Raw genomic sequence first — 72089 nt, forward strand, 5'->3', positions numbered from 1 at the left:
TTTCCAAATTTGCCAGAACAGTTTTCAAATGTGGGACCGTTGGTAATCATGGACACGCACCGAAATGCTCTGTGCTTCAGAATTTTGAGATTCCTCCAGTGAATATAGATCCCTCTCTAAAATAACAACATTGGAAAAATGGCTTCAATATTACCAATGAGATTTACCACCATACTGGATATCAACCTATCTGATTTGTCACATGACGGTAATCTTGGAGATCGTATCCTCCAGTCCATTTCCTTTAACCTGTTCTCTCTATGGGACATCCTGAAATCTTGATGTGTCCGGACGTTGAAGTTGACAAACGTTGTATGATGCCATCTCAGCATCCCATCTCATTATTAACACTGACCGCACTGGTATGTCATCCAGGTCTAACCTGTAGGTGACATCACTATGTCCAAAGAGCAAAGACGCAGTGTACGGCAATAAGCAAACAAGTGTCTCCCGGAACAGAAGGAAGTTCCCTAAAGCAAACATATACATCATATTTACATAGTACAACCCCACACGGCATCTGATCATCGATAGGTAGAAAAATCTGAAAAATGTATGATGACATCAATACCACAAATCGATAATGACTCGTGAATCTGGGATCTAAATTGAATTTACACGTTTAACCATAGTTCCAAAAATTAAAGCTTACTTATCTTTTCCCTATCCTTCAGATCTCGAGACACTGACAATCACACAAAAAAGTCCTCTGAAGCGCATGCCCAGTGCTTACAGGAAAGATATATATCTTGGTACCGTGTTAGCCAGTAGACAGAAAAATGTTTAGAATTGAGAGTCCTCAGTGGTTGATACCTTTTAATGGCTAACTGAAAAGATGGTAACAAATTGCAAGTTTCCGAGTCTATTCAGGTCCCTTCATCAGGCATAGACTATGCCTGATGAAGGGACCTGAGTAGTCTCGAAAGCTTGCAATTTGTTATCATCTTTCCAGTTAGCCATAAACCCCTTCACCCCCGGAGCTTTTTTCGTTTTCTCGTTTTTCGCTCCCCTCCTTCCCAGAGCCATAACTTTTTTATTTTTTCGTCAATATGGCCATGTGAGGGCTTATTTTTTGCGGGACGAGTTGTACTTTTGAACGATACCATTGGTTTTACCATGCCATGTAATAGAAAACGGAAAAAAAATTCCAAGTGCGATGAAATTGCAAAAAAAAGTGCAATCTCACACTTGTTTTTTGTTTGTCTTTTTTGCTAGGTTCACTAAATGCTAAAAATAACCAGCCATTATGATTCTCCATGTCATTATTAGTTCATAGACACCAAACATGTCTAGGTTCTCTTTTATGTAAGTGGTAAAAAAAAATTCCAAAGTTTGCTAAAAAAAAAAAAAATTGCGCCATTTTTTGATACCCGTAGCGTCTCCAATTTTCGTGATCTGGGGTTGGGTGAGGGCTTTTTTTTTGCATGCCGAGCTGGCATTTTTATTGATACCATTTTGGTGCAGATATATTCTTTTGATCGCCCGTTATTGCATTTTAATGCAATGTTGCGGCGACAAAAAAACGTAATTTTGCCGTTTTTATTTTTTTTCTCACTACGCCATTTAGCGATCAGGTTAATCCTTTGTTTTTATTGATAGATCGGGCGATTCTGAACGCGGCGATACCAAATATGTGTAGGTTTGATTTTTTTTATTGTTTTATTTTGATTGGGGCGAAAGGGGGTGATTTAAACTTTTATATATATTTTATATTTTTTTAATATTTTTAAACACCTTTTTTTTTAATTTTGGCATGCTTCAATAGCCTTTATAGGAGGCTAGAAGCATGCACCACACGATCGCCTCTGCTATATAGAGGTGAAGCACAGATGACCTCTATGTAGCAGAAATGCAGGGTTGCTTTGAACGCCGACCACAGGGTGGCGCTCAAAGCAATTGGCCATCAACAACCATAGAGGTCTCAAGGAGACCTCTGGTTGTTATGGCAATGCACCGATGACCCTCGATCATGTGACGGGGTCAGCGGTGCGAGCACTTCCGGCCGTGCGGCTGGGAGCGCTAGTTAAATGCCGCTGTCAGCGTTTGACAGCGGCATTTAACTAGTTAAAGGGCACGGGTGGATCGCAATTCCACTCGCGCTCATTGTGCACACATGTCAGCTGTACAAAACAGCTGACCTGTCGCGGCTTTGAGGTGGGCTCACCGCCGGAGCCCACCTCAAAGCGGGGGTTCTGCCAGCTGACATACTATTCCGTCAGCTGGCAGAAAGGGGTTAAAAGGTATCAACCACTGAGGACTCTCAATTCTAAATATTTTGCCCAGTGCTTAGTGTTTTTACTGTTTAGGAAGCATGCTTGGTGCTTGGGATCTTTTTTTCTTTTTTTTCCTGAGTGATCGATTGAGATCTCTGGACCTGGACGCCCACTAATCTGCAGTACAGAAAATTACAGAAGACCGACTGGCACTTCCAAGCTAATGTGAACAGGTGCATACTAGGAACAGTAATCTCCATATACAATTTGTAAATTAGCTCTCTGACCAAACACTCTGCCCTTCAGCATTTGGTGGATTCTAAAAAGACAACATGGTATTAAATACATTGTTCATCCAGTTATTATTTCAATGCATATTATACTCAATGCAGCAAACTAGAAATCATATGTAATCTTTAGCTACATCCATAAAGTTTACCAGGGACGACACATATCAAAATAGAATGTTTTAGGAAGAGAAAGTCATAAATAATTATGTATTTATAAACACTATTTTGATTTCTTTTACATCTCATTCTTGTACGTTTAAGGCCTCCATACACGTTAGATAAAAGTCAACTGAACCCACAGATTTTGGTGGAATTAGTTTACCATTTACGGGAGGCATTTTGACTATCCTGAAAGTCACATCCTCTGTAATACCCCAGGAAGAAAAACAACTCACTTATTAAATGCAGACAGGAGACCAAGACTGTGTGCTGTGTATGGTTTACATCACAGCAGGTAGTCTTCATCAACTAGCTCAGGGACAACTGAAAATTCAGAAGAAATAAAGTCATATAATGGCCATAAACAGTGTAAAGGTACCTTCACACGAAGCGACGCTGCAGCGATAGCGACAACGATGCCGATCGCTGCAGCGTCGCTGTTTGATCGCTGGAGAGCTGTCACACAGACCGCTCTCCAGCGACCAACGATGCCGAGGTCCCCCTGACTGAGCTCCGGCCCTAACAGCACAGCGGTGACATCACCGCTGTGCTTTCACTTTCACTTTAGGGCCAGCGCTCAGTAAGTGTCAGGAAGCAGACGCTGGGGGACGCGCAGGTGAGTATGTACTGTTTGTTTTTTTACTTTTACGCTGGTAACCAGGGTAAACATCGGGTTACTAAGTGCGGCCCTGCGCTTAGTAACCCGATGTTTACCCTGGTTACCAGTGTAAAATATCGCTGGTATCGTTGCTTTTGCTGTCAAACACAACGATACACAGCGATCGGACGACCAAATAAAGTTCTGAACTTTATTCAGCGACCAGCGACATCACAGCAGGATCCTGATCGCTGCTGCGTGTGAAACTAAACGATATCGCTAGCCAGGACGCTGCAACGTCACGGATCGCTAGCGATATCGTTACAAAGTCGTTTCGTGTGAAGGTACCTTTACTCCTCAAGTACACTCAGGACAGCTTTTACTAAAAAGTTGCCTGACATGAAAGACATGACATGAAAGGCTGAGGCAACAAGGTGGCTTCCAACATGAAACCAAAGATCACTGTATACTGCTGCTAAATTGCTGTGAAAAACAGAGTAATGAGGTCGCATCCACTGGGTACTGTGACCAAATTACAAAAAAAAGAGCAAAAGGTGCCTGGCATGCCAGGGTGAGGATGTCAGGTGCAGAAGTGAAGACTGCCCTTGTAAGGCTGCCAATGAGGACAAGACTGGACATGTGATCAGGCAACGCAAGTCTTTTTCCTTAATTATAATATACATATTTAATGGCACTGTGAATTTTTTTTTCCAAATAATCATTTGTAGTAAATTATATGTATCTCATAGTGTTTAAAAAATAATTAATACGATAATTAAACGATACAATGTTGTACACATCAGCAAAGCAAAATGTCATCTTAACTTATGGCTAGTACGGAAAACGCATTTAATTAATATATTTTTAGGAACTCAGAGTTCATGGAGATGGGGCCTATTCATGAACCTAAAAGACTAACCAGAGATAAGCTACAAAGAGCATCTTTAATGTTGGAGGACTGGACAGATCTGTCCATTACATTGATACATATATATTTCAATAGGCGCCATGTAATGCTTCAATTCTCCTGTGGAGTTGCTGTTAGGTTCTATCGTAGACTGAAGCTGATCAGAGTGGGTTTCCTGTGATGATCTTATGATCAATGGACACTTGTCTAAAGCCCTTGAAGGCCAAGTTCACATGTCCAGTAATCATCCGTCGAAACAGATCCAGCAGCAATCCATTGTCAAAAATGTTGTGCAGATACAACTTATTTGTCCTCCTGATCAAAAACTGATTTCAACTGGATCCATTTTTATGTGTTTTTTTTTTACACTGAAGACTAAACAAAATGGATCCTTTAATTAGCCATCTGTTCTCACATTAGAAAAGGATCCATTTCTTGCTTACAGGAAGTAGCAAAATAAATATTTCACATATAAAACTGAACTTGTGCACTTTCTACTAATCATCTATTCGAAACTGATCCAGGAAGAAGGCACCTGAAGAAGGAGTCAGACCGGGTCCGAAACGCGTTGTTGGAATAAATACTTGCCTTTATCCATGTCAACTCTGATCTCCCTGACACTGGCAGCGCTTATCAAGACCATGGATTTTATTGTACATTAGTAAACAAAAAAAGGATCCTTTTCATATGTGAGAAAAACGGATACCTATTTAATGAATCCGTTTTCCATAGGTTTCAGTTTAAAAAATGAATCCAGTTGAAATAAGTTTTTTCCAGGCGGACAAAAAAGTTGTGTCCATGAGTAAGGAATTTTGCCGAAACATGTCGGTCTTTTTCTACCTGTGATTCCCTCCTTGCCTACCATCTTTGTTTTTGAAAATCTATTTAGATTTTATACAATGAAATAAATGTAAAATTTTATTTAAAAAGAAATGTTGATAGCACTGGTCAACAGCATTTTTGGTGCCAAAGATATTTCATCGAATTTAGGGTATTTTTGGGGTGCTGATTCTGAATATGTCATCAGTTTTGCCAGATTGGCTCAAGTTTTTGAGATTTTTGGTATCTTATTTATAGCACTTGTTGGTAAATGCGACGCATCATCTCATTAATTTCTTTGGATTAGTACTTGAACTGAGCAGTTCTCAATATAGTTTTGTGTTAATTAGTGTTCTAAAAGTTTGTTCATAGCTTGATTTTTGCACTAACTTTATGTTGTTGTCTGTTTTCCAGTGAAAAGCATGAACTCATCAAGAAGAAGTTGTCTTAACGATCCAGACTCATTCTGTTACATTTGTGGTGAATACACGCTGCCAAAACATAGAAGAAACATAACAGACTTCGTAAAAAAAGTGTATTTTGCCTATTTTGGGGTTATGCTTGGGGACCAAGACAAGTTTTGGGCACCACACATAGTGTGCAAAGCATGTATCGAATTATTACGAAAATGGAGCAAAGGACAAAGAAAAAGCTTCAAATTTGGTGTTCCAATGATGTGGAGAGAGCCAAAAAATCATCATGATGACTGTTATTTATGGTAAACACAGGTACAGGCACATCTTCACAATGAGGGACAGGCCTTCTTGCAGATTCCATGTTACTCCCATTTTCGTTTCTTATGCTTATTGAATCCTTGCACTTGCACTGCACAGAAATAACAGTCATCATGATGATTTTTTGGCTCTCTCCACACCATTGGAACACCAAATTTGAAGCTTTTTCTTTGTCCTTTGCTCCATTTTCGTAATAATTCGATACATGCTTTGCACACTATGTGTGGTGCCCAAAACTTGTCTTGGTCCCCAAGCATAACCCCAAAATAGGCAAAATACACTTTTTTTACGAAGTCTGTTATGTTTCTTCTACACTCACCGGCCACTTTATTAGGTACACCTGTCCAAATTCTTGTTAACACTTAATTTCTAATCAGCCAATCACATGGCGGCAACTCAGTGCATTTAGGCATGTAGACATGGTCAAGACAATCTCCTGCAGTTCAAACCGAGCATCAGTATGGGGAAGAAAGGTGATTTGAGTGCCTTTGAACGTGGCATGGTTGTTGGTGCCAGAAGGGCTGGTCTGAGTATTTCAGAAACTGCTGATCTACTGGGATTTTCACGCACAACCATCTCTAGGGTTTACAGAGAATGGTCCGAAAAAGAAAAAAAATCCAGTGAGCGGCAGTTCTGTGGGCGGAAATGCCTTGTTGATGCCAGAGGTCAGAGGAGAATGGGCAGACTGGTTCGAGCTGATAGAAAGGCAACAGTGACTCAAATCGCCACCCGTTACAACCAAGGTAGGCCTAAGAGCATCTCTGAACGCACAGTGCGTCGAACTTTGAGGCAGATGGGCTACAGCAGCAGAAGACCACACCGGGTACCACTCCTTTCAGCTAAGAACAGGAAACTGAGGCTACAATTTGTACAAGCTCATCGAAATTGGACAGTAGAAGATTGGAAAAACGTTGCTTGGTCTGATGAGTCTCGATTTCTGCTGCGACATTCGGATGGTAGGGTCAGAATTTGGCGTAAACAACATGAAAGCATGGATCCATCCTGCCTTGTATGGAGCATCTTTGGGATGTGCAGCCGACAAATCTGCGGCAACTGTGTGATGCCATCATGTCAATATGGACCAAAATCTCTGAGGAATGCTTCCAGCACCTTGTTGAATCTATGCCACGAAGAATTGAGGCAGTTCTGAAGGCAAAAGGGGGTCCAACCCGTTACTAGCATGGTGTACCTAATAAAGTGGCCGGTGAGTGTATGTTTTGGCAGTGTGTATTCACCACAAATGTAACAGAATGAGTCTGGATCGTTAAGACAACTTCTTCTTGATGAGTTCATGCCTTTCACTGGAAAACAGACAACAACATAAAGTTAGTGCAAAAATCAAGCTATGAACAAACTTTTAGAACACTAATTAACACAAAACTATATTGAGAACTGCTCAGTTCAAGTACTAATCCAAAGAAATTAATGAGATGATGCGTCGCATTTACCAACAAGTGCTATAAATAAGATACCAAAAATGTCAAAAACTTGAGCCAATCTGGCAAAACTGATGACATATTCAGAATCAGCACCCCAAAAATACCCCAAATTCATTAAAATATTTTGGACACCAGAAAAAAAATTTTTTTTTGTTGACCTGTGTAATTTATTGGATTGTTTTACTACGTTGGAATTTTTCCCTTTCTCTTGTCCGGTGTGTTGTATCAGTGGCATTCCTTCACCGGTGACTCAGCGTCCTCTGGATGGACACAGACTGAGTGCTGTTATCTCTCAGGATTGTCATCACTGCATGTGTTTGTATTAGGTAATACGCACGGCGTGTGCTCCGTCCATTTCAAAATAATACGAATATTTGCCTAAATTACTCAGTGCTAAATTATTTCGTTCCCGGACCCTATTTACATGACCTGAAGACCATGAGCCGGGATCACCCGAGTCCCCTCCTCGGAGGTTGTATATAAGAGCCCTCCTCAGATCAGCAGCATTACACCTCTCCGAGAGACACCCAGACTCAGCAGCATGCTTCTGGCCAGCACTATTCTCCTCCTTGTCTTACTATGTCTGGTCTGGACAATATGGATAAAAGGAAAACCTAAGGATGGGCTACATCTGCCTCCGGGACCTCGTCCGCTCCCAGTGATCGGGAACGTTCTCCAAATAAGACCTCAAGAGTTTTTGCTCTCACTCCAACAGGTAAGCAATTGGGGATACTATTTATGTAGAATAGTATAAGTTCTAAAAAAAAGTTGTGTGTTTTTTTTTCTAAAAGTAAATGTCACTTTAAATGATAAAGATATAAGGGGAATGAATTTATTTTTTGTCAAACTAATTTTTATTTGCTAAAAATGAGCTTTGCAGTTGGATAGTATTGCAAATTTTGGTCCCTTTCACCTTTCATTTTCCAGCTGCAGAAATTAACTAAGGATCGGTCAGCGAGCTCCTTCTGACAGGAGAGTTTCTAACTCTTGTGTTTGTTCTTCTGAGCTCCTCTCAGATGATTTACGACCACATGGTCAAGCTCAACTTTCCAGCTGACATAAATCAGCTGAGAAGAAGGAATATTAGTTATAAACTCTGCCAAAAGTATGAGCTCACTGACAAATTGTCAGTTACATCATTCCACAGTCGGTAAAAGGCAAATGATTTTAAAAGGCAAAAATCACAATATGTTTAACCCCTTCATAACTGGAGGTATTTTCGTTTTTGCGTTTTCGTCTTTTGCTCCCCTTCTTCGCAGAGCCATAACTTTTTTAATTTCTGGTGATTAAGGCCATGTGAAGGCTTGTTTTCTGCGGGACAACTTGTACTTTTGAACGACTTCATTGGTGTTAACATAATGTGTACTGGAAAATGGGAAAAAATTTACAAATGCGGTGAAATTGCAAAAAAAACTGCATTTCCACAATTGTTTTTTGCTTTGCTTTTTTACATTTTTTTATGTTCACCAAATGCTAAAACTGACCTGCCATTATGATTCTCCAAGTCATTGTGAGTTCATAGACGCTAATCATGTCTAGGTTCTAGGTGAAAAAAAATCCAAAGTTTGTTAAAAAATAAATTGCGCCATTTTCCGATACCCGTAGCGTCTCCATTTTTTGTTATCTCGGATTGGGTGAGGGCATATTTTTTGTGTGCCTAGCGGACGTTTTTAATGATACAATTTTCTTGCAGATACAATCTTTTCATCGCCCGTTATTGCATTTTAATGCAATGTTGCGGCGATCAAAAAACTTAATTCTGGTTGTAAAGCGATCGGGTAAATTTTTTTATATTGATAGATCAGGCGATTCTGAACGCGGCGATACCAAATATGTGTATGTTTGATTTTTTTTTTATTGTTTTATTTTGAATGGGGCGAAAGGGGGGTGATTTGAACTTTTAATTTTTTTATTTTATATTTTTAAAAACATTTTTTTTTACTTATGGCATTCTTCAATAGTCTCCTTGGGAAACTAGAAGCTTCCATAACCTGATCGCCTCTGCTACATACAGGCGATGATCAGATTACCTGTATGTAGCAGAATTGCTGACTTGGTATGAGCACCGACCACCAGGCATAGCAATCCAGCAGTGACAACCATAGAAGTCTGCTGTAGACCTCTGGTTGTCAAGCCAACCCATCGGTGACCCGCAATCATGTGACGGAGGTCACTGATTGGCAGATTTCCAGCTCGCTTGCCAGAAGTGCATGTTAAATGCCACTGTCAGAGTTTGACAGCACCATTTAACCGGTTAAGTTAACAGCCGCGGGTAAATCACTATTTTACCTGCGGCTGTTAGAGGCACATGTCAGCTGTTTAAAACAGCTGACATGTGCCGGAAAAGACGTGGGCTCACCGACGGAGCCCACCTTAATCAAGGGTGTCCGACATCAGCGTATTATTACTCCCGATGTCGTAAAGGTGTTAAGGAAACGAAATAGCAAAAATGATTCTTAACAAAAAATGCCTGCATATTTACAATGGTTACTTGTAAGCCACATTCTTTAAGCTCATAAGTAAGAAAAAAAGGCAGCAAATCCTCTAAATATACTGGAGATTTATGAGGAAATGCTTTTGTTACCAGGAACAACCAATCACAGTGCAGCTTTTAAGAGCAGAAAAGGAAATAAAAGCTGTGATCTGATTGGTTGCTATGGCAAACCATTTCATAGTTCTCCTTTAGTGACTATGTACAGCCTTTCTAGGATATGTCCAATGTTGTAACTATTATTCAGTGCATCTCACATTAATAATGAAGCAACCGTGCAGATAGGAGGGATTTAAGATTTGGGTGCAGATAAACTTTTTACCACTTTAAAGACAAGTAATTGGGACAAGTAAAAGTCCCTCACAGTACATTCCCCACACAGTATGATGTCCCTCGCAGTACATTACCCACACAGTATGATGTCCCTCACAGTACATTCCCCACACAGTATGTCCCCCACAGTACATTCCCCACAAAGAATGATGTTCCTCGAATCCTCACAGTACATTCCCTACACAGAATGATGTCCCTCACAGTACATTCCCCACACAGTATGATGTCCCTCACAGTACATATATGTATAGTGCCAAGTACTGCTCATATAAGAGGATGGTCGTGAACAGGGTCCCACCGGAGGATTCTTCTGATCTCCTGTGGGCCAGTCCAAGCCTGGATGTATATAATTGTTTTAGGTACTTTACGATTTTGTTTATTTTTATCTCATCTTCTTCACAGTTCCAGAAAAAATATGGCCCAATATTCACTATATATTTGGGATCTCGCCCAACTGTGGTGCTTTGTGGATATGATGCAGTAAAAGAGGCCTTAATAGACAATAAAGATGTATTCAGTGGAAGAGGGAAGATGCCAGTGCCTGAATATGTGCTGAAGGGATATGGTAAGATGTCCTATTATAAGTTATCCTTATGGCCAACTTATATTTCTTATATTTAGGAAACTCAACTGAGTATTTTCTGTTCCAGGAATTATCGGCAGCAATGGAAATCGTTGGAAGCAGATGAGACGCTTTGCACTTACCACCCTTAGAAACTTTGGGATGGGCAAGAGGAGCATAGAAGAAAGAATCCAGGAGGAGGCCCAGTTTCTAGTAGAGGAATTCAGCAAAACTGAAGGTGCAGAAAAATTTCACGTGCCATATGTGTCTCCTGTATCATGCAGCTTGTCATTTTTATTGTCAGAGAGATGGAAGCAAATAGAAAATCTGATCCAAATATGTAGACCGGAAAAGAGGAGTTGGGGTCCTGGAGGTGTTCAAAGTTAGACATTCCAGGAGTCAAACCATTTTGGCATCCAGGGATTGATCAGGATAATTGTGAGGTAGACAACTGGGTCAAAAGATGGAATGTTGATCCACAAAAATGGACCAGGGCAGTATCTCATGGATACAATAGGTAGCACAGGTGATAGGAGATTGGGGATTCTAAAGGCCCCGTCACACATAGCGATTTACCAACGATCACGACCAGCGATACGACCTGGCCGTGATCGTTGGTAAGTCGCTGTGTGGTCGCTGGGGAGCTGTCACACAGACAGCTCTCTCCAGTGACCAACGATCAGGGGAACGACTTCGGCATCGTTGAAACTGTCTTCAACGATGCCGAAGTCCCCCTGCAGCACCCGGGTAACCAGGGTAAACATCGGGTTACTAAGCGCAGGGCCGCGCTTAGTAACCCGATGTTTACCGTGGTTACCAGCGTAAATGTAAAAAAAACAAACACTACATACTCACCATCTGTTGCCCGTCAGGTCCCTTGCCGTCTGCTTCCTGCTCTGACTGAGATCCGGCCGTACAGTGAGAGCAGAGCGCAGCGGTGACGTCACCGCTGTGCTGTACTTTCACTTTCACTTTGCGGCGCTCAGTCAGTGTGGGAAGCAGACGGCAAGGGACCTGACGGACATCAGATGGTGAGTATGTACTGTTTGTTTTTTTTTACATTTACGCTGGTAACCAGGGTAAACATCGGGTTACTAAGCACGGCCCTGCGCTTAGTAACCCGATGTTTACCCTGGTTACCAGTGAAGACATCGCTGGATCGGTGTCACACACACCGATTCAGCGATGTCAGCGGGACCTCAACGACCAAAAAACGGCCCAGGCCATTCCGACACGACCAGCGATCTCGCAGCAGGGGCCTGATCGCTGGTACGTGTCACACATAGCGAGATCGCTACTGAGGTCACTGTTGCGTCACAAAACTTGTGACTCAGCAGCGATCTTGCTAGCGATCTCGCTATGTGTGACGGGGCCTTAACAGGACACAAGGAACGTATAAGAATCGCTGAAGTAATCTCAGAATGAATGACTAGTTGCAAGCAATTGGCTGGTCAGTCAGACCACCTGCTTGGGCCACAGGAGGATGAGTTAAACCAGCTCCTGCACCACCCATCATCTCTGTCTGGTTGACTAGGAGAAAGTGGTGGCACCTGACAGAGATATTCAGCATTGAATCAATGGTAGGAGAATATGTAACAATAGTTATGTTCATCAAGCCAGGAAGGGCATTGTTGTGAATTAGACTTTTTTGGCTCCCTCTTGTGGTCACTAGTGATATGACTCTGGGATTGTCTTTCCTCAGTTTGGCACCCACCTGGGTCGTTAGTCCAGGGGTGTTGCTATATAAACTTCCTGGATTCTCAGTCCAGCGCCTGGCATCGTTGTAATCAGTTCCTTTCTGTTTGCTCCTGTCTGCTGGTCTTGGATCTTGCAAAATTAAGCTAAGTCCTGCTTCCTTGTTTGTTGGTTATTTGCATTGCTCTTATTTTTTTGTCCAGCTTGTACTAAATGTGATTCCTGATTTTGCTGGAAGCTCTAGGGGGCTGGTGTTCTCCCCCCGGGCCGTTAGACGGTTCGGGGGTTATTGAATATCCAGCGTGGAAATTTTGATAGGGTTTTTGCTGACCATATAAGTCATCTTACTATATTCTGCTATTAGTCAGTGGGCCTCTCTTTGCTAAATATCTAGTTCATTCTTACGTTTGTCTTTTCTCCTTACCTCACCGTTATTATTTGTGGGGGGCTTGTATCCAACTTTTGGGGGCTTTTCTCTGGAGACAAGAAAGGTCTTTCTTTTCCCTTCTAGGGTTAGTTAGTTCTCCGGCTGGCGCGAGACGTCTAGAACCAACGTAGGCACGTTCCCCGGCTGCTGCTATTTGTGGTGCTAGGATTAGATATATGGTCAGCCCAGTTACCACTGCCCTATGAGCTGGTTTTTTGTGTTTGCAGACTTGGTATGTACTTTTGAGACCCTCTGCCATTGGGGTCATAACAGTATGCCAGGCCCAGGTTGAATGTTTAATGCATTGCAGAAGTGGGATTACAAGAAAGGAAAGTCTGAGGTTTTTTTTTGTTTGTTTTTTTTTCCTTTCCTCTCTTTTTTCCTCCCCTTTACCTCTGAGTGGCTTGTGCTTGCTGCAGACATGAATGTCCAGACTTTGATTACAAGTGTGGATCAGCTTGCTGCTCGTGTGCAGGGCATACAAGATTTTGTTACCAGTAGTCCAATGTCTGAACCTAAAATACCTATTCCTGAACTGTTCTCTGGAGACCGATTTAAGTTTAGGAATTTCAGGAATAATTGTAAATTGTTTCTATCTCTGAGACCCCGTTCATCTGGAGACTCAGCTCAGCAAGTAAAAATTGTTATCTCTTTCTTACGGGGCGACCCTCAGGATTGGGCCTTCTCGCTAGCGCCAGGAGATCCGGCATTGGCAAATATTGATGCGTTTTTTCTGGCGCTCGGATTGCTTTACGAGGCACCCAATCTTGAAATTCAGGCAGAAAAAGCCTTGCTGGCTATTTCTCAGGGTCAGGATGAAGCTGAAGTGTATTGCCAAAAATTTCGGAAATGGTCCGTGCTTACTCAGTGGAATGAGTGTGCTCTGGCCGCAAATTTCAGAAATGGCCTTTCTGAAGCCATTAAGAATGTGATGGTGGGTTTCTCCATTCCTACAGGTCTGAATGATTCCATGGCGCTGGCTATTCAAATTGACCGGCGTTTGCGGGAGCGCAAAGCCGCGAATCCTCTGGTGGTGTTGTCTGAACAAACACCTGATTTAATGCAATGTGGTAGAATTCAGACTAGAAATGAACGGAAAAATCATAGACGTCAGAATGGGTTGTGTTTTTACTGTGGTGATTCTACACATGTTATATCAGCATGCTCTAAACGCCTAACTAGGGTTGTTAGTCCTGTCGCCATTGGTAATTTGCAACCTAAATTTATTTTGTCTGTGACTTTAATTTGCTCATTGTCCTCCTACCCTGTTATGGCGTTTGTGGATTCAGGTGCTGCCCTGAGTCTTATGGATCTGTTGTTTGCCAAGCGCTGTGGTTTTGTTCTCGAGCCGTTGGTAAATCCTATCCCTCTTAGAGGTATTGATGCTACGCCATTGGCGGAAAATAAACCGCAGTTTTGGACACAGGTAACCATGTGCATGACTCCTGAACATCGGGAGGTGATTCGTTTTCTTGTTCTGCATAAAATGCATGATTTGGTCGTTTTGGGTCTGCCATGGTTACAGACCCATAATCCAGTCTTGGATTGGAAGGCTATGTCTGTGTCAAATTGGGGCTGTCAGGGAATTCATGGTGATTCTCCGCCGGTGTCTATTGCTTCCTCTACTCCTTCGGAAGTTCCTGAGTATTTGTGTGACTATCAGGATGTATTCAGTGAATCCAGGTCCAGTGCTCTTCCTCCTCATAGGGACTGTGACTGCGCTATAGATTTGATTCCAGGTAGTAAATTTCCTAAGGGAAGATTATTTAATCTGTCTGTACCTGAGCATACCGCAATGCGTTCTTTCCCTCATCTCACGTGACCCCCCCAACGAACCTATCCATTACAGTACACGGCTGCCCACTCTCCCCAGTCCCACAAGCTCGCTGCCTCGGGGTTATCCTTGACGCTGATCTCTCCTTCAAACCACATATCCAAGCCCTTTCCACTTCCTGCCGACTTCAACTCAAAAATATTGCACGAATCCGTTCATTCCTCAACCAAGAATGTGCAAAAACCCTAGTCCATGCCCTCATCATCTCTCGCCTTGACTACTGCAACCTCCTGCTCTGTGGCCTCCCCTCAAACACTCTCGCACCCCTCCAATCTATTCTAAACTCTGCTGCCCGACTAATCCACCTGTCCCCCCGCTATTCTCCGGCCTCTCCCCTCTGTCAATCCCTTCACTGGCTCCCCATTGCCAAGAGACTCCAGTACAAAACCCTAACCATGACGTACAAAGCCATCCACAACCTGTCTCCTCCTTACATCTGTGACCTCATCTTCCGGTACTTTCCTACACGCAACCTCCGATCCTCACAAGATCTCCTTCTCTACTCCCCTCTTATCTCCTCTTCCCACAATCGTATACAAGATTTCTCTCGCGTATCGCCCCTACTCTGGAACTCCCTACCGCAACATATCAGACTCTCACCTACCATCGAAACCTTCAAAAAGAACCTGAAGACCCACCTCTTCCGACAAGCCTACAACCTGCAGTAACCACCGATCGACCAAACCGCTGCATGACCAGCTCTATCCTCACCTACTGTATCCTCACCCATCCCTTGTAGATTGTGAGCCTTCACGGGCAGGGTCCTCTCTCCTACTGTACCAGTTATGACTTGTATTGTTCAAGATTATTGTACTTGTTTTTATTATGTATACCCCTCCTCACTTGTAAAGCGCCATGGAATAAATGGCGCTATAACAATAAATAATAATAATAATAATAATATCAAGGAATCTCTGGAGAAGGGGCATATCCGTCCATCCTCTTCCCCTCTTGGTGCGGGATTCTTTTTTGTGGCCAAGAAGGACGGATCTTTGAGACCTTGTATTGACTATCGGCTTCTGAATAAAATCACTGTTAAATTTCAGTATCCTTTGCCTCTGTTGTCGGACTTGTTTGCCCGGATTAAAGGTGCCAAGTGGTTCACCAAGATAGATCTTCGTGGTGCGTACAACCTTGTGCGCATTAAGCAAGGAGATGAATGGAAAACTGCATTTAATACGCCCGAAGGTCATTTTGAGTACTTGGTGATGCCTTTCGGGCTCTCTAATGCTCCTTCAGTGTTTCAGTCCTTTATGCATGATATTTTCCGGAAGTATCTGGATAAATTTATGATTGTTTATCTGGATGATATTCTGTTTTTTTCTGATGATTGGGACTCGCATGTAGAGCAGGTCAGGATGGTGTTTCAGGTTTTGCATGAGAATGCTTTGTTTGTTAAGGGCTCAAAGTGTCTCTTTGGAGTACAGAAGGTTCCCTTTTTGGGTTTTATTTTTTCCCCTTCTGCGATGGAGATGGACCCAGTCAAGGTCCGAGCTATTCATGATTGGACTCAACCCACGTCAGTTAAGAGTCTTCAGAAGTTCTTGGGGTTTGCTAACTTCTACCGTCGTTTTATCGCACATTTTTCTAGCGTTGTTAAACCTTTGACGGATATGACCAAGAAAGGTTCTGATGTTGCTAACTGGGCTCCTGCAGCCGTGGAAGCCTTTCAAGAGTTGAAGCGCCGGTTTACTTCGGCGCCTGTTTTGTGCCAGCCTGATGTCTCACTTCCCTTTCAGGTTGAAGTGGATGCTTCTGAGATTGGGGCAGGGGCCGTTTTGTCGCAGAGAGGCCCTGGTTGCTCTGTAATGAGACCATGTGCTTTTTTCTCTAGGAAGTTTTCGCCTGCTGAGCGGAATTATGATGTTGGCAATCGGGAGTTGTTAGCCATGAAGTGGGCATTTGAGGAGTGGCGTCATTGGCTCGAGGGTGCTAAGCATCGTGTGGTGGTCTTGACTGATCACAAAAATCTGATGTATCTCGAGTCTGCTAAACGCCTGAATCCTAGACAGGCCCGCTGGTCATTGTTTTTCTCCCGTTTTGACTTTGTGGTCTCGTATTTACCAGGTTCAAAGAATGTGAAGGCTGATGCTCTTTCAAGGAGCTTTGTGCCTGACTCTCCTGGAGTCGCAGAACCAGTTGGTATTCTCAAAGAGGGAGTTATCCTGTCAGCCATTTCTCCGGATTTGCGACATGTTGCAGAGATTTCAGGCTGGTAGACCTGACTCTTGTCCACCTGACAGACTGTTTGTTCCTGATAAGTGGACCAGCAGAGTCATTTCCGAGGTTCATTCCTCGGTGTTGGCAGGGCATCCGGGAATTTTTGGCACCAGAGATCTGGTGGCTAGGTCCTTTTGGTGGCCTTCCTTGTCACGGGATGTGCGGTCATTTGTGCAGTCCTGTGGGACTTGTGCTCGAGCTAAGCCTTGCTGTTCTCGTGCCAGCGGGTTGCTCTTGCCCTTGCCTGTCCCAAAGAGGCCTTGGACACACATTTCCATGGATTTCATTTCAGATCTTCCGGTGTCTCAGGGCATGTCTGTCATCTGGGTGGTATGTGATCGCTTTTCCAAGATGGTCCATTTGGTATCTTTGCCTAAGCTGCCTTCCTCTTCCGATCTGGTTCCTTTGTTCTTTCAGAATGTGGTTCGTTTACACGGCATTCCTGAGAATATTGTGTCTGACAGAGGATCCCAGTTTGTTTCCAGGTTCTGGCGATCCTTTTTTGCTAAGATGGGCATTGATTTGTCGTTTTCGTCTGCCTTTCATCCTCAGACTAATGGACAAACGGAGCGAACTAATCAGACTCTGGAGGCTTATTTGAGGTGTTTTGTTTCTGCAGATCAGGATGATTGGGTGACCTTCTTGCCGTTGGCTGAGTTTGCCCTTAATAATCGGGCTAGTTCCGCTATTTTGGTTTCGCCTTTTTTTTGCAACTCTGGTTTCCATCCTCGTTTTTCCTCGGGACATGTGGAGCCTTCTGACTGTCCTGGGGTAGATTCCGTGGTGGATAGGTTGCAGCGGATCTGGAATCATGTGGTGGACAACTTGAAGTTGTCACAGGAGAAGGCTCAGCATTTTGCCAACCGCCGCCGCGGTGTGGGTCCCCGACTTCGTGTTGGGGATTTGGTATGGCTGTCTTCTCGATTTGTTCCTATGAAGGTCTCCTCTCCTAAATTTAAGCCTCGCTTCATCGGTCCTTACAAGATATTGGAAATCCTTAATCCTGTGTCCTTTCGCTTGGATCTTCCAGTGTCGTTTGCCATTCACAACGTGTTCCATAGGTCTTTGTTGCGGCGGTACGTTGTACCTGTGGTTCCTTCTGTTGAGCCTCCTGCTCCGGTGTTGGTTGAGGGCGAGTTGGAGTACGTGGTGGAGAAGATCTTGGATTCTCGTCTCTCCAGGCGGAGGCTTCAGTATCTGGTCAAGTGGAAGGGCTATGGTCAGGAGGATAATTCCTGGGTGGTTGCCTCTGATGTGCATGCGGCCGATTTAGTTCGTGCCTTTCACGCTGCTCATCCTGATCGCCCTGGTGGTCTTGGTGAGGGTTCGGTGACCCCTCCTTAAAGGGGGGGTACTGTTGTGAATTAGACTTTTTTGGCTCCCTCTTGTGGTCACTAGTGATATGACTCTGGGATTGTCTTTCCTCAGTTTGGCACCCACCTGGGTCGTTAGTCCAGGGGTGTTGCTATATAAACTTCCTGGATTCTCAGTCCAGCGCCTGGCATCATTGTAATCAGTTCCTTTCTGTTTGCTCCTGTCTGCTGGTCTTGGATCTTGCAAAATTAAGCTAAGTCCTGCTTCCTTGTTTTTTGGTTATTTGCATTGCTCTTATTTTTTTGTCCAGCTTGTACTAAATGTGATTCCTGATTTTGCTGGAAGCTCTAGGGGGCTGGTGTTCTCCCCCCGGGCCGTTAGACGGTTCGGGGGTTCTTGAATATCCAGCGTGGAAATTTTGATAGGGTTTTTGCTGACCATATAAGTCATCTTACTATATTCTGCTATTAGTCAGTGGGCCTCTCTTTGCTAAATATCTAGTTCATTCTTACGTTTGTCTTTTCTCCTTACCTCACCGTTATTATTTGTGGGGGGCTTGTATCCAACTTTTGGGGGCTTTTCTCTGGAGGCAAGAAAGGTCTTTCTTTTCCCTTCTAGGGTTAGTTAGTTCTCCGGCTGGCGCGAGACGTCTAGAACCAACGTAGGCACGTTCCCCGGCTGCTGCTATTTGTGGTGCTAGGATTAGATATATGGTCAGCCCAGTTACCACTGCCCTATGAGCTGTTTTTTTGTGTTTGCAGACTTGGTATGTACTTTTGAGACCCTCTGCCATTGGGGTCATAACAGGGCATGTATTGGTACAAGACTCCATGATATCTTAGACGAGGAGAACTACCCCAAAGCCTCTTCACCAGTAATTAAGTCTGCAAACATTTATATTTCATTTTATATATTGCATCTATGGCTGTGGTTTAGCAACCTAAAATGTGACAGGTTCCTTTTAACTGTGCCAGTATGGTTCTAATCTCCAATCTCACAAATTTGCTGAAGGTTCACATGCCCTCCAAAGTATCTTCTATTTGTATTACCCTACAGTGAGAAATGTAGACTCCACACAATGCTATAATATAATATCAGACAAATCTAGCTCAATGTCCAGTTGTTCAAAACAAAATAGTAATTGCTAAATCATTCTTCATAAATAAGTTAAAATTCATTAAAGTACTACAAGTGGCCGTATGTTATAGGGTCAACTGAAAGAAGAGAGTAGAAGTAACCTTTACTAGATAATATAAGTAAAATTTCTCTTTTTTCTCCCTAGGGGAACTGTTTGACCCAACTTTTTTCTTTAGTTGTGCCGTATCCAACATCATCTGCTCTGTTTTATTTGGCAAGAGGTTTAGTTACAAAGATGAAAGATTTTTGTCTCTTCTTAAAAATGTCACCGGGGCTATGCGATTCATGAATTCTGTTTTTGGTTTGGTGAGTACCGCTGTTTTACTTTTTTTTTTTTTTTAGAACTAACAACTCAGGATGATTTTTCAATAACTTAACCAATTTTACGATTTTAGATTTTCTTTTACCTGCATGGACTTATGCACCATATTCCTGGTCCTCACCAGAAAGGTATTCAGCATCTGTTCGAACTCAAAGCATTCATTCAAGAGGAGGTGGAGGAAAGTGTGAACACCCTTAACATTGACTCTACACGACATTTTATTGATTGCTTTCTGTTAAAGATGCAACAGGTAAAAAAGACAATAAATATCTTCTTGTTTTTAGAGATTTCATGAGAATTTAATTAAGACAAGACTAGACAGTAATAATACATTGCATAATACATATATTCTGTACAAGGCTCATTCATGACCAGAGATGTTACTTGATGGTTGTTCTGTCAGGTTATTCTAAAATCCACATATATAAACCTGCCGCCCATCTTGCTTACTAGACATGATTCTCTAATATTTCTTTTTACAGGAAAAGCAAAAACCAACCTCAGAATTTCATAATGAGAATCTTGTAGGATCATCAATGAACTTGTTCTTTGCTGGGACAGAGACTACCAGTACCACCCTACGATATGGCTTCCTCGCTCTACTAAAATATCCAGAAATTCAAGGTACAAAACCTAAGGACATAGTTATGCTTAGATTGCTATTCAGGCGTGAAGAAAATTTTATACAACCTAAGAATTACCTTCACAATTCATTGATTCATCTCAGTTAATTATATAACCCGGTCGCGAACAATTATATCTTCTCACCCTTTCAAAAACCTTTCCCTTTGGTAAATTTGAAGCCCAATTAACTTCAAATATTTATTCCATTTAGCAAAAATCCAAGATGAAATTGATCATGTGATTGGTGACCGCCAGCCATCAGCAGAAGATCGAACCAACATGCCTTACACTGAAGCTGTAATCTGTGAGATCCAGCGGTTCAGTGATATAGTTCCTACTGGGGTTCCCCACTCTACAACAGAGGACACCTTATTTCGAAATTATACTATCCCAAAGGTAAAAGTCTGAGATAAGACAAAGAAAGGATGGAGAGATAGAATATCAGATATTCTCTGAGGATAAATGCACACCACCATGTTTGGGCTGTATGATTGCTATAAAATTTCCACCAAACACACGCCCCAGATGTCCCACAACTGACTACATGTGACTCCAATTGTCTACAGAGTATTTTTTGACCGGCATGCTTGGACATAAAATTGAAGTATAATGTGAACCAAACTTAAGAGCCCAAAACATGGTCTAATATTGAGTGAACAAAGTGAATACCTAAAAACTTTTATTCTAAAGCCACCAAACAGTCCAACATAAGCTCAAGACTTATACCTCCATAGGAAGATTTAAGAATATTGCATACAATATCTTTAACATAGTTTTCAATGTGATGTTTTGTTAACTATCCGTCAAAAAGAATCAGAAGTAATTTTCTGTTATTGTATTATGAATTGTTTTTCATAATTTTTTTTTTCCAATGTCTGCAGACAGCAATTGCATTTTAGGTAGCTAGTAGTGATGACCGAATGTGCTCGGATAAGGTCTTAAGGTTTTTTCCGAACACGCACGAGTGCTAATTGAGTGTATTTGGCATGCTTGAAAAATATGTTCAAGTCGCCGCAGCTGCATATCTCGTGGCAGTTCGACAGCAGCAACACATTCATGGATTAGCTGTTTGTTGGGCAATCCCTGCATTCGTTGCGGCTGTTTAACAGATGCAAGACATGCAGCCGCGGGGTCTCGAAAATATTTTTCAATCACGCCGAATACAGTCGGTTAGCACCAGAGCATGCTTGGAAAAGACCTTATCCGAGCACGTTTGCTCATCACCAGTAGCTGGCACTGTAATCTCGCTGTATTGAGGTCTTGCCATTGCTTGTAAGTTCCTTCAAGACTGATGTGAAAATTTTCTATGTTTTTACAGTTCTGTGAACCATGTTTGTGCTACATAAGAAACATAAATATAGTAATTAATAGAAAGTTTAGGAAAAATGCTTTTCAGATAAAGAATTTAATCTATTTTTTTCTTTCTTGGACTTTCAGGGCACAAATGTGTTTCCATTACTGACTACTGTACTAAAGGATCCTGAACAGTTTCCACAACCAGAGCTCTTCTCTCCGGATCGGTTCCTGGATGATAAAGGGGCAGTGAAGAAACAGGCAGCTTTTATGCCGTTCTCCGCAGGTAAAAAAAGTATTGTGTCAGGTGAAGAGTCCTGATCTTGAGAAACCACTCGTTTGCTTGGAAGGTCTTTAATTTTGGGTGGTGAATTGAGTGGCCTTTATTAATTACCATCTACAAACAATCACATAATTTACATAGAATCATAGAATGTTAGAGTTTGTAGGAACCTCCAGGGTCGTCTGTCCAACCCCCTGCTCAATGCAGGATTAACTAAACCATCTCATCCTCTGTTTGAAGACTTCCATTGAAGGAGAACTCACCACCTCTCATGGCAGCCTGTTCTACTCATTGATCCCCCTCACTGTCCAAAACATTTTTTTAACATCTATTCTGTAACTTCTCTTTTTAAGTTTCATTCCATTACTTCTCTGGTTTCCATGTGCAAATGAAAATAAGATTGATCCCTTTACACTGTGACATCTCTTCAGATATTTGTAGTCAACCATTAAGTCTCCTCTTAGCCTTGTTTTTTCAATCTAAACATTCCTTAAACCGTTCCTCGTAGGACATACTTTGTAGTCCGCTCACCATCCTGGTAACTCTTCTCTGAACTTGCTTCAGTTTTTCAATATCTTTTTTATAATGTGGTGCCCAGAAATGGACACAGTATTCCAGATGAGAAATTTGAGAAGCTGAGAAATGTTTCAAAAAAATTCTTAAAAAATGTTGCTTTTTTTTTTGTAGGAAGACGAATATGTATAGGAGAAGGTTTAGCTCGAATGGAACTTTTCCTGTTCCTGACCACACTCATCCAGAAGTTCACCCTGACCACAGTGGTGCCCACAGAAGACTTGGACTTGAGTCCCGAGTTTAGCACTGCTGGCCATCTGCCGCGTTCTTACAAAATGTCTGCAATTCCTCGTCACTGACATTATGATATGTGTATATTTATATATGTTTATATCAATTATCATTTTTATAGATGACACTAACTAGAAATTCACAACTGTATTTATAGTAAGAGACTTTTGTAATATTATAGATGAGAAAAATGTTATGTAAAACTGCAGTTATGTTCCAATTTGGTGCAACCTTTTGCAAGTAGCAGGAAATCCCTATCTTCTTGTCCTTTTGTGACTTGTGTGTTGCGTTAGTAGCACATTTCTGGTTGCAACATGATCACACTCACTTTCATGAAGGTTTGATGTAGCATTGGCATCTTTTGGCCGCACTTTTTTGTCTAATTTCCAAAGTCATCATGCTGTCTCAGGGTTAGTTATTTAATTTTTGGATTTTTTTCCCATTATTGTAAAGACAAGGACAAATTCGTATTTTTTAGATTTTTTTTTAATCACATTCAGAAATTATATTATTTTTAACATTAAAGTTTTTATTGTTGTACAGTGTGTTTCATCGTTTACTTTGCATCCACATTTAGACCTGGCTATGGTGAACAAGTAGTCCTAAAAAAAAAATAAGGAAACAGTGTATAAGTGAAGTGTATATATAATTACCATCCACAAGTGAAAACCCATTTATTTATAATGTGTAGTAAGAATTTAAAAAAATTGTTTCTGATTTTATTGAAATAAATCTGTTTGTTTTTTGCTTGAAACATTTGTAATTATTAAATAAATTTATCTATTGATATAGTGGTAAAATAATAAATAATAGAGCAGTGTAAACTTGTCATATCCCCAAGTGCTATTAATCTGAAGATGTAGTGTTAGTCTGCAGATTTATAGCATTACAATACTGTCCGGCCGCCTTACTGAATGTGCAGCTGCTGGGAGAAAATTAACTTTATTCCTCCCAGGAGCCACTGGTTTTCAGCCATAAAGGTGTGCACAGATCGGCTATGGTCACCGCTCAGTACACAATGAGTGATGGCTGCGTGCATGCACTGGCACTTTGATTGGCAGTCGGTGCTCTACTAAGCAGGCTGTCAGTCACAATCCCAGGGCACCAACTGAAGTCACTCATGCATGCCTTTATGAGTGAAAGCTGCATCCTTCGGAAGAATAAAGTACATGTTCTCTCGGGTGCTGAAACTTCAGTTCGGCAGCCAGTAACCTTCATAACAATAAATCATAATTTTTGTGTCAACATATTTCTGGTTGATCTACACTCACAATATTTCCTGTCTCTAATGGTAATCTTTTTTTTTTTGAAAAATAAAATCCACATATACATGTGTATCTCATTTATTAAAGGAATGTTATCACGGTGGATATTTATATAATATGTGGCCAATAATTGATTTGGTGACATCATATGTTCTGCATTTGGAAGATTTAGAAACAATCAAACACGTTAACTTGCAAAAAAATTCTAAACATTTGGTAAATTTAAGACCTCACTCCAGGGAGACCTGGGAACGTCCCCAAGTCGACACTGTACTGAGCAGTGTAGCTGTGCTAGCTTACCTGCATGACTGAAACCCAGGAGCTCCAAGGAGTAATAAAGTTCATCTCCCAGGTGTCACACTTTCAGTAAGGTGGTTGGACACCTTCATAACACGATTAACTTGTAGAATCATCCTATATCTGCAGATTAATATCGTCATCTTACCTAAGTTCTCTCTAACGTTAACCTTCATGTCCTCTCTGTTTATATCCACATATCATACATGTAAAATAACACAGTAAGATGCAAATCAATCCCCAAATAGTACATAATTATCAATGCCAATTTTGTTGATACAAGTGACCCTGTCCCTGACTTCATATTACATGACCATGACTATAAGGTCAACAACGCTTGGCTGACATCAATGAGAAGGTTGCTTAAAAGTAGACAGAATCCATTGAAGGTTTAATTCCCCAGGTTTGACAGTTTATTTAAATCTCAAATTACATGACCGCGTATGCCGAGTAGGGTCTTTTCCTACGTATGTAACCTAACCACCAGAAACTGCCCACCGACCCAACCCCTTTCCTTAAATAAAACATAACCAATTATTCATTTGGATATTTTGGCCACAGCGGCCAACCTTTATTAACAAAATTAACATAAACATAAATACAACAGTATAAATTCGAGGGGAGGGTTCTTGGAGCTAAAAAGATCTGGCAAAACCCCACAAAAGAAGATCGACCACCATATTACCCTCAGCCGTGAAAACCAGCTCGAGGGCACCGTACATCCCGTTCCGGGAAGAGAAAAAACCACCAACAGCTCCCAGGGTAAAAACCCCATCCAGAGCCCATACCAAAAATGCCAGATCCAACCCCACCACATTTTAAATTGCCAGCAATTATGCTCCAATTCCTTCCCCCAACCAATCAGCGTCAACTCCAAGAACCCCCACCCCCCCACCGCCACTGTGACAATAAACGAATAAAATGTAAATAATGAACCAAACACCCGCATACAAATTGAAATCCCAAACCCCCAATTTTTTTTTTTTTATATATATAAATATACATAAATATATAACTTCCCTCGCCATATTGATATATAAACTCTTCACGACAATTCCCCCCCCCCCATTAAAAAAACCCCTAAGCACAAGCCAACAAGGGAGGGTGGGTGGGTCTTCTTCCTGAATTAAGGTAGGGAATGGCGGTTTTCCCGCACTTTCCATACTACCTCCCCCCTTCCTAACTCCTCCCCCCCTTGCCATCCTCCTATCCCCAGCCGCAGCATTATTCAAAAAGACCGCCCGGCTCAAAGCAGTCATGGGGGGCCTCCACCCAGCTGTGCTTTGTTCCAGCCCCCATCTTGACCGCGTATGCCGAGTAGGGTCTTTTCCTACGTATGTAACCTAACCACCAGAAACTGCCCACCGACCCAACCCCTTTCCTTAAATAAAACATAACCAATTATTCATTTGGATATTTTGGCCACAGCGGCCAACCTTTATTAACAAAATTAACATAAACATAAATACAACAGTATAAATTCGAGGGGAGGGTTCTTGGAGCTAAAAAGATCTGGCAAAACCCCACAAAAGAAGATCGACCACCATATTACCCTCAGCCGTGAAAACCAGCTCGAGGGCACCGTACATCCCGTTCCGGGAAGAGAAAAAACCACCAACAGCTCCCAGGGTAAAAACCCCATCCAGAGCCCATACCAAAAATGCCAGATCCAACCCCACCACATTTTAAATTGCCAGCAATTATGCTCCAATTCCTTCCCCCAACCAATCAGCGTCAACTCCAAGAACCCCCACCCCCCCACCACACACGAACAGCCCTGACCACCTCAGGCTCGTGAGTGCCCCAACGCCACCAACGCCCGTTCAACTCCTTCTTGCAATGCCAAAGTCCACAAATCAATCCCAATCGCATTTAAATGAATTCCGTCCTCTAACCAGTAGTTACCAAGCCCCGACTCCAATTCAAAATGTCTAACGCTAATCCCCCCGTTTCTGGAAACAAAACCTGCTATTGCCCTATTCAACTTGACCCTAGCCCTATTAATACCCTTCAAAGATCTAGCCCCCCTCCACCGTTTCCTAGGCACAATGTCTGACCACACAATCAACACCCCAGGAAATGATACCTGCAACCTCAACAAATCAAACCGTATGTCCCTAATCAACTCCCTGACAGGCCGCGCGCCCAAGTCGTTCCCCCCCAAATGCACAATTAAAATGTCAGGTTGTCTGTCTAAACGAACCGCCTTGGAAAATTCAAGAAGGGCCCTGCTCCACACCATCCCCCTATACCCCAACCACCGAATGACAACCTGACGCCTACTAAACCCCAGTTGCCTACCGTCCGGCCTGACCTCGGCCCGCAGCGCCCCCCAATGAACGAACGAATGTCCGAAGATCCAGGCTAAGTAAGGGGACACACCTGCAACAAGATGCATGAAGAAAAAACACTGAGGTCAAATACAAAATCATAACCACACCACTAAATTAATGACGGACGTAACTTAAGTAACGATTGGAAGTCCACCTGCCAATCCTACAAATGTCCTCCGCGCCCAAACCCAAACTATCAGCTTCTGATGCCGCCCCGATACGAAAAGAATGCGACCCAAACAAATCTGGAGAAAGGCCCAACTCCCGCAAGCCCCTTCTTAACACTGCAATGAACTGAAAGCGTGACAAAAAGGACCCCTCTGCGTGACACAACAAAGGGCCGGATCTGCCTGACCATAACTGCCAGTACGCTTCCAGACAACCTCGAGGGCACATCATAGACCCGTTAACCCTCCCCAGCACAACACGTTTTCCTCTCCCAATTTGGTCAGTCTTCGAACGCCGAATCCAAAAAACGATACCCCCCGTCCATACTTCCACGTCCTCCGCCAACAAACCCCCTGCTCTAACTTTGGACGTTGACACCAGCTCCCCAATGCGCATAGCCCCAAAAAATGCTAATGAAAAAGCGAGACGAAACAACGCCAACTCAAAACTCGAACCACAAATAATCTCCAAGACTCCACCCAACCGTTCTAAAAGGCTAAACGAAATGGGGCGGCGACGGTCAATCGTCTGATTACCTCTCCTAAAACCCCTAAGTGCCTGCCTGACCAAAAAATGTTTCGTCGCGTCCACCAACCCCTGCAACTTAAAAGCAAAAGCCAATCCAGCAACAAATTTATTTACCTTCGAAATCGACCAACCTTCTTCGGCCGCCTTCCCGATCAAAAATAACACTGCCAACATCCTATCTTCGTCAGACACCAACTGGCCCCACACCGACACCCAACTTTGCCATACTCGCCAAGATGCTTCGTATGATGCCCATGTTTGTCTCGTAACAGACTCCTGAATCAACCGGCCCGCTCGTCCATAATCACGCTCCAAAGATGCAAAGGGCATTCCTCTCCCGAGATCTCCGCGTCCGGCGCCAATTCCCGAAAACGGTCCCACTGGAAACGAGACAATGCATCTGCTATTGAGTTCTGCACACCCGGCACATGCACCGCCGAAATACAAGCATTCAGCTCCAAGCACCGAAAAACCAACTCCCTCACCAACTTAATCACCGGGGGAGATGAGGCCGACAAACTGTTCATCACTGACACGACGCTCATGTTGTCGCAATGAAAACGAATCCTCCTGTTAGCAAACATTTCCCCCCAAATGGAAACCGCAACCACGATAGGGAACAATTCCAACAAGACCAGGTTTTTTGTAAGGCCCAACTCCCTCCATTGGCCCGGCCACCGTCCGGCACACCAACGACCACCGCAATAGGCCCCGTAACCAGCCGAACCAGCTGCATCCGTATATATCTCGCAATCAAAGTTTGTTAAGACCTCCTGCTGAATCAACGACCGCCCGTTGTAGTTGCACAGGAAACGTTGCCACACTAGCAAGTCGTCTTTGTGTTCCTTGCTCAGGCGAATAAAATGGTGCGGCTCTTTCACACCTGCCGTCGCGACCGACAACCTGCGACAAAATATCCTGCCCATGGGTATGATCCGACATGCAAAATTCAATCTACCCAAAAGAGACTGCAACTCTTTCAAAGTCAGCTTCCTCCTCTTTCTAGCTCTATCAACCTCCTGCTGCAGCAGGGCCAGCTTATCCTCCGGCAACCGACACTCCATTCTCTCGGAGTCAATTAAAATTCCCAAAAAACTCAACACCGTAGCAGGACCTTCCGTCTTATCCGTCGCTAATGGAACTCCAAAAAGCTCTGCAACCCAAAACATAGCCGTTAACGTATTACGGCATACCGCGGAATCAGGCGGTCCGATAAACAAAAAATCATCCAAATAATGGATAACCGACTGAACTCCCGCCACGTCCCTAACCACCCACTCCAGAAAAGTACTAAACGTCTCAAACAAGGAACAAGAAATGGCGCAGCCCATTGGCAAACATCTGTCCAAATAGTAACCACCATTCCAAAAACAACCTAACAACGGAACGCTGTCCGGGTGCACCGGAAGCAAACGGAAGGCCGATTCAATATCCGTCTTTGCCAACAGCGCCCCAGGGCCATGCCTTCTCACCCACTGCACCGCTGCATCGAATGATGTATACTCAACAGAGCCAGGCTCTTGGGCGATGCCATCATTTACCGACCGACCCTTTGGATACGACAAATGTTGAATCAACCGAAATTTATTCGGCTCTTTCTTAGGCACCACCCCCAACGGGGAAACCACCATACCCTCAATCGGCGGGTTTAAAAACGGCCCCGACATCCTTCCCAACTCCACTTCTTTCTTCAGTTTAACATCAACAACCTCGGCATGCAACGTTGCCGACCGCAAATTCTTAATCGAAAAAGGAACCTCGTGACTCGGGGGAGGAATCCTAAAACCATCCGCAAAACCATTAAAAATAATACCCGCCTTCAACTGATCAGGGTACCTATTTAGAAAGGGGGCCATCTCGCGAAGCCTCACCGGGCTCTCCCCCTTGACCGGCACCCAAAGCTGGCTTTCCTTTTCCCTTCCTAAAACACTTGGAAGCCCCGTGTGAACTTCCATTACAGTGGGAACACACATGCTTAAATTTACAGGTGTTACCGTATTTACACTGCCCGTCGTTAAACTGCCAGCAGGTTCCAGACTTCTCCTTTGCTCCCTGCGCACCCTGACTACTGCTTCCGTGTCCCGACTGCTGGCTGCCACCACCCCCGGACCCATGAAAGGACTGCCCATGTCTGGCTGGGGCCATAACCTTCAGCCAAAGGCCTATATCCTTCTGGTCCCACCTAATTTCCGGCCTTACCGCCTTACGCTGCCTGAACTGCTCATCATACCGCAGCCACGTCTGACCGCCATATGTACGATGCGCCTCCCCAATCGAGTCTAAATAGCAAAACAAACCCGAGCAATTCTCAGGCGCCTTCTCTCCCACTACGCTCGCCAATATTGCAAATGCCTGCAACCAGTTCAAAAACGTCTGCGGAATTAGCCGCCACCTCCGCTTTTCTTCCTCCTCCTTTTTGCTATCGTCTTTTTTTCCTTTATCCAAGTTAAACTTTTCCAACGGAAGCAGGGAAAAAATTTCCACATACTCGTCTCTCCAAATCTTCTCCTTCACCTCCTTTTTTAAATGCGCTCCCAACGGCCCTTCAAAACACACATAAACTTCCCCTTTTGCTCTGTCATCTAATTTGACCGTATCGCCTTTATCCTTCTCCGTCTGAACCGAAACTGATACACCTGACGATGCAACCTCCACTACCTGACCAGGGGTTAACAAACCACAACCCGCCTGGGGTTCCACCCCTCGACCAGACAACCACGCCTCAACCGGCGATGCGGCAACCCCAGCTGCCGACCCTCCCTCTAATCTTCGCAAAATTTGCGACATACCCTGCAATAAGTCCTGCATACCTGGCACCTCCGCCACAATCGGCCCACTCCTCTGCCGTTCCTCACACACCGCCACCCGACCCCTCCTAATTTCCTGCAACCCGGCCCCTGCGGGCGACAAACCAGACATAGAGGCATACTCACAAGGCTGCACGGGTGCTGTGTCCCCGCCAGCCGGACCTCTGGATCCCTGGCGCTCCGACCTCACGCGACGATCACTGCTGGACTCCAACCTCTCATCGCCGCGTTGATGCCCCAGGCCCGCGCCCCTGGCCTCCTCGTCACCAGGGGGGACCCGAGCGTGCTGGAACTGCTGCGTCGCTAGCCCTCTCTGCCCCAGGCCCGCGCCCCTGGCCTCCTCGTCACCAGGGGGGACCCGAGCGTGCTGGAACTCCTGCGTCGCTAGCCCTCTCTGCCCCAGGCCCGCGCCCCTGGCCTCCTCGTCACCAGGGGGGACCCGAGCGTGCTGTAGCTGCTGCACCGACCCGCTCCTCCGTCCATGGTCAGTGTCCCCCGCCACCCCACCGTCCGATGGGTAACGGGTAAACGCTGCTCTGCGTTCTGGAGACCTCCTGGGCGACCTTGACCGATCCCCGTGTGCTGACCCAGGCGAGCCCGCCCGGTCGTGTAGCATTCTTCGCTCCCGATCAGGCAGCTCGACACTGCTGCCTGCGTCTCTCCCTCTGCTGCGCCGTTCCGTACAAGCGGGACGTAGAATATCTCCCGACCGCTGACCGTCCGCCGCCTGTGCACTCCTCGTGGTCATCCTAGCAGGCACCCTGGGAGGTAATGGGCTGTGGGTGCTTGCCGCAGGTAACGGGTCCGGATTCCTGGCTGCTGCTGCCGCTGCTCCTCCGGGCCGTGCTGCTCCTCCTGGCCGTGCTGCTCCTCCTGGCCGTGCTGCTCCTCCTGGCAGTGCTGCTCCTCCTGGCTGTGCAGCTCTTCCTGCTTGTGCTGCTCTTCCTGCTTGTGCTGCTCTTCCTGGCAGCGCTGCTCTGCCTCTTCCTGCCGCTGAGTGCCGCCTGAGCGCTGTGGGTCTGCTGGGAGCAGGGGGAGCGGCGGCCGCTCTCCCTCTGGACACCGGTGTAACAGGAGAGGCTGGAAGAGCGGCGGCCCCGCGCCCCCTGAGAGCGGGGGACCCGACAGGAGCGGAGGAAGCTGCGGCTGCGCTCTGCCTGGATCGCGCAGGCCGCACTTCCGGTCCAGCGCTCCCAGCAGCAGCGGCGGTGTCCTGGGCCCGACGCCCGGCGCCTGGAGGCCGGGTGCTTGTATTCCTGCCGGAGCGGGAGCGGCCGGAGGGGGAAGCGCCGCCGGACTCACCGCCCGCAGGGTCCCTGGAGGGGCTCCGGAGCCTGCGCCTGCCACGCGCCGGGACATCAGGAGACAGTCTCTCTGGGGGCCTGGTCCTCCTGCCCCGTGAGCTCTGCCCGGATCCTCCTGCAGCGCCGATGATGGATGCCAGCTGGGCCTCAAGCCAGCCCCCTCTCCTGGACCTGGCCATCTCTCGCAGCTGCGACATCATTGATTCCGCTGACGCCATACTGCACGTCCTCTTCTTCCTGAATTAAGGTAGGGAATGGCGGTTTTCCCGCACTTTCCCTACTACCTCCCCCCTTCCTAACTCCTCCCCCCCTTGCCATCCTCCTATCCCCAGCCGCAGCATTATTCAAAAAGACCGCCCGGCTCAAAGCAGTCATGGGGGGCCTCCACCCAGCTGTGCTTTGTTCCAGCCCCCATCTAGTCTGCAGAGTTCCAAATGCCCTGAAAAAAACATTAATAACAGTGTAAAGTATCCAAGGACTGTATTGTATACTTTTTAACACAAACACACCCCTTACTTTTGCCAAAGTGACCTAACTATAGAAATGGAAGGTAATCCAGTAGAAACCATCAGCCCATTTAAAAACACAGAGCACTGACATATTTTTTATCATTAAAAATGGTCCAAAAATTATCACTCAGTTTTTCAGACTAATATCCTTGCCAAAGTCAAAGGCAGGCAATTATGACCAAAGTTTGGGTATACTACTGACGAGACGACTGTTTCCAATGGTGGTGCTTCTGCTAGCGGTCACCACAATTTTAGCCATTGTAGGGGATAATTTTCTTTTACATTACTCTGCCCATTGCCATTGCTACTTTTTCATTTTGCACAACACTATAATTAACTTGTTGTTTTGTTGACATTTTTTCAAACTCAATTACATCCTTGCCAAAAAGGATGTAATAAGAAATGCTAGATAGGTGCTGAAAGCAAAAGGTAGCAGCATGGTGCGGTATAGATATGGAGAGTACAACGGTGCACATTCAAATGTCTACATTTAAAATAAAAATTCTACTTTTTCAATAAAATTCAACCGCTTTCCCAAAAATTACAGAATAAATGCTAAATAGGCATATGTCAAAAAAGTCAACAGGGCACTGTACTGTTGTGTTGTATAGATTCCACTAATAAATTAAATGTGCAAAAAAAATTGTCTGTGCCTTGCACATTTTGTCAAGTGACATTCATTAAGTTTCTGAATTTGGGGGAATTTTCTTTTATATTTTTAAAAAGCACAAAAGGATTGCATAAGAAATTCAAAAAGTACAATTACTCATGACAAACAAGCACACTGTCCCTAATCAACACTGATTTCACAATCTGTTCTATATAAAATTATTGCGCAGTCTTGCTGCTGCTTTCTAGTGAATACGAATAAAGAAAAAAATGTTTACTTGTAATTGAAATGTTCAAATGCAGCAGGACAGATGCCAGCTACACCATGTAACTGCTTAATCAGACTGAGTCTGGGACTGCTGCACGCACCTCTCCTATCCCTCTTTTCACCTTCGAATGGGAGGTTATCTGCAGACTACTACGCTAATCATCATGACTGCTGCAGTTGTACAACACGTTTCTGTCTGGAGTATTTGTGCAATACATTAAGGCTTTCTTTTCCTATCTTTTTTGCCGAGCTGTGACATCCTCTCACTATCATAAATCACCTTTATATGGCTGCTGCAATCCCTGCCTAGGCTTTTATAAAAGCTATGATAGTTCTTTCTTTCTGGTTGCACCATGTGAAGTGAAAACTGCAAGGTGTAACTGCAAGCTGTTATGGCCTCATCTTGTGAGTTGGATCCTCTTAGCTCCAGGTCCAGGTGGGCATAGGGGCCACAGGCATCAGTCAGAAGTTAATGCACATGACAGTGAGATGTGAGCACTGAACACCGCAGGCAGACAAGACAGAGGGAAAGAGGTACTTTAAGCACTGGAGGCCACAGGCAAACTTGACACAAGGAAACAGGTATGGAGTAGGTAGACAAATGAAGGTTCTTAATACCACAGGCGTGTGTCTTGGTTGGCGTTATATAGACCTAAGTAGATGATCACATGGGATTACACCTAGCTACTGCCAAACCCCAACTTGAAGAACAAGAGAGTTTAGCAGACCCGTGTGAAGGGAGCAGAGCCTGAACTCGGAACAAGTATTTAATAGTGATGAGCGAGTATACTCGTTGCTCGGGTTTTCCCGAGCACGCTCGGGTGGTCACCGAGTGTTTGTGACTACTTGGAGATTTTGTTTTCTTTGCCTCAGCTGCATGATTTGTGGCTACTAGACAGCTTGATTACATGTGGGGATTCCCTAGCAACCAGGCAACCCCCACATGTACTCAGGCTGGCTAGCAGCTGGGTAGCAGCTGTAAATCATGCAGCTGAGGCAAAGAAAACTTAATCTCCCAGCAGTCACAAATACTCGGAGACCACCCGAAAGTGCTATGGAAAACCCGAGGCAACGATTATATATGCTCATCACTAGTGGTTAACACAAGGCATTTAGGGGAAGCCCATGCGTTCACACCTAAGGTCATGTAAACCTTTGTAAGCAATGGAATCTTCTGCAATGTGTAAAATTGTGGCAGCCATTTGTCATGATCCAGGACGGGGTTTTGCTTGCTTCCCGTCCTGGTCAGGTCTAGGTTAATTTTGTCTGCCTCTCTTTGGTTTTGGGGCGGCTGTTTAGTGCTGTCTCTGCCTAGGTCTGGTGTCGGTGATAATTCCGGTCCCTTGGCTTGAGCAGCTGACCTAGGTTTATCCATATAATTCTCCTGTTCCCTCTGCTCCCTGTGCCGGCTGGTTCCTGACCCCTGGCTAGTTACATACCTCTCTTCCATCTCTTCCCCTCGGCTGTTGCGCATTCCTGCAGGTTTCTGGTGGCTTGGTTCTGGTTGGGGGCGCTGTTGTCCCCTGTTCAGGTCCCAGACATCGGCAGTCTCCTCACCAGCTGTCTTGCGCCTCACACATCAGTGCTCTCCTCACCGGTCGGGTTGCACCGCACGCTTGCAGCGTTGTCCCTGTGTAGCGCCCCCACTGCCGCAGGGCTGAGGGGTACCCAGTACCGGGCCTCTGAGTCTCTGTCCTGGGGTTGTCACGGTGGCTAGACCCGGTCCGTGACCATGCTGAGGGGCGCCCAATGAAAGGGTGTGGATGGTGATGATGTTATGGTGCGGTGCAGGTCGCAGTAAATAACGAGGACACCAGGTTGCAGTCTCTTTACCTCTTTACTGAAGGCTTCAGGATCCTCAGTCCGGAATACGGTTAACCGGGCTGCGCAAGTCAGGCCGGTCTGTTGGCACCTCCAGAGTTCCCTTTGCAGGTGGAAATCTGTGCCTACCTTCTAGCGCTTGTGTGTTGTGGTCCTCCCCTGCTGTGCTTACGGGATAGTCCCCACAACTGTTGTGTCTGTTTCTGAAGTTCCCTCACAACTCGATTATGATGTTCTTCTTCGTCCCCCAGATGATATGGCTAGGACACACCCGTATGATGGGTAGGCTCGGAGCTCTTCCTGGACCCTAGTGTCGCCCCTCTCCTGTTGTTGCCCCCTATTTCTTCTTAGGTGATTTGGGTGAGACAGCCCGCCTATAACTGACTGTCCTGCCGTAGGTTTGAAGTTAGGCCTGGAGCTCTATACTTCCTCGGCGTTCCGGCCACCGGCTGCGCGCCTCAGTAGGATGTTGCCTCATCTTACAGCGCGACTCCTACTGGTGTTTCTCCTTGTTGCGTTGATCTCGTTTCTCACTCAGCACAATAAACCTCGCTTCTTGTCCTTTCTTAGGGTACCGCCGCGATCAGGTGCAGGCGCGGTCCCGTAACGTTCTCTCTGTTCGCTAGGCCTCTGTCAGGATCCCACCCCTGACAGGGACCCCCCTGAATCTTCCCCTGCAACACCCTCTGCCACAGGATGTTGCATGGTTCCAACCCAGTCAGCTTCTGTCTAACTTCCTATCCAACCCCCAGTTTTACCAGACTGTGAGGACTGGCCTAATACATAGTACCCTTAGCTCCCCCTAGAGGCCAGACTGTGAAGTGTATTGGTGTCTGTGATACCTGGTCAGGTGAACTCCTTCAGTGCCATCAGACGTACCATAGCCCCCCTTAGCGGCGGAGCATCAGTACTGCAACGACCAGGACTCTGGGGCGCTGCACCTGCTCCACAGCAGATCCACATTGCATAGACTCATCTGTCGGAGCTGCTGCACCCCCTAGTGGTCACTGCCATATCGCGTCCTGTGCGGAGCGACACATTTTTAGAAATTTTTTAAAAACTGAATTGAAAATTGTTAGTGTTTGGCAAGACCTGTAAGGCTATGTGCACACGTCTGGATTTTCTGCAGAATTTTCCTAAACAAAACCGGACTTTTTCTGCAGGAAATCCGCATGCGTTTTTGTGTGTTTTTTTCCGGAGCTTCCCAATGCAATAAATAGCGGCAAAAACGCGAATGCTGGCGTTTTTTATCGCAATGCGCTTTTTTCGCGGAAACAAATGCATCATGTGCAGAAAAATTGCAGAATGCATTAAAAATTATGGGATGCTTATGTATGCGTTTTTTAAATGGCCGAAAAACGCGAAAATCCTGAGCTTGTGCACATTGCCTAAATGTTGTAAATTTCTACTTGCAAATTGTCTCTACAGAAAGGAAGAGGGCTAGATCTCTAGCGCCACCTTTTGGAGGCATAGATCCTAAAAGTCAATATCGACTCTTTAACAAGCCTTGCAATATGGCAAAAGCCAAACTAGAATCTCAGAGATCTGATTTGGCTGGTGTGAGTTTCTAGGCGGGGATGTAAGGGGAAATGTTTCTGCTTCTGGATAGTGACATGCCAAGCCTGACTTGTCAGAGGGAGGAGACTTATACGCCATACATGCTCCTCTGGTAAATTAAATATGCAAATACAAAAATTGTATCTTCAGAGATTAAGAGGACCAGAAAAAAATTTGAATTGCTTTAAATCAATTTGAACATCTTTAATAAAAAGTCACAACAAAAAGAAAGAAAGAAGTCCGCACCGCCTGCACGCTTTAACCATTAACACACACAATTTATCACAGCTGGTGTTCTGTTGTTACAAGCCATGTCGGAATCCAGGTGCTCATTCAAGAAAAAAGTTCAGTCCAAGCAAATGAGAACAAGAATATGGAGAAGAGCACTAACCATCCGTAAAAAAATCCAATCTTTATTGTGACATCAAGTCAACGGCAGGACAAATAGGGAGAACGTGTGCTTCCAACAGACGATGGCCGTTTCGCGCTACCGTGGACCCGTGGAAGAGCGGTAGCGCGAAACGGCCGTCGTCTGTTGGAAGCACACGTTCTGCCTATTTGTCCTGCTTTTGACTTGATATCACAATAAAGATTGGATTTTTTTACGGATGGTAAGTGCTCTTCTCCATATTCGTTTTCTCATTTAATAAAAAGTCATCTCTAGAGATTAGCATTAATATATTATTAAGATCAAGAGAGACTATAAGCATGGACTTACTCCTTACCACAGCTCTTATTGTTCTCGTTCTAATGGTCTGTGAAGTATTGCAATAGGAGTCCTATTTTGGGCTCCTCCAGGCTTCCATAGCTAACTCATTGACCATTCATCCTGCCTGACATTAACAAGGACATTGATGCTCTTTCAAAATGAACATAAAGTAGCCCTATACACTCTATATCCTGTACAGTAAGTCTCCATTAGTAAAACTTGATATCGGCTCGAGAACCATTTCTATTCCTGTTTTTCTTTATATTTTTTCTTTATCTTTTTCCTATGTCAAATTAAAGTATTATTCTAAACAAATAACATCCAATAACATTTAAATAAGGTCCAGCAGTGACACCTCATGGTCGTAAAAATTATTACATCCAACATATCCTATTAAAAATAACCACACCGAGGACATCTAGTGGCAGCCGCATGAGAACTGCAACCTTGGAATAACCTGAAAAGGTTCTGCAGTGACATGAATTAGCCACAGAAATGACCACATCTAATGGAGCAAATTAAAAGAAATCAGGCCAAGGATCTCTAGTGGCGGCCACATTAGACCTGCACCTTGTCAATTTGCATTTTTTTAACCCTGTTTTCCTCTGTAGCCGATCAAATGAACCTTGTACCTGCTATTTTTCCTCCTTTTCCTTTTTAAATGTCAATTTTGTATCCACCATATCTACGTGCTTTCTACCTGATAAATACTTTGGTTCTAAGTAAAAAAAACACATTAGTTTTAGCACTTTTATTACTTTATTTTCTATTGGAATCTTTTGTTTTACTTTTCATAAATAGTAAATAAGAAAACTTGAGAAAAGAATCAACTTCTTAATATTCTGCTGATACAAACTGACAGTATCAAACAGAACGTCATTATTCTGATATCTATACATATAATCGTCTAAGGGGCACTTCTGTCTTTCTGTCTGTTTGTCTGTCTGTCACGGAAATCCTGCGCCGCTGATTGGTTGCGGCCGGCAGGCGACGGGCACAGTCCGGCCGCAAATTCACCCCTTCCTACTCTCTGCCAGTGCGCCCTTCAGTCAGCGCTCACACAGGGTTAATGGCTGCGTTACACCGCGTTATGCCGCGGTGTAACGGAGTCCTGGACCTGGACTGGTGTGTGTTTTCCAGCAGTGTGGGAAATAAATAATTTCTCATCAGGTGTCTTATTGCCATTTTTAGGCTGAATAAATAATTTTTCTAGTAGTGTGGGCAATAAATAATTTGCATTAACCATCTCAGCCATTTGTAGGCCAAAGAAATACATTTTTTGGACTGGTGTGTTTTCTAGTAGTCTGGGAAATAAATAATTTTCATCGGCCATCTTGTTGCCATTTCTAGCCAAAGAAATGCATTTTCTTGACCGCTGTGTGTTTTCTAGTACTATTGAAAAAAACTAATTACCATAAGCCATCTTGTTGCCATTCCTAAGCCAAATCAATCATTTGTATGTACTGGTCCATGTTTTCTATTATTTAAAAAAAAAAAAAAACATCTTGCATCAGCCATTTTTTTGCCGTTTTTATGCAAACTAAATAATTTTTAGGACTGCTGTGTGTTTTCTAATAGTGTTGCAAATAAACACTTGGCATCAGACATCTTGTTGCCCTTTCTAGGCCAAAGAAATAATTTTTCTAAACCGGTGTGTGTTTTCTAGTATTCTGGAAAAAAAATAATTGGCATCAGCTGTTTCATTGCCATTTCTAGGGGAGAGAGATACATTTTCACGACCAGTGTGAGCTTTCCAATAGTCTGGGAATAAATAATTGGCAACAGCCATCTCATTGTCATTTCTAGGCCAAAGAAATACATTTTCTGGATTGCGCTTTTCTGTCTTATAGACGAGTATTGGTTTGGCGAATGATAGGAGAACATTATCTGACTGACTGCCTTGTGCCAGCTGAAGAGTTTGGTGGAGGAAGGATAATGCTACGGTCTTGTGTTTTTCTGATGCACAGCTCCATATGTCCTACATATACAAATAAATTAACAAAATAACATTCTGACTGCCTATAGCCACCACTAGAGGGAGCTCTTCTATACATGAATAGTACACAGTATGCTCCTAAGCTCCCTCTAGTGGTGGATGCAGATAATCTAAATCTACTGTATATCCATGAAGGTAATTCAGAACCTTGTGCCAGAAAAATGGAGCTCCGAACGCAAGAAGGATAAATTAAGAGAAAAATCAGTGTTGTATATTGAACCGATATGGATTAAAATAAGTCAATGGATGTTTAAAAGTTAACTGTCACATAGGAATTTGCAAGCCCTCTCTGCTGTATTGAGAAAGAGCATATTTGCATACAAATCTAACCTTCTATTACGAGGATAAAATCAAACATCAGAGAGCAACCAAACAGACCCGTGTACTGCTATAGGCAGACAGCTGTGTCCCAGAACAGAAGGAACTTCCCTTGTGTAAATGTTTACCAGGAACAGATTTAGCACATATATCATATTTATACAGTGCATTCCCCATTCAGTAATTTTTCTGCTGATAGTCAGCAAATTCTGAACACAATGGGCAATAAATTGGAATAAAAGTTTATTTAATTTGTTAATCTTTTTTCCTTTAAACCGTATATATAAAATTTACACTTTTACCATATTTGCCATTGCAACAAAAATTAACAAAAGTTTTACAGGAACAGCGCCCCCCTTGCCTTTGGCAGTGTCTGGTATTGCAGATCATGAGTTACAGAAGTGCTGTTTCTGATATTTAAAAAAATACTAAACTTTTTCTTAATTCTATACACCCCTAATATTAAAGATAGACTGGATTATTGACTGCAGACACCAGGTCAGAAATAGCCAAAAATATACAACTTTGAGGTTTATAAGAGTTCAAGTTTAAAGACATTGTCCAGGATTAGAAAAAATGTGCCTGATCTCTTTCAAGACAGCGCCACACCTGTTTATAGGTTGAATGTGGTATTGCATGTTCATTCACTTTCATGGGACTGAGATGTAATTCCAGGCAAAACAAGTGCAAGGCAAGTATTGAGCTCTCTTATTCAATACCAATGCCTTTGGAGTGCCCCATTTAGAAAGCATTAATGCCCTTTTAGAGCCCCCTAAGAAAGTAAAAATGACTTCTAAGTGCTGCTCCAAAAAAAAAAAAAGTTTATACTTATCTAATCAGAGGAATCTTTTCCACTGCACGCAGAGCGGGCCACCCAGGCGGCGCTATGCAGTGACATCATTGAACCTCCAGCACTACAATGCTGGCTACAGGAGAGAAAGTGTTACCCTACGTCTCCCTACTCTACCACAGGATCCAACGACATCATTCTGACACCAATACAGTGCAAATTGGTACCTGATCGGAGATCCAAAAAAAGCACGCGGGCAGAAGTTTTGACATCCTCTATGATGTACTTATGCCCTGGTAGGTTAGAAGGTCATGGGTTGTCATCATGATGCATCATAATAAATGTCTTCTCTCTGATTCATTCAGTTCTCCTGGTTTTATTAATAGTAATGAAGACTTGGCAGTGCCAAATCATATTGCACGGTTTGACACCCCCTGATGGAGTTGGGTGAAACGTGCGTTGGGGCACAGGGCTGCACACGTAACAGCGCTCCACACTATTACTATGTAAATTTCCCTCCTATACTCTTCTATCTGATGTATATGTTAACCCGTTAGGGAATGTACTAACAATATACTGTTTATAGCCTTGGTATGGTTGTGGTCAGTCCTCTATTGAGTTACTCTGCTTCTTACCAAAAATCTTGTTATATTTTAGATTTAATAAAGTTGAGATATTTGTGAGATGTCTCGCATCACCATTTTTCTTTTGGTTTATCTCGTGATACTTTTGTGCATCTCCCTTATTCAGACAGATACTTTTGGTTGAAGGAATATTGGTTGGTCCTAATACATTACATTGCAGGGTTTCCTTATGATCCAGAAATGAAGATTTCCCCCCCCCCCTCCCCCCGGGTCCGAGCTTAAAACCCAACTCATATTAAAAGCACTAATACAGTTTGGGGTGAATTAGTTGTTGGCAAAATGATAGTTGTGGGTTCACAGATTTGGAAGGAGTTCGTCTGGACTTCTGTAATATTACAATGATATATTGCATGGAATTCTTGCCTTGGAAACAGAAGATGTCCTTGTAGAAGAACAGTATATGTGATAATGTATCTGTGACAGAAGCTTCTTTAGAGGTGATAGTGGCCCCTTAACACTTTGGCCCCTTTGCAGCTGCACAGTGTGCCCGTCACAGAGGCATAAGCGTGGCTGCGCGCCCACTTCCTATCCACGACGTCTCCATGAAAGGCTGGTTGTATCTACAGAGGACTCCGCTCACTCCATGAATTTGCTTTGTCTTGTCTCACAGACTATTCTATGCAGCAAGTATTTGCCTTGCATCCATGCAATTATCCATGAAGTATTTTCTCTGATGCTATCTGGTTGGAATGCTTACTAGAAGTAAATAATCTGACCAGGGCCACCCAATTTTGTGTGGGGTTCTCACCATTTTACATCTGGAACATTTCCAAATATCCAGGATAGTTTCAAAAAGATCATCTAAGTCTCAGTAAATGTGGGACCGTTGGTAATCATGGACACGCACCGAACTACTCTGTACTTCAGAAGTTTGAGATTCCTCCAGAAAATATAGATCCCTCTCCGAAATAGCAATTTGGAAAATTGTCTTCAGCTGTACCAATAAGTTTGACCGCCATACTGGATATCGACCTATCTGATTTGTCACATGACGGTAATCTTGGAGATTGTATCCTCCAGTCCATTTCTTTCCCAGGTTCTCTCTATGGGACATCCTGAAATCTTGATGTGTCCGGACGTTGGAGTTGTCAAACGTTGTATGATGCCATTTCAGCATCCGAACTCGATTATTAACACTGACCGCACTGGTATGTCATCCAGGTCTAACCTGTAGGTGACATCACTATGTCCAAAGAGCAAAGACGCAGTGTACGGCAATAAGCAAACAAGTGTCTCCCGGAACAGACGGAAGTTCCCTAAAGCAAACATATACATCATACTTACATAATGCAACCCCACACGGCATCTGTTCATTGACAGGCAGAAAAATCTGAAAAATGTATGACGACATCAATACCAAACACCGAGAATGACTCAGTGCTTACTACTTACTGCCAGGCAGAGAGCTTGGTGCTTTGGATCTTTTTTGTTTTTGAGTGATCACTTGAGATCTCTGGACCTGGATCCCCAATGACCTGCAGTGCAGGAAAGTTTGGGAAAATATATTTAAAAATATAGGCACCCTGTGCAAAACTATTTCCTGTGAGTGTATTCTACAATTTGAGAGCATAAACAGCGCCATCCTTGCTCATGAGGCTCTTTCTGGTATTGCAGCTCATGAACCAAAATAAAAATATCTCTGTTTCCAGAAAAAAAGGAATAAAAGTAATATTAGTTTATTTACTGCAGCCACTATGGCAGAAGTAGCCAAATTTTCAGTTTCAGAAGAGCTGGATTCCTACTCTTTTCCCAAAACAGCGCCACCACTGTCTCCTGGTTGTGCATGGAATAGCAGCTTGACCCTATGAAGGGTATAAACTTTGATGAAGTTTAGCTGCAATACCAAACACAAGTGATGGACAGACGTGGTATTTCTGGGAGACATAGCCTTGATTTTCTAGTCCTGGTAAACCCCTTTTTATAATGGTTGGGAAGCAGGCTGAGTGATGAGCTTTATGTATTGACTAGCTGTACTACCCGGCTTCGCCCGGGTTAATGACTGCTGTTAGCAAAATAGAATGTGTTAACAAAAATTTATTCTGCACACAAAAACCACAAAACAAATAGATAGAAATGTAATTATTAAAAGGCAAAAACTAAGCAAATAGAAGCATTTCACAACATATATTAGCTTTGTTATACTGAGAATGTCTTTGTTGCCTATATTAACCAATCAGAGCTCAGGTTAATTAACTGTAGCAAAATAGAAGCTGAGCTGTGATTGGTTGCTATTGGCAGCCTGATAAATCCCCAGCCAACAGGAAGCCCTCCCCCCTGGCAGTATATATTAGCTCACACATACACATAATAGACAGGTCATGTGACTGACAGCTGCCGTATTTCCTATATGGTACATTTGTTGCTCTTGTAGTTTGCTTATTAATCAGATTTTTATTTTTGAAGGACAATACCAGACTTGTGTGTGTTTTAGGGCGAGTTTTATGTGTCAAGTTGTGTGTGTTGAGTTGCGTGTGGCGACATGCATGTAGCGACTTTTGTGAGATGAGTTTTGTGTGGCGACATGCGTGTAGCAACATTTTGTGTGTTGAGTTGCATGTGACAGGTTAGTGTAGCAAGTTGTGTGCAGCAAGATTTGTGCATGGCGAGTTTTGCGCGTGGCGAGTTTTATGTGTGGTGCATTTTGAGTATGTGCAAGTTTTGTGTGAGGCAACTTTTGCATGTGGTGCAACTTTTGTACATGTGGCAATTTTTCTGTGTGTGCAAGTTTTGCATGAGGTGAGTTTTCCATGAGGTGAGTTTTGCACGTGTGGCGAGTTTTGCGTGAGCCTAGTTTTGCATATGGCGAGTTTTGCATGTAGCGAGTTTTGAGTGGTGACTTTTGTGTTTCGACTTTTATGTGGCGAGGTTGGTGTGTGTGTGTGGTGAAATGTGTGCTGAGGGTGGTATATGTGTTCAAGCACGTGGTAGTGTGTGGCGCATTTTGTGTTTGTGTTCATATCCCCGTGTGTGGTGAGTATCCCATGTCGGGGCCCCACCTTAGCAACTGTACGGTATATACTCTTTGTCGCCATCGCTCTCATTCTTTAAGTCCTCATTGTTCACATCTGGCAGCTGTCAATTTTCCTCCAACACTTTTCCCTTCACTTTTTCCCCATTATGTAGATAGGAGCAAAATTGTTTGGTGAATTGGAACGCGCGGGGTTAAAATTTCACCTCACAACATAGCCTATGACGCTCTCGGGGTCCAGACGTGTGACTGTGCAAAATTTTGTGGCTGTAGCTGCGACGGTACAGATGCCAATCCCGGACATACACACATACATACATACACACATTCAGCTTTATATATTAGATATACCTGTATGTAATCTCCTGTATATAGTATATACCTGTGTGTCATCTCACCTATATATAGTATATATCTGTGTGTCATCTCCTGTATATAGTATATACCTGTATGTCATCTCCTCCTATACATAGCATATACCTGTGTCATCTCCTCCTGTATATACTATATACCTGTAGGTAATCTGCTCCTGTATATAGTATATACCTGTGTGTCATCTCCTCCTGTATATAGTATATACCTGTATGTCATCTCCTCCTGTATGTAGTATGTACCTGTATGTCATCTCCTCCTCTATATAGTATATACCTGTGTGTCATCTCTCCTGTATATAGTATATATCTGTGTGTCATCTCCTCCTGTATATAGTATATACCTGTGTGTCATCTCCCCTGTAAATAGTATATACCTGTGTGTCATCTCCTGTATATAGTATATAGCTGTATGCCATCTCCTCCTGTATTAGCCCTCGTTCACACGTTATTTGGTCAGTATTTTTACCTCAGTATTTGTAAGCTAAAATGGCAGCCTGATAAATCCCCAGCCAACAGTAAGCCCACCCCCTGGCAGTATATATTAGCTCACACATACACATAATAGACTGGTCATGTGACTGACAGCTGCCGGATTCCTATATGGTACATTTGTTGCTCTTGTAGTTTGTCTGCTTATTAATCAGATTTTTATTTTTGAAGGATACCAGACTTGTGTGTGTTTTAGGGCGAGTTTCGTGTGTCAAGTTGTGTGTGTTGAGTTGCGTGTGGCGACATGCATGTAGGGACTTTTGTGAGATGAGTTTTGTGTGGCGACATGCGTGTAGCAACTTTTTGTGTGTCGAGTTGCATGTGACAGGTTAGTGTAGCAAGTTGTGTGCAGCAAGTTTTGCGCATGGCGAGTTTTGCGCGTGGCGAGTTTTATGTGTGGTGCCTTTTGAGTATGTGCAAGTTTTGTGTGAGGCAACTTTTGCATGTGTTGCAACTTTTGTGCATGTGGCAATTTTTCTGCGTGTGGCAATTTTTCTGCGTGTGCAAGTTTTGCGTGTGGCGAGTTTTGCACGTGTGGCGAGTTTTGCATGTGGAGAGTTTTGCGCGTGGCGAGTTTTGAGCGGCGACTTTTGTGTTTCTACTTTTATGTGGCGAGGTTGGTGTATGTGTGGTGAAATGTGCACTGAGGGTGGTATATGTGTTCGAGCACGTGGTAGTGTGTGGCGCATTTTGTGTGTGTGTTCATATCCCCGTGGTGGTGTGATTATCCCATGTTGGGGCCCCACCTTAGCAACTGTACAGTATATACTCTTTGGTGCCATCGCTGTCATTCTTTAAGTCCCCCTTGTTCACATCTGGCAGCTGTTAATTTGCCTCCAACACTTTTCCTTTCATTTTTTCCCCATTATGTAGATAGGGGCAAAATTGTTTGGTGACTTGGAAAGCGCGGGGTTAAAATTTCACCTCACAATATAGCTTTGACGCTCTCAGGGTCCAGACGTGTGACTGTGCAAAATTTTGTGCCTGTAGCTGCGACGCCTCCAACACTTTTCCTTTCACTTTTTCCCCATTATGTAGATAGGGGCAAAATTGTTTGGTGAATTGGAAAGCGCGGGGTTAAAATTTCACCTCACAACATAGCCTATGACGCTCTCGGGGTCCAGACGTGTGACTGTGCAAAATTTTGTGGCTGTAGCTGCTACGGTTCAGATGCCAATCCCGGACATACATACATACATACATACATACACACACACACACATTCAGCTTTATATATTAGATGCTGGAAGGTGCAGAGCTGAATAATAGGGAGCGAGGAGGTAAGTATACAGGCAGATGTCTTTTGCGTTAATTTCATAAATAATGGAGATTTTTTTTTAATTTTCACATTCAATAAAACATTGAAAATGGGAGGATCAATGCAGCATGAGAAGCCGGATGCAGTAGATGAGCTCTATAGGCACCACACTATTAAATCCATTGTCCATCCAGCCATCCCTTCTATGCATATCATACTCCATGCAGCAAACTAGAAATCATAGGTGCTGTCATCTTTAGCTACACTGATAACATTTATCAGGGTTGACACATAAAAAAATGTTAAAAAAAAGTAAAGTCATAGATAATAATGTATTTATATTCACCATTTTGATTTTTTTTAATCTCATTGTTGCAAGTTTAAGGCACACATTAGATAAAAGTCGACTGAACCCACAAATTTTGGTGGAATTATTTTACTATTTACGGGGGCAACCTGACTATCCTGACAGTCACAATCCACTGTAATACCCCAGGAAAAAAAAAACTCACTTATTAAAAGCAGACAGGAGAGCAGGACTCTCTCCTGTCTGTCTGTGTGTGCTGTGCATGGGAGACATCATAGCAGCTAGTCTACACCCACTAGCTCAGAGACAACTGAAAATTCAGAAGAAATCAAATCATATAATGGACATGAATAGTGTTACTCCTCATGTACACTCAGGACAGCTTATTTTGAAAAGTCACCTGAAAGAAAGACACACTTTAGGCTGCGGCTACACAGCGACTTCCAAAATGCGACCAAAGATCGCTGTATACTGCTGCTACATTGGGGTGAAAAACAGGGGAATGAGGTCACATCCGCTGGGTACTGTGACCAAATTACAAAAAGTACAAAAGGTGCCTAGGATGCCAGGCGCAGAAGTGAAGGCTGCCATTGTCAGGTTGAAATGGGGACAAGACTGAACGTCTGATCAGGGCAGCGCAAATCTCTCTGCTTAACTAGAATATACCTATTTGATGGCACTGTGACTATAATCCCGCATATAATAAGGATTTTTTTTTCAAAAAACGATTTATAGTAATTTATATGTACCCCAAAGTGTTTGTAAAAATAAGTAATAAAATAATTAATACAATATTGTATATAATCACCAAAGCAGAACATTTTCCCGACAGAAAGTGCAGAAAAATTACATAAATAATGATGTACATAATATCTATAAATACATTTACATAAAAATGATTTATATAATATCTTTTTGGGAACTCATAGAGATGTTCCTAGAGAGAGAGTTCATAGAGATGGGGCCTATTCATGACCCTCAAAGGCAAACCAGAGTGAAGCTACAAAGAGCATCCAAAAAATGATTTGTAAAAGTAAAGTTTTCTTTTACATTAGTAAGCAAAAAAAAGGATCCTTTTCATATGGGAGAAAAATGGATAATTATTTAATGGATCCATTTCCTGTAATATTCAATGTTAAAGAAATAGATCGAGTTGAAATCAGTTTTTTTCAGGTGGACAAAAAAGTTGTGTCTGCACAATGGACTGCTGGATCCGATCTGACGGGTGATTACTGGACATGTGAACATAGCCTAAGGATATGTGCACACAATGTCTTTTAGAAGCTGCTGGGCTTTAAAAAAAAATAATAATCTAATACTTTTATATTTTTTAAAGATTGGAAAATATGCTTAAGGAAAAAAGCTAGCGGTATTTTTCCTAAAGCGTATTTTTCGTGTCTTTTTTGTGTTCTTTTTTTATATTAGTTTGCTGTTTTTTTAAACACCTTTCCAGGCAGATTCCAGGCGATATCCCCTGAAATAGACTTAATTTTTGCTGTACGATTATATAAAGTGAGTAAGATTGCAGCTTTCCCTGGTCCGGTGCATTGTATCAGTGGCATTCCTTCACCGGTGACTCAGCGTCCTCTGGATGGACACAGACTGAGTGCTGTCATCTCTCAGGGTTGTCATCACTGCATGTATTTGTATTAGGTAATACGCTCGGCGTGTGCTCCGTCCATTTCAAAATAATACGAATATTTGCCTAAATTACTCAGTGCAAAATGATTTAGTTCCCGACCCTATTTACATGACCCGAAGACCATGAGCCGGGATCACCCGAGTCCCCTCCTCGGAGGTTGTATATAAGAGCCCTCCTCAGATCAGCAGCATTACACCTCTCCGAGAGACACCCAGACTCAGCAGCATGCTTCTGGCCAGCACTATTCTCCTCCTTGTGTTACTATGTCTGGTCTGGACAATATGGATAAAAGGAAAACCTAAGGATGGGCTACATCTGCCTCCGGGACCTCGTCCGCTCCCCGTGATCGGGAACTTTCTCCAAATAAAACCTCAACAGTTTTTACTCTCACTCCAGCAGGTAAGCAATTGAGGATACTATTTATGCAGAATAGAATAAGATCTAAAAAAAAGTTGATTTTTTTTAAGTAGATGTCACTTTAAATAATACAGATACAAGGGGAATTTATTTTTGATTATTTTCTAAAAAAAAAAGGCCACATTTTTTAAGCTCATAAGGAAGAAAAAAGACAATAAATTCTCCACATATAATGGAGATTTATCACAAAATGCTTTTATTACCAAGAACAACCAATCACACTGCAGCTTTTAAGAGCAGAAAAGGAAATAAAAGCTGTGATGCGATTGGTTGCAATGGGAAACCATTTCATACATCTTCCTTAGTGACTATGTATGGCCTTTCAACAATATGTCCAATGTTGTAACTATTATTCAGTGCATCTAACAATAATGAAGTAACTGAGCAGATAGGAGGGATTAAAGATTTTGGGTGCAGATAAACTTTTACCATTTAAAAGACAAGTAATTGGGACAAATTTATCAACTCTCAGTCAGCACATGCAGTATGATGTCCGTCACAGGAAAAATTCACCACATAGTATGATGTCCTTCACAGTACATTCCCCACAGAGTATGATGTCCCTCACAGTACATTCCCCACATAGTATTACATCCCCCACAGTACATTCCCCACACAGTATGATGTCTCTCACAGTACATTCCCCACACAGTATGACGTCCCCCACAGTACATTCCCCACACAGTATTATGTCCCTCACAGTACATTTCCCACACAGTATGATGTCCCTCACAGTACATTTCCCACACAGTATGATGTCCCTCACAGTACATTTCCCACACAGTATGATGTCCCTCACAGTACATTTCCCACACAGTATGATGTCCCTCACAGTACATTCCCAAGACAGTATGATGTCCCTCACAGTACATTCCCCACACAGTATGATATCCCTCACAGTACATTCTTCACACAGTATGATGTGCTTTACAGTACATTCCCCACACAGTATGATATCCCTCACAGTACATTCCCCACACAGTATGATGTGCTTTACAGTACATTCCCCACACAGTATGATGTCCCTCACAGTACATTCCCCACACAGTACAATGTCCCTCACAGTACATTACCCACACAGTATGATGTCCCTCACAGTACATTCCCCACACAGTATGATGTCCCTCACATTACATTCCCTATACAGTATGATGTTCTTTACAGTACATTCCCCACACAGTATGTCTCTCACAGTACATTCCCCACACAGTATGATGTCCGCCACAGTACATTCCCCACAGAGTATGATATCCCTCACTGTACATTCCCCACAGAGTATGATATCCCTCACAGTACATTCCCCACACAGTATGATGTACTTTACAGTGCATTCCCCACACAGTATGATGTCCCTCACATTACATTCCACACACTGTATGATGTCCCTCACAGTATGTTCCCCACACAGTGTAAGTATATGAGGATGATGGTGCACTCTTGCACAGGAGCCCATCAGAGGATTCTTCTGATCTCCTGTGGTCCAGTCCAAGCCTGGACATATATTATTGTTGTAGGTACATTACGAATTTGTGTATTTTCATCTACGGTAATTTTTTTCACAGTTGCAGAGAAAATATGGCCCAATATTCACTATATATTTGGGATCCTGTCCAACTGTGGTGCTTTGTGGATATGATGCGGTAAAAGAGGCGTTGATAGACAATAAAGATATATTCAGTGGAAGAGGGAAGATGCCAGTTCCTGAATATGTGCTGAAGGGATATGGTAAGATGTCCTATTATAAGTTATCCTTATGGCCAACTTATATTTCTTATATTTAGGAAACTCAACTGAGTATTCTCTCTTCTAGGAATCGTCGGCAGCAATGGAGATCGCTGGAAGCAGATGAGACGCTTTGCACTTACCACCCTTAGAAACTTTGGGATGGGTAAGAGGAGCATAGAAGAGAGAATCCAGGAGGAGGCCCAGTTTCTAGTAGAGGGATTCAGCAAAACTGAAGGTGCAGAAAAATTTCACGTGCCATATGTGTCTCCTGTATCATGCAGCTTGTCATTCTTGTTATTGTCAGAGAGATGGAAGCAAATAGAAAATCTGATCCAAATGTGTAGACAGGAAAAGAGGAGTTGGGGTACAGGAGGTGTTCAAAGTTAGACATTTCAGGGATCAAACCATTATGGAATCCAGGGATTAATCAGGATAATTTTGAGGTAGAACAACTGGGTCAGAAGACAGAATGTTGATCCACAAAAATGCAGCGGGGCAGTATCTCATGGATACAATAGGTAGCACAGCAGGTGATACGAGACTGGGGATTCAAACAGAACACCAGGAACGTATAAGAATCGCAGAAGTAATCTCAGAATTAATCTGATGACTAGTTGCAAGCAATTGGCTGGTTAGTCAGACCACCTACTTGGGCCACTGGAGGATGAGTCAAACTGGCTCCTGCACCATCTATCATCTCTGTCTGCTTAGCTAGGGGAAAGTGGTGGCACCTGACAGAGATATTCAGCATTGAATTGATGATAGGAGAATATGTAACAATAGTTATGTTCATCAAGCCAGGAAAGCCATGTATTGGTACCAGACTCCGTGACATCTTAGAAGAAGACTACCCAAATGACTCTTCCCTAGTAACTAAGTCTGCATACATTTATATTTCATGTTATATATTATATACTGTATATTGCTGTGGTTTAGCAGCCTAAAATGTGGCAACAGGTTCCTTTTAAATGTGCCAATATGGATTTAATCTCCATTCCCACAAATTTGCTGAAGGTTCCCATGCCCTCAGAGTATCTCCCATTTGTATTACCCTACAGTGAAAAATATAGACTCCTTACAATGCTATAATATAATATCAGCAAATCTAGCTCAATGTGAAGTTGCTCAAAACAAAACAATAATTGTGAAATAATTCTTCATAAATAAGTTAAAATTCACTAAAGTACAAAAAGTGGCCGCATGCTATACGGTCAACTGAAAGAAGAAGAGAGTAGAAGTAACCTTTACTAAATAATATAGGTAAAATTTCTCTTATTTTTCTCCATAGGGGAACTATTTGACCCAACTTTTTTCTTTAGTTGTGCCGCATCCAACATTATCTGCTCTGTTTTATTTGGCAAGAGGTTTAGTTACAAAGATGAACGATTTTTGTCTCTTCTTAAAAATATCTCCGGGGCTGTTCGATTCATGAATTCTGTTTTTGGTTTGGTGAGTACCGCTGTTTTACTTTTTTTAGAACTAATCTTTCAAGATGATTTTTCACTAACGTAACCAATTTCATTATTTTAGCTTTTCTTCTACTTGCATGGACTTATGCACCATATTCCTGGTCCTCACCAGAAAGGTATTCAGCATCTATTCGACCTGAAAAAATTTATTCACGAGGAGGTGGAGGAAAGTGTGAACACCCTTAACATTGACTCTACAAGACATTTTATTGATTGCTTTCTGGTAAAGATGCAACAGGTAAAACAGACAATAAATATCTTCTTATTTTTAGGGATTTCTTGAGAATTTAATTAAGACACCACTAGACAGTATTAATGCATTGTATAATACATATATTCTGTACAAGGCTCATTCATGACCAGAGATGTTACTTGATGGTTGTTCGATCAGGCTATTCTAAAATCGACACATATAAACCTTCCGCCCATCTTGCTTACTAGACATGATTCTCTAATATTTCTTTTTACAGGAAAAACAAAAAACAACCTCAGAATTTCATAATGAGAATCTTGTAGGATCGTCAATGAACTTGTTCTTTGCTGGGACTGAGACTACCAGTACCACCCTACGATATGGCTTCCTCGCTCTACTAAAATATCCTGAAATTCAAGGTACAAAGCCTAAGGTCATAGCTATGCTTAGATTGCTATTCAGGCTCAAAGAAAGCTTTATATAACCTCATAATTGCTTTATACCTTCACAATTCATTGATTTTTGATTCATCTCAGTTAATTATATAACTTTGTAGTGAACAATTAGATCTTCTCACCCGTTCACAAACTTTTCCCTTCGGTAACTTTGAAGCCCAATTAACTTCAAATATTTATTCAATTTAGCAAAAATCCAAGATGAAATTGACCATGTGATTGGTGACCGCCAGCCATCAGCAGAAGATCGAACCAACATGCCTTACACCGAAGCTGTAATCTATGAGATCCAGCGGTTCAGTGATATAATTCCCATGGGGGTTCCCCACTGTACAACAGAGGACATCTTATTTCGAAATTATACAATTCCAAAGGTAAAAGTCTGAGATAATATAAAGAAAGGATGGAGAGATAGAGTGTCAGCTACTCTCTGAGCATAAGTGCACACTATGTTTGGGCTTTAAGATTGGTATATACCTTTGCCCCAAACATATGCCCCAGATGTCTGCCACTGTCTACATCTGACTCCAATTGTCTACAGAGTTTTCTTTGGCCCATATGCTTGGTCATAAAATTTAAGCATAATGGGAACCAAACTTAAGAGGCAAAAATGTGGTCTGAAATTGAGTGGAATGAGTAAAGGCCTAACAACTTTTATCCTGAAGCATCTAATGGGCCAGAATAAACTCAAGACTTAGACCACCATAGAAAGACTCAAGAACATTAGATATAATATCTTCACCATAGCTTTCAATGTGAAGTTATTTTATCTAACCATCAACAAAAATCATTTTCTGATGTCATTTTATGCACTGTCCATCATAAATGATAGATCGAATGTCTGCAGACAACAGTTGCGTTTTAGGTAGTTGGCACTTTTATCTCCCTGTACTGAGGTTCTGCTCATGCTTCTGTAGGTTCATCCAGGACTAATGTGAAAACTGTTTATCTCCGAACAGTTCTGTGGATTATGTTTGTGCTACATAAGAAATATAAATATAGTGATTAATAGAAACTTTAGGAAAACTCTTTTTAGATAAAGAATTTAATCTCATTTTTTTTCTTGGACTTTTAGGGTACAAATGTGTTTACGTTATTGACAACTGTACTAAAGGATCCTGAACAGTTTCCACAACCAGAGCTCTTCTCTCCAGATCGGTTCCTAGATGATAAAGGGGCAGTGAAGAAACAAGCAGCTTTTATGCCGTTCTCCGCAGGTAAAATAAATATTGTGTTAGGTGAAAAGTCATTATCTTGAGAAACCACTCATTTGCATGGAAGGTCAAAACGGAGTCTTTAATTTTGGGTCGCGGATTGACTGACATTTAGTAATCATCTACAAACAATCACAGAATTTACATAGAATCATAGAATGTTAGAGTTTGTAGGAACCTCCAGGGTCATCGTATCCAAACCCCTGCTAAACTGTCTCATCCTTTGATTGAAGATTTCCATTTAAGGAGAACTCACCATCTCTCATGGCAGCCTATTCCACTCATTGATCCTGCTCACTGTCAAAAAAAATGTTCTAATATCTAATCTGCATCTTCTCGATAAACATTCCCAGATCCTTTAACTGTTCCTTGTAAGACATAGTTTGCAATTCGCTCACTATTCTGGTAGCTCTTCTCTGAAAATGCTCTCGTTTTCTGTCTTTTTAAAATGTGGTGCCCAAGAACTGGACATAGTATTCCAGATGAAAAAAAAGTTGAGAAACTGAGAAATGTTCTAAAATAAATAAATAATATAAAATGTTTTATTTTTTTGTAGGAAGACGAATATGTATAGGAGAAGGTTTAGCTCGAATGGAACTTTTCCTGTTCCTGACCACACTCCTCCAGAAGTTCACCCTGACCACAGTGGTGCCCACAGATGACATTGACTTGAGTCCAGAGTTTAGCAGTGCTGGCCATCTGCCGCGTTCTTACAAAATGTCTGCAATTCCTCGTCACTGACATTATGATGTGTGTATCTGTATATATGTTTATATCAATGATCATTTTTATAGATGACACTAACTAGAAATTCACAACTTTTTTTATGGTAAGAGACTTTTGTAATATTATAGAAGAGAAGAATGTTATGTTAAACTTCAGTTATGTTCCAGTTTTGTGCAACCTTAAGCAAGTAGCAAGAAATCCAAATCTGCTTCTCCTTTTGTGACTTGTGTGACTCAGTCACTTTCATTAAGGTGTGATATAGCTTTGGCATCATTAGCCGCACTTTGTGTTTAATTTCCAATGTCACTGCGCTGTCTCAAATTATTATTTTAAAGCCAAGGACAAACTCGTTTTTTAAAGATTTTTTTAATCACATTCAGAAATTATAATATTTTTAGAATTAAACTTTTAATTGTTGTACCGTGTGTTTCATTGTTAACTTTCCATTCATAATTAGGCCTGGCTTTTGTGAACAAATAGTTGTAAAAAAAAAAAAGAAAGAAAACAATGTAAAAGTAAGCGTATATAAAATTACCATCCATGTTTGGAAACCTATTTATTATGTGCAGAAAGAATTGAAAGAAATGTTTATTATTTTATTGCAATAAATTTGCTTTTTTGCTTGAAACATTTGTAATTATTAAATCTATTTATTGATATACTTTTAAAATAATAATAGAGCAGTGTAAATTTATATGCTGCCATCTTGCATACTTTCCAAGATCTTATTGAATATTTTAAAGGGAACCTGTCATGTCTCCAAATGCTATTAACCTGTCGATATAGGGTTAATCTGCAGGTTAATAGCTTAGTGTATGATGCTAATAAGAGAATACATTTTTGTGGCCTATAGATCAGGCCTCTATAACACACTAAATGCTACAAACTATTTTAAAGTCAGGTCCCCTACTGTATGACACTAGGAACATAAGAATTTTTTGTGGCCTATAGATCAGGCCTCTATAACACACAAAATGCTACAAACTATTTTAAAGTCAGGTCCCCTACTGTATGACACTAGGAACAGAAGGGTTTTTGTGGCCTATGGATCAGGCCTCTATAACACACTAAATGCCACTAACTATTTTAAAGTCAGGTCCCCTATTATATGACAATAGGAACAGAAGAATTTTGTGGCCTCTATATCAGGCCTCTATAACGCACTAGATGCTACAAACTATTTTAAAGTCAGGTCCCCTACTGTATGACATCAATAACAGAAGAATGTTTTGTGGCCCCTAGATCAGGCCTCTATAACACACTAGATGCTACAAACTATTTTAAAAGTCACGTCCCTTCCGGTATGACACTAGGAACAGAAGCATTTTTGTGGCCTCTAGATTAGACCTCTATAACACACTCGATGCTACAAACTGTTTTAAAGTCAGGTACTGTATGACTTTATTAACAGAAGAATTTTTGTGGCCTCTGGATCAGGCCTCTACCGTTTAATTGCAACCCAACCAAATGACAAAGTGTGATATGGCGGGTGGTCTAACTTTTTGCAACTGAAAAATTATAATTTTTTTTCAAATGTGCCTTAGGTCTGCAGACAGGTTTATATCACAGCCACAAAATGACAATGTGGGATACAGCAGACTGTTTCACATTTAGCAACAGAAAAAATTATAACTTTTTTTAATGTGCCTTAGGTCTGCAGACAGTTTCATATCACCACAGCACTAAATGACAAGGTGGGGTACAGCAGGCTGTTTAAGATTTTTTCACTAGCTACATGTGAATTAGAATGCTATACTCATGCATGGATCATAATACAAGCAGTGCACAACTGCCGGATTTGTTTGTGGAGCTCAGTAATGTCCAAAAAAGAAAAAAAATGCTGGAAGGTAAAATTAACAGCCACAATGGACAGTAGCTCGCTACACTATCTGACTGATATACAACCACCTATCTAACTAGCTAAAATGTGGGATACAGTAGGCTTTTTCACAATTAGCTACTGAAATAATATTATCTGGAATGCTATACTTGTGCATGGAGCACAATAGAAGCAGTGCACAACACACTTGTAGGACATGTGCCCTGCTGACTTTGTCTGTGGACCTCAGTAATGGTCCAAAAAAACAAATTCTGGAAGGTAAATTTTACAACCACACTGGACACTATCTAGCTTCACTATCTGACGGATATACAACCGCCTAACTAACTAACTGAAATCTTGCTGTTAATGGTGGCAGCGTCAGGAGCAGCCTCTCTGCGCTGTTAGTGTCAAAATGGCACTAAAACAAGATGTCTGCTCTTTATATGGAGAGGGACATGTGATTTCATCAGCCAATAACATAAGCCATAGTGTGAAGACATTGTGGGTGTTTCCTATGCCCTGATTGAAAAATGACTGCTGTGATGTGCTTACAAAGAATGCCAAGCCTCTGACCTCTGCAAACCCCCTCCCCTCATCAAACATGTGCCAAATGCTCATGATACACCACCATTATCATTGCTACAGTGCTGAAAATATTTTTGTGGCAACGCAAATATTTTCCCGCACTTTTACCGAATGTTACCAATTTTATAAAATTGTGCTTGGGTATCACAAATCCGAATGTGCCATATTCGTGATGAATTTATGTTTGGCGATCATTTTCTGAACAACTTTGCTCATAACTAGTGCTGCCTGCCTGTCTGATCTTATACTGGAGATATCAGAGGTGCTACGGTAAGAAACGTTTGCTCACACTGCTGCCCACCCTGTCTATCTGATCTACAACTGAATATACCAGGTAGTCAGAGCTAAGAAGAGGCTGCTCACCCTGCTGCCCACCCTGCTTATGTGATCTAATACTGGATAACTAATGGTGCTGAAGTAAGAAGAGGCTGCTCACACTGCTGTCCACCCTGTCTATCCGATGTAATACTGGACATACCAGTGGTGTGGGGGTAAGAAGAGGCTTCTCACCCTGCTGTCCACCCTGCTTATGTGATCTAATACTGGATAACTAGTGGTGCTAAGGTAAGAAGAGGCTGCTCACACTGCTGTCCACCCTGTCTATCTGATGTAATACTGGACATAACAGTGGTGTGGGGGTAAGAAGAGGCTGCTCACACTGCTGTCCACCCTGTCTATCTGATGTAATACTGGACATAACAGTGGTGTGGGGGTAAGAAGAGGCTGCTCACACTGCTGTCCACCCTGTCTATCTGATGTAATACTGGACATAACAGTGGTGTGGGGGTAAGAAGAGGCTGCTCACACTGCTGTCCACTCTGTGTATCTGATTTAATACTGATACTCGGGGTGCTGGGATGAGAATAGTCTGTTCACACTGCTGTCCACCATGTCTTATTACCTCATACTGGAGATACCATGGGTCATAAGGTAAGACTAAGGTGCTCAAACTGCTGTCCACTGTATATTTTTGATCCAGTAGTGAAGATTCCAGTGGTGGCTATCAATTATCAATTTCAATACCCTTACTATCCATGGGTGAATGTTGTTACTGGCTATGGTTTTATCAGTTGTGAGCACAAATGAATTCTACAAGTTTATTTTCTGAACTTCCCCTTATCCTCTGCTATTGTATCCCCAGGTTTATCTTTGAGAGGATCGATACGTTTAGATTTTTTTTTATTTTTGTATTTAGATTTTTTAGTTTTTTTCATTTCTAAAGTTCATGATTTTTTTTTGTAGCATTCCTTAGTACTTTTTTATTAAATTTTACTAAAAAATACAAAGACATAAAAAAATCATTCTCTGAATAAATTGAAATATTTTTTTCAAAATACTTTCCTCATTAATTCTTCACCATGAATATCTGTCTATACGTAGCAGCCACGGGTGATCGGGACTACGGAAGCAGCCAAGTGTTTCCATAAGAGGGTCTCCTATAGAAATGAATAGGAGTTACATCATAGCACAGAAAGCCACATAATTTCTATAACTCCGTGCATCATTTCTCTTTATGACTAATGCATAGAGGCAAGTAGTCCCTTCTCAGACATTCCTTCTTATGTTCTTCTTGGTCCCTGTATAAGAAATAAAAAAATCTATTTGCAATTATTGTGCATGTGAATTTTTTTTTCAAGCTTTTGTGGACACATATGAAAAACATACATTGGTAGCATAGGTAAAGAATAGTGATATCAGACGGTGCGTACACTTTCCATTGCTCAGCTATGGAAACATTAGTATAATATTTGCTGTGAGGTCAGGTCACATTTTTGTAGTTGTGATCTTTTGCTCTTGAATGGCCTCTATGACATTCTCGATGCTGCAGAACGAAGATAGCTGGATTCCAGTCTAAAAGTCACAGCAAAACATTTTGCTAAAAAAGCAGAAAAAAGTTAAATGCATTAGGATGACCATGCTTGCCAGATTATAACATATCCTACACTTCCCGCATTAAACGGATTGTCCAGTCACAAGATATCGATGAGCTATCATTAGGATAAATCATCAACATGAGATTGTTGGGAGTTAGAAATAACTGTATCAATCTGTGGATATCCAGTGACGTCAGCAGCAGTCACTGACGCTGGGCAGCGGCCCCGCCTGACCTGAGGTGAACTCGTCAGTGTAGGAAAAAATTCCGAAACTTTCCCACGCTAAAGAGTTCATGTCCGGTCAGGCGGGGAGGCTGCGCAGTCAGCTTTTCATTCATTACACAGTGGTTTACGGTCGGGGTGGTAACATTAGCACTGCTCCCGGTTGTAAACTATTTAACCCCTTGAGATAGATTGCAGCATGGGACTTGACTGTACACCGGACAGGTATGGTATATTGTTGCTTTTTTATTTTGGATTTTTTACAGGAGAACGAGGGCTTCGCTTGGATTGAGAGTGTAATAAAGATGGAAAACCTGTGTGTTAAATTATTTCATTAAAAGACTTTATTCTTAATGTGTGTGTATTTTTTTAACCCATTCATACTATTGGATTAATAATGGATAGGTGTCTTATTAACATCTCACCATTACTATCCGGGCTTAATGTCACCTTACAATAGCAAGTTGACATTAACCCCTTATTACCCCATATGCCCCCTCTACAGGGCAATGGGAAGACAGAGGCTAAGTGCTGGAATTGGCGCATCTTTGGGGCTGGCTGGGGTCAGATGTTTTTAGCCGGGGGGAGGGCAATAACAATGATCCCTTTCTAGGCTATTAATATTTGCCCTCAGTCACTGGCTTTCCCTCTCTGGCGAAGAAATTTACTCTTCAGAAATAATTGTTCTAATCTTTCTCTTTATCTATCAGGGAACAGATGCGTTCATGGTGGTGACATCATTGGTCTACAAGATTCAAAACCGTTTTCATCCTCAAAGGTGTTGTTTCTGCATCGATTCCCGAATGATAGGGGAGTAAATAAAGAAACATGTAGCTCTTATCCTGTTCTCTGCCTGTATAAAGCAAAATTGAAGAGATTTATGAAAATAAGAGTAGGGTAAAAAATGAAGCCAAGAATCCATGGAACTGCAATGGGTATTTTAAGGCCAGGGTCACACTTGTGAGTGCAATGTGAGAAACTTGCACAAGTCTCTCACATCAATACCCGACATAGCCGCCGGCACTCGGGACCGGAGTGTCCAGCTGCATAGAAATACATGCAGCTGAACACTCCGTTCCCGAGTGCCGGCAGCTGTGCCGGGTATTGATGCGAGAGACTCGTGCGAGTTTCTCGCATTGCACTAGCAAGTGTTACCCCGGCCTAATAAAAAGGGATCTTGCCTTGGTTGATCCATGTCTCTAAATGGTAGAATTCTCCTCTTAAAAAAAACTGTATTCTAAGTAAAGAAGAAACGAAGAAAACAAACACTAAGACTTTCTGCCTTCAGTGACAAACCCAAAATAAGTACCAATTTTCGTATTGTGCTTCTTTTCTTCCATTTACACCACTAAGTTTTTTACAGTAACCAGATTTTTTTCCTCTCGTTTTACAAAATTAGCGATGGGTAACTTTTTCACTCTCCCTTGCAGTATTTTTGATAATTCCACTATTTTGTACTTTATTTTGCTTATTCATTGTAATATCTTGCCTCATAGGACAAATCAGTAAGATTTGCTGACCTGTATCTGATTTACTACTTGCAGGAATGTGGACATGTCCTGGATCAGGTTTAGCATCTATTGAACTCTTCTAGTTCTTGACCACAATACTCTAGTTTACCCTTCCCACAGTGGTGTCTACAAACAACAAATAGTTTAGCCCTAAGTGCTTTTTTGTTATTATTGTTGTTTGTTTTTGTGAAACACAGAAATTACATTTGCCTCATTTTCACAAAGAGCAAAGATTCAGTTTGGTGACTCTGAGCCATGAACAAAAAGTTCCTGCCATAGTCCAAATATTTCCATAACTATGTCACCACTGTACTTCATAACAAGTATTCACAGACTGAGATATGTCTAATGAATAATAGTACGACCTGGCAAGTTCCAAATAATAATAATAATAATAATTATTATTATTATATAATCAATGACTTATAGAGCTGACAAACAATGACAAATTCCTGTACAATCTGCAAAAAGTTGTCTATACAAAAGATACATCACATTCAGATTGGAATTCCTTGTCATGTCCGAGGACATACCAGTGCACAATAGCAAAGGGACTGTAACCCAGTGGCGCACACTGTGGGTTGTCAGCACTTGGAGCAAGTCAAATATTTTGGACCTTTTAACCTTTGGACCATAAGCAATTTCTGAGTCCCTACCACTAGACCAATATTGAGCTAATTACTCCCCAAACACATATTCTTTTTCAAGAAAATACTGATGTGAGTGTTTTCCTGCTTTTTGCATGAAATGCAGAAAAAAATCTTAAAAATTATTCATTGTGTAATTTTTCTTACTTTTATTTTCTGTGGTAACCCATTTAAATTTCAATTAAACTTTAATTCAACAAATCAGTTCTCTGACAGATTTTTCTTGTTTTTCAAATTAATTAACTGTCCAAAAATCATCCCTCTTAGTCATTTGTGATCAGACAGACAGTTCTGTACAGAAAACTGACTCAAACTGAGTATATTTCTGTCAGAGATAACATCATTCTGCTGTTAATTAGACACATGATGTGCCATATATTCCATAATTACCGCTATTTACTCACCACTAATACACTTGCTGGAGGTGACAGGGACCAGTTGCTATCTGAGTTGAGTTTGGTAGCACTACTGCTGGTGCCACTGGTAGTGGTTGTGCTTCTTCCACCTTCATAGCCATGTTTTTTTGTTGTTTTTTTACAGTACCCTGTCCATTACCATTGCCACTTTTTTACCATTCATTTTGTATAACTCTATAAATAACTTTTAACAATATTTCCACCCCAATTATTTAATCTTTGCCAAAAAAGAATTAAAAAGCTATGGTTCAATTTGATTTTTAGTTAACACAATTCAACCCCTCTTCCAAGAAATGCTGGTTAGGTGCATGTTCAAAAACCGAGTATCTGCAACACAGTGCCATATTGTTGGGGCGTGTGTGGATATAAAATTTGACTGTTAAAATAGATGTTTGAAAAAAAATTATTTGCAACATGCTTTATAAGGTAGAGAGTCACAATTAAATGTCTGGAGTTTGACTAATTTTCTTTTGTACTTAAAAAGTATTTGACGCTTAAGGTACCGTCACATTAAGCGACGCTGCAGCGATATCGACAACGATGCCGATCGCTGCAGCGTCGCTGTGTGGTCGCTGGAGAGCTGTCACACAGACGGCTCTCCAGCGACCAACGATGCCGAAGTCCCCGGGTAACCAGGGTAAACATCGGGTTACTAAGCGCAGGGCCGTGCTTAGTAACCCGATGTTTACCCTGGTTACCATTGTAAATGTAAAAAAAAAAACAGTACATACTCACCTTCTGATGTCCGTCAGGTCCCTGGCCGTCTGCTTCCCGCACTGACTGTGAGCTCCGGCCGGCCGTAAAGTAAAAGCAGAGCACAGCGGTGACGTCACCGCTGTGCTGTGCTTTACGGCCGGCCGGCGCTCACAGTCAGTGCGGGAAGCAGACGGCCAGGGACCTGACGGACATCAGAAGGTGAGTATGTACTGTTTTTTTTTTACATTTACAATGGTAACCAGGGTAAACATCGGGTTACTAAGCGCGGCCCTGCGCTTAGTAACCCGATATTTACCCTGGTTACCATTGTAAATCATTGCTGGCATCGTTGCTTTTGCTGTCAAACACGACAATACACGCCGAACTGACGACCAAATAAAGTTCTGGACTTTCAGCAACGACCAGCGATATCACAGCAGGATCCAGATCGCTGCTGCGTGTCAAACACAACGATATCGCTATCCAGGACGCTGCAACGTCACGGATCGCTATCGCTATCGTTGCAAAGTCGTTTAGTGTGAAGGTACCTTTATAAAGTCTGCCCTTTATTAAAAGGATTACACAACAAATACAAAACCGCACTGTGAAAAGCAAGCACACTCTCTGGCTGACACTGATTTCAGATTTTTTTTTCTGAAAAAAATAACATTGTGCTTCCTTGCTGCTGCTTTCTAGCGCATTAAGAATTAAGAAAAGAAAAAAATTTGTAATTATATTTCAAATTCACTACTACAAGTGCCAGCTGCATCACTGATTAATCACTCTGAATCTGGCACTACTGCTGGCACCTCTCCTATCTCTCTCTCTCCCTATGAATTGAGTCTTTGTATTATTCTCTGATTAATACACTCATCATCTGCGGTGTACGATGTGATGTGATAAATGCAAAAAAATTTGGGGAAACCCTTGTGGGCAATTTTTTTTAGTAATTTGGGGACAATATTCCAATTCACAAATTAACCTGTGAATTTCATAAAATTTGACTCAAATTCAAATGTGACTGAGGCTTTAGACTACAGAGGCTGAACAGCTAATGAATCATGTGCACGGCTTTTTGCTCTTATCCTGCTCTTTGCCTCTTCTCTCATTTGTAATTTCGTGAGAGAAAAATGAAGATGGCTACTCTACCATTTTAGAACGCTTTTTTATGGGTGGACACAGTTGCTTTAAGGCCAGGGTCACACTTGCATGTGCAATGCGATAAAGTCACGCGAGTCTCTTGCATCAATACCTGGCACTGCCGCCGGCACTCAGGACCGGAGTGTTCGGCTGTATAGAAATACATGCATCTGGAGCGCCCCCAAGGGCTATGGGGTACTCGGTACCGGGTCCTTCGGTTCTCAAGGGGGATGTCACGGTGGCTGACCCAGTCCGTGGCGCTCGGGAGGTCCGTTGTAAAAGGGAAAGGTCTTTAAAGGGGAAATGTTCGTGACACCACCTGTGGTATTCAGTCAGGGTGACCGACGCTGCTTTAATGGGTCCGCTGGGGTGATGTTATGGCAGCTAGATGGTATACCTTCCCACAGGTGAAGTATGTCCCCAGGGCTTCCCAGTGTGTAGATGATGGATGGTGTGAGGCACAGTGAAGAATGAGGACACAAGGTTGCAGTCTCTTTACCTTTTACTGAAGGCTTCAGCATCCACAGTCCAAAGCACAGATCACAGGGCAGGCAGAGTCTGGCTGGTTTGGAGGCAAATCCAGAGTCCCCTTATCCAGGTGGAAATCAGTAGCCTTCCTCTAGTGCCTGTGTGTTGTAGTACCTTACTGCTGAGCCTCTCATAAGGTTTTCACAACTGTTGTAGATGTTCTAGATGTTATGTCTCTCTGTCCCCCGGATGGATAGGACAACCCGTATGACTGGTGGCTTGAGGCTGTTTGTAGGGACTCTAGTATGCCCCGGCCTCTGAGGGGTGCCACCGTGCCTCCTAGGTGTAGGTGCGGACAGGTGGACAGGTAACCTGCAATTAACTGTCCTGCAGGTCTCTGGAGCAAGGCATAAAGGATCGTTGCTCCCTCGGTGTGCCGGCTACTGGATTTCTGCGCCTCAGAAGGAGGCAGCCTGCTCCTGGCTGATCTCCCTCTGATATCCTCTCCTTTGCTCTGACTTTCATTCACGCTTGCTGCAATATGTTCTGCTTTCTATCCGTCTGTTTCCTTGGAGCTGCAGCCTTTAGGCTACACGGCTCCTATGCTTCCTTTCCTTCTGTCTTCCTGACAGGAACTGAACCTTTTCCCTCCAGATTAGGATGTTCTTATAGGGGAGTTCTCCTTAAACAGGCTTAGAGCTCCCCCTTCTGGTCTGGAGTGTGAACATGTTGCATGCATTGTGCTACGTGACAAAGTTCTCCTTCATCGCCTCCAAACGTAACATCACTCCCCCCTAGAGGAGAATGATACTACCGCAATGACCAGGACCCTGGGGCACTGCACATCCTCAAACTCCGCTCCTGAGTGCCGGGACTTGATGCGAGAGACTCACGCAAGTTTCTCGCATTGAACTCGCAAATGTGACCCCAACCTTAGAATAAGTATTCCAGGCTACAATGTTACCTTCCAGGTTATTTACTCTTTTTCCTGCCATTAATCCCTGCCTCTTATCTCTTTGCAAGTAAGACTACGTTCACATTTGCGTTGTTGGGCGCAGCATCGGCGACTTAACGCACAACGTATGTCAAACACATACACAACGCAGCGTTTATTGACGCATGCGTTGTCCTATACAATTGAAGATCCAAAACGCCCCCCAAAAAATACATTTAGTTAAAAGGCGCATGCATCAAAAAATGCGGCTCAACTCAGGCAACTGCGCCCTATGCGTTTTTCATAGACACTAATGTGTTTTTTTGGCGCATTTACGACGCAGGTGCGTTGCATGCTTTTTCTTTGGAAATGTGACGCATCAAAGCTGCAACCTGTAGCGTCGTCTGCGCCCTGTCTGGTGCGCCAAAAAAACACGTGTCATAAAACGCATGACAACGCATACCGGCGCATGTCCATGCGCCCCCCATGTTAAAGATAGGGGCGCATGACGCATGCGTCGGTATGCGTCGCTGACGCTGCGCCCAACAACGCAAATGTGAACGTAGCCTAAGCCAGAAAACATGGTATGCATACCATATATACTCGAGTATAAGCTAACCCGAGTATAAGCCAAGGCCCCTAATTTTGCCACAAAAAACTGGGAAAACTTAATGACTCGAGTATAAGCCTAGGATAGGAAATGCAGCAGCTACTGGTAAATTTCAAAAATAAAAATAGATACCAATAAAAGTAAAATTAATTGAGACATCAGTAGGTTAAGTGTTTTTGAATATCCATATTGAATCAGGAGCCCCATATAATGCTCCATACAGTGTATGATGGGCCCCATAAGATGCTCCATACAAAATTCGCCCCATATTATGCTCCATAAAGTTTATGATGGGCCTCATAAGATGCTTCATACAAACATATGACCCATATAATGCTCCATACAGTTTATGATGGGACCCATAAGATGCTCCATATTAAAATATGCCCTATATAATGCTGCACAAAGGACGATTATGGCCCCATAAGATGCTCCATAGAAACATTTGCCCCATACAATGCTGCATAAAGGTTAATAATGGCCCCATAAGATTCTCCATAGAAACATTTGCCCCATACAATGCAGCATAAAGGTTGATTATGGCCCCATAAGATGCTCCATAGATTATGCCCCATATGCTGTTGCTGCGATTAAAAAAAAAAAACACATGCTCACCTCTCGTCGCTCAGGCCCCCGGCACTTGCGATATTCACCTGTCCCCGTTCCACCGGCGGGCGCCACTCCATCTTCCGGCTCTCTGACCATTCAGGTAGAGGGCGCACACTAAACACGTCATCGCGCCCTCTGACCTGAACGTCACAGCTGGAGGATGCGGAAGACAGAGCGGCACCCGGCGGTGGAATGGGGACATGTGAATATCGTGCAAGGCTCACCCTCCCCGTTATACTCACCTGCTCCCGGCGCAGTCCCTGCTTCTCACTGACAGATGGTCTCCGGGCGCAGGAAGCTTCTTCCTATGTTCAGCGGTCACATTGTACCGCTCATTAAAGTAATGAATATGCAGCTCCACCCCTATGGGAATGGAGTCGCGTCCATATTCATTACTTTAATGAACGGTACCACATGACTGCTGAACACGGGAAGAGCTGCCAGCACCCGGAAACCATCAGAGATGCAGGGACCGTGCCAGGAGCAGGTGAGTATGTGACAGCCGCCGTTCCCCCTCCTCCGCCGACCCCCTGGGACAATGACTCGAGCATAAGCTGAGAGGGGCACTTTCAGCCTAAAAAAATGGGCTGAAAATCTCGGCTTATACTCGAGTATATATGGTACTTACCAACATTGCTGCAGGCAAAATTGGAATTTTAAGTCCCGTTCTTGGGACTGCACAGGAAGGCCCTCAAACTCGCCAGTACCACCCACTATTTGGTCTACTTGAGATGTTCACACAATTTTAGGTCTGGGACATATCAGAATTTGCCATGATTTCTTCCAAAAACATCAGGAATGCCTCGGCAAATTTTGAACTGTTAGCAACTATATGGCACTAATCTATACTTTAGAAGTTTGATATACTGTATGTGCTGCCATACCTCCAGAAGATTTAGTCATGTCCCCTAGTTATAACAGTGTTGTAAAAATGTCTCCAGCTTTTCAAATGAGTTTTATAACTTTGTCAGATTACAGACCTATCAGATTTGTCACTTGACATCAGTCTTGGAGATTGTTTCTACCAATCCATCTGCTATGCTTAACAGATTGGGTTTCCAAGACTCAGTAATACCACAGGCGCTCTATCTAAGGGATATCATCAAATGGTGATCTATTTGGGCACTGACTTTGTATGTAGTACATGTCTAACCTTTGATGATATAACTACAGTATTTCCAAAGGGCAAACAAATATTACAATGTGCAGCTATAAGCAAGCGTCTCCCAGAATAGAAGGAAGTTCACGAGTGCAAACATATACACCATATTTACGCAGTGCAATAATGTTTGATTTTTTTTTTCTTATTTATTAAAAATAAAACTATGGGTAGCTGAACACAATACAAAGGGTTTTAGTCCTTTAGTTTAATTCTATACTTTGAAGAATAATATACAACAATACAGAATAAAATAAATTGACTCTCCAGGTATTCAGTCAATATACACTCACCGGCCACTTTATTAGGTACACCATGCTAGTAACGGGTTGGACCCCCTTTTGCCTTCAGAACTGCCTCAATTCTTCGTGGCATAGATTCAACAAGGTGCTGGAAGCATTCCTCAGAGATTTTGGTCCATATTGACATGATGGCATCACACAGTTGCCGCAGATTTGTCGGCTGCACATCCCAAAGATGCTCCATACAAGGCAGGATGGATCCATGCTTTCATGTTGTTTACGCCAAATTCTGACCCTACCATCCGAATGTCGCAGCAGAAATCGAGACTCATCAGACCAAGCAACGTTTTTCCAATCTTCTACTGTCCAATTTCAATGAGCTTGTACAAATTGTAGCCTCAGTTTCCTGTTCTTAGCTGAAAGGAGTGGTACCCGGTGTGGTCTTCTGCTGCTGTAGCCCATCTGCCTCAAAGTTCGACGCACTGTGCGTTCAGAGATGCTCTTAGGCCTACCTTGGTTGTAACGGGTGGCGATTTGAGTCACTGTTGCCTTTCTATCAGCTCGAACCAGTCTGCCCATTCTCCTCTGACCTCTGGCATCAACAAGGCATTTCCGCCCACAGAACTGCCGCTCACTGGATTTTTTTTCTTTTTCGGACCATTCTCTGTAAACCCTAGAGATGGTTGTGCGTGAAAATCCCAGTAGATCAGCAGTTTCTGAAATACTCAGACCAGCCCTTCTGGCACCAACAACCATGCCACGTTCAAAGGCACTCAAATCACCTTTCTTCCCCATACTGATGCTCGGTTTGAACTGCAGGAGATTGTCTTGACCATGTCTACATGCCTAAATGCACTGAGTTGCCGCCATGTGATTGGCTGATTAGAAATTAAGTGTTAACAAGAAGTTGGACAGGTGTACCTAATAAAGTGGCCAGTGAGTGTATATTACACTTAATGAATCAAGTATAGATCATGGGCACAGTGTTCTTTAAAGATGACTTGTCACTTGACATTTATAGTAATAGGTAGACAGCACTCCTGTAGAGAGATCGAGTGTTCAAACAGGGTTCCAACCAGTTAGATGAAAAATACAAAGATGCTCTGTGCTCCTAAATGTAGATAGATTAGATTTTATTTTGGGAATCTAACTAAAATTAGTAACATTTCAGCCTAAAAGTATGGACCTTTATCATACACTACCTGGCTTTGAAGCAAAGAAATATTTAACTTTTTTTTAACTGCCATTTCCCTGAATCTATAGTTGTTTTTTTATTTTGCTCCTGCACCTCTCCATTCTTAAGTAATTACTATTCAACTGGTTGTGGTACCCAAAAAGACACCCAAAAAGAAAAACTGCTTTTCATGCCCCCTTAGCTAGAAAAAATTGATTTATAAAAAAAACCATTACAGACACAAGGAAATTGCATTTATTCAGTAAATAGTGATGTCTGTGTAACACCCCAGGTAACCGGTTGTTACAGTGATATTGCCTTCCTTTTGGGGAGGGTAATATCATGCTAGGAGGCAAGGAGAATCTTCTTTAACAGGTAAGGCACCCACACACAACACATTCTGAATCCAGGCCAGAAGGGGGAGCTCTGTACCCGGATTCAGTTGAGCTTCCTTAGACTATCTGTGTTTTGGTCTGGAGGAGGAGCTAGCGAGTTGGTGAGAGACAGTGTACAGAGAAGGAAGTCTGGAACTGAGTCCAGACAACGGAGCCGTGCAGCCAGAGAAGTGCTACAGCTCCAGGAAAGACAGAGAACCCGAGGGGTTGAATGTGGTGGAGCTACTGAGGAAAGGAGCAAAGGAGAGATAAAGGGCTCAGAGGGGAACTGTGACCGGGCACCCTCAGAACCAAAGCACAGCAACTGGGTACCGAGAGCCCGAGGTCGTGTCGCTCTCCAGGACGCATGACAGAACCGGAGGGATAAGAACTTTAAGTGATTGGCCCACACCACACCTGAGGCACAGCAGCACCTGAAGAGCCTGGATCATGATAGAGACCCTGTAAAACAGCTCAAGTTGCCTGCCATGCAGGTACCTGTCCCAGGACAGGGGAAAAGAGGACTTTGCCAATAATCTTCAGGTAGCAGGGACCTCATATGACAGTGCAAGGAGGAAAGGCTCACGGACCTCAACTGGGAAAGGGATTCAACCATTGCCTCCGAGCCGGCTGAACCACAGGACACCTGTATCTGGTACTCTGGACTGAGATGCACTACTACCATCAGTAAACCAGGTAAAGACTTTACAACTGTGTCCTCCAGTTATTTATCGGCAAACTACCATCCCTGCCATTCACCTTGGGAGCCCTGGGGACCCCGCTTCACCTGTGGGAAGCATCACCATCTAGCCGCCATACCATCACCCCAGAGGACCCCTTTAAACGGCGTCGGTCCCCACTGACCGAACACCTTAGGTGGCATCATGACAAACTTTATTCAAAAACCCCTTAAATGACTGTTCCGCCTTTAATTGAGCACCCAGGGCCACGGACCGGGTCGCAGCCACAGTGACATCCCCTTCAGAGCGACCGGACCCGGTACCGAGTACCCCACTGCCCATGCGGGTAAGGGGAGGAATGTGGCCGACATCTATTTTCGTGCCTATGAAAACCTTGGGAGCTTGCATGTAGTTGCAGTACAATTACTGACACCTTCTGACACTATTACTGACACTATTACTGATACTGATACATTCTGGCTCAAATTATGCTGCACTGGACCCCTTTAACTTCATGAACAAGGAAACAGACGGTTTCTTAAAATAAAGTCTTGTTTACTGAGGTGGAAAAATATATACAGTGGGCAAATTAAGTATTTGATACACTGCCAACTTTGCGAGTTTTCCCACCTACACAGAGTGGAGAGATCTATAATTTTTATCGTAGGTAAACTTCACCTGTGAGCGACAGAATCTAACAATAAAGACCAGAAAATCACATTGTATGATTTTTACATAATTACATTGCATTTTATTGCAGAAATAAGTATTTGATCACTTACCAACCAGCAAGAATTCTGGCTCTCACAGACCTGTTAGTTTTAGTTTCCTTTAACCCCTTTCCGACATTGGGCATAATAGCACGCCGATGTGAGACTCCCTCCCTTGGATGTGGGCTCCGGCGGTGAGCCCATATCTTTCCTGGCACATGTCAGCTATTTTGAACAGCTGACATGTGCCTCTAACAGCTGCGGGTGGAATTGTGATCCACCCGCAGCTATTAACTCGTGGCACATTACTCAAATGTAGAAAAAATTTCTTGTGCTTTTTGCAAAGATGTAATAGTTCTGATGTTCATATGAATGGTGGTAACTTACAGCTTGAAGCATCCCCCTTTCATATATAAGACACAGGCCAATTCATAGGCAAAAGGGAGAAATACATGCCAGAAAAATTAGAGCCCAGCTGTTGTGAACTCTGTTTTTGGACTCCCTCTTGTGGTCACAACTGGTGCTGTGTGAGTGCTGTCTTTGGGCTCCCTCTGGTGGTTCTTTGGGTCATTCTGCAGGTCTGAGGCTGATCAGCTGTCTCGTTATCTGTTAGCTGGTTCCTATTTAGTTCACCTGGACTCTCAGTTGTTGCCTGTTTCTCCCCTCACACCGTTAGTTGGTGTGAGGGTTCTTGTATTCTCAGCGTGGATATTTTGCATAGGGTTTTTTACTGACCGCACAGTTCCCTATCTGTCTTCTGCTATCTAGTATTAGCGGGCCTCATTTGCTGAATCTGTTTTCATTTCTACGTTTGTGTTTTCCCCTTACCTCACCGTTATTATTTGTTGGGGGCTTCCTATATCTTTGGGGTGATTTCTCTTGAGGCAAGTGAGGTCTTACTTTCCCTCCAGGAGTAGATAGTTTCTCAGGCTGCGTCGAGACGTCCAGGATTTTAGGCACGTTCACCGGCTGCCTTTAATGTGTTGGTTAGGATCAGGTTTGCGGTCAGTCCAGTTACCACCTCCCTAGAGCTCGTGTCTATGTTCATATACTTAGCTAGTCCGTTTTGTGATCCTCAGCCACTAGGATCATAACAGTACAGCAGGCCATAAAGTGTTTAATGCATCGCAGAAGTGGGATAAGAGAAGCCCTGAGTACAATTTTTTTTTTTCCTCTCTATCTTTGCTGCAGTCTGTCCAGCTTCTCTCATCCCCTTAATCTCTGAGTGGTTTTGTGTTCAGCTGCAGACATGGATATTCAGAGTCTGACTTCTAGTGTGGATCATCTTGCTGCAAGGGTGCAAAGCATTCAGGATTTTGTTGTTCATAGCCCTATGTCAGAGCCAAAAATACCTATTCCTGAGTTGTTTTCTGGAGATAGATCTAGATTTCAGAATTTTAAGAATAATTGTAAATTATTTCTATCTTTGAGACCTCGTTCCTCTGGTGATTCCGCTCAGCAAGTTAAAATTGTTATCTCCTTGTTACGTGGCGACCCTCAAGATTGGGCCTTCTCTCTGGTGCCAGGAGATCCTGCATTGCTGAATGTGGATGCGTTTTTTCTGGCGCTTGGACTGCTTTATGAAGAACCTAATCTTGAGAACCAGGCAGAAAAGGCCTTGCTGGCTCTTTCTCAGGGCCAGGATGAAGCTGAGGTGTATTGTCAAAAATTTCGGAAATGGTCGGTGCTTACTCAATGGAATGAGTGTGCTCTGGCTGCAAATTTCAGAGAAGGTCTTTCTGAAGCCATTAAGAATGTTATGGTGGGGTTCCCCACGCCTGCAAGTCTGAATGACTCAATGGCTTTGGCCATTCAGATTGATCGGCATTTGCGGGAGCGCAAATCTGCGCACCATCTGGCGGTGGTTTCTGAACAGAGACCTGAGTCTATGCAATGTGACCGAGTTCTGACCAGAATTGAGCGGCAAAATCATAGACGTCAAAATGGGTTGTGCTTTTACTGTGGTGATTCAACTCATGTTATCTCAGCATGCTCTAAGCGCGTTAAAAAAATCGCTAAACCTGTCACCATTGGTACTATACAGCCTAAATTCATTTTGTCTGTTACTTTAATTTGTTCTTTGTCGTCCTACTCGGTTATGGCTTTTGTGGATTCAGGTGCTGCCCTGAATCTGATGGATTTGTCGTTTGCCAGGCGCTGTGGTTTTGTCCTGGAGCCTTTGGAATTCCCTATTCCACTGAGGGGAATTGATGCTACACCATTGGCTGAGAATAAGCCTCAATATTGGACTCAAGTGACCATGTGCATGACTCCTATGCATCAGGAGGTGATTCGCTATCTTGTGCTGCATAATTTGCATGATGTTGTCGTGTTGGGTCTGCCATGGCTGCAGGCCCATAATCCAGTTCTGGATTGGAAAGCTATGTCTGTGTCAAGTTGGGGTTGCCAGGGGATTCATGGCGATGCTCCTTTGGTATCAATTGCTTCTTCCACTTCTTCTGAGGTCCCTGAGTTTTTGTTGGACTACCAGGATGTATTTGATGAGCCCAGATCCGGTGCCCTGCCTCCTCACAGGGATTGTGATTGTGCTATAAATT

The 72089-nt window shown here is 42.9% G+C and overlaps 2 protein-coding genes across 2 annotated transcripts; both read left to right on the forward strand.

Moving 5' to 3' along the window:
• The first annotated feature begins 7411 nt into the window (after positions 1-7411).
• LOC143805926 (cytochrome P450 2B11-like) lies at positions 7412-23828 on the forward strand. Its single transcript, XM_077285686.1, has 9 exons — positions 7412-7874; positions 10386-10548; positions 10634-10783; positions 19318-19478; positions 19568-19744; positions 19977-20118; positions 20330-20514; positions 21556-21697; positions 22382-23828. Exons 1-9 carry the CDS (start codon positions 7701-7703, stop codon positions 22564-22566), a joined length of 1479 nt encoding a protein of 492 aa, XP_077141801.1. The 5' UTR covers positions 7412-7700; the 3' UTR covers positions 22567-23828.
• Positions 23829-47555: 23727 nt separating this feature from the next.
• On the forward strand, positions 47556-54283 carry LOC143805925 (cytochrome P450 2B11-like). Its single transcript, XM_077285685.1, has 9 exons — positions 47556-47858; positions 49439-49601; positions 49687-49836; positions 50890-51050; positions 51132-51308; positions 51541-51682; positions 51908-52092; positions 52794-52935; positions 53489-54283. The coding sequence occupies exons 1-9, from the start codon at positions 47685-47687 to the stop codon at positions 53671-53673; spliced, it is 1479 nt and encodes a 492-aa protein (XP_077141800.1). The 5' UTR covers positions 47556-47684; the 3' UTR covers positions 53674-54283.
• Positions 54284-72089: the final 17806 nt, after the last annotated feature.

Source organism: Ranitomeya variabilis, chromosome 2 (genome assembly GCF_051348905.1).
Source record: "Ranitomeya variabilis isolate aRanVar5 chromosome 2, aRanVar5.hap1, whole genome shotgun sequence".
Taxonomy (NCBI): Eukaryota; Metazoa; Chordata; class Amphibia; order Anura; family Dendrobatidae; genus Ranitomeya; species Ranitomeya variabilis.

Excerpts from the sequence above, each read along its gene's own strand:
- LOC143805925 (XM_077285685.1), top strand. The coding sequence starts at position 47,685 with ATGCTTCTGGCCAGCACTATTCTCCTCCTTGTGTTACTATGTCTGGTC. Across the intron at positions 51,051-51,131 it reads TGAATTCTGTTTTTGGTTTG|CTTTTCTTCTACTTGCATGG; the intron begins GTGAGTACCGCT and ends TCATTATTTTAG. Across the intron at positions 52,093-52,793 it reads GAAATTATACAATTCCAAAG|GGTACAAATGTGTTTACGTT; the intron begins GTAAAAGTCTGA and ends TTGGACTTTTAG.
- LOC143805926 (XM_077285686.1), top strand. The coding sequence starts at position 7,701 with ATGCTTCTGGCCAGCACTATTCTCCTCCTTGTCTTACTATGTCTGGTC. Across the intron at positions 10,549-10,633 it reads ATATGTGCTGAAGGGATATG|GAATTATCGGCAGCAATGGA; the intron begins GTAAGATGTCCT and ends TTTCTGTTCCAG. Across the intron at positions 21,698-22,381 it reads TTTTATGCCGTTCTCCGCAG|GAAGACGAATATGTATAGGA; the intron begins GTAAAAAAAGTA and ends TTTTTTTTGTAG.